This window comes from Hibiscus syriacus, unplaced genomic scaffold (genome assembly GCF_006381635.1).
Source record: "Hibiscus syriacus cultivar Baekdansim isolate YM2019G1 unplaced genomic scaffold, ASM638163v2 tig00003725_pilon, whole genome shotgun sequence".
Lineage (NCBI taxonomy): Eukaryota > Viridiplantae > Streptophyta > Magnoliopsida > Malvales > Malvaceae > Hibiscus > Hibiscus syriacus.
Genome location: NW_024061982.1, coordinates 1,154,825 through 1,226,913, shown reverse-complemented (window position 1 = coordinate 1,226,913; position 72,089 = coordinate 1,154,825). Strand labels below are relative to the sequence as shown.

Here is a 72,089-nt window from a genome sequence, read left to right as displayed (position 1 = left end):
ACCAGATTATAAATTTAATTATTTTTGGCAGAATATAATATATAACTAATATGAAATTTCCATTAATTAAAAATAAAATATAAAATAGATTTTAGACTTTCAAGTCAAACTTTAAATTTCATTTTATGATTTATAAAGAATATTATGATAGAATCAATCATAACAAACATAAAATTAAATCTTAGATTTGTCGTATCAAATATCAAGAATAAAATATTAGATTTATCGATATATACATGAATCTATAGTAAAAACTTTTTGACGAAGATAATACAAGTTAACTTATTTTTTGGGATCATCACTTTCTTGTATAAACTGAATATTAAATTAGTTTATAAATATTTATAATTCTATCACTCGTCAAATTATAAGTACAACTTTTGATATCTACACTTTTATTTTTATGGCATTTTAATATCTATGACACGTATAATATAATTGATAATTTAATTTTATATTATACTCTATAATAACACCATACACTATACATATGTATCAATAAAATTTAAATTTTAATCTAACACATTGATCTTTTCTCTTTCAATCTGTGGCTTGATCTCTTTTACCTTTCATCGACTTTTTTTTTTGTTAGGATCACTTTTTTTGACAAATTCAAACAATGAAAAGTAGTTTAAGAAGAGACAAATAATCTATTTGAATTTTAGGCTGATCCAAAGGAAGATAGTTTGAAAGTTTGGATATAAACCTAAAAGAATGACTCGTTTTGATAAAATTGGGTGATTTTGTTGTGCGGCAACCTAATTCAAGGTTTAAAAACAACAGTTTTGAGGTGTAATTGAAAATGTGATAAAAATTATAATATTTTAGGTTGAGCGCAACTAAACTGATACATTTTTGTTAACATTTTCAGTCGAACCTAAAATGTTACTTTCTGTTACGAAGAATGTAACATTTTTTGTTCAACCGAAAAATATAAAGGAAAATGTAACGTTTAAGGTTATGTCCAACCTAAAATATTATGATTTTCGTCACATTTTTTTGTTGCTCTCAAAATCTCAATTTTTTAACCTTAAATTAGACTGCCGTTCTTTAAACTTTCCCGCTAAAACTGAAATCAAATGTAAAAAAAAGTTGAAATCATATCGGAGTGACAATGATTGATGTTGTGATGGGTTCTTAGAATATGAATTGAAGGTTGTGTATAATTTTCAATGCGTGACGATTTTAGAAATGGAAAGTGTGGCAAAGATGGTGTGGTTTGTGGAAGGTAAACTTAGTGATTCCTTTGAATGTTAAAGGATTGCTACAGGTATGGTTCGATCAGATCATTACGAAAAAAGTTAGAAATCTTTGGCTTTTGGGATTTTTTGGTATAATCTGGAAAATTTGGTTGTGTAGAAACAAAGTAAGATTTAATGGCTGTTCTTTTTCGGTGGATCAAATATTCATTTCTATTTTGCTGCAGACAGGTGTTTGGGCGCATTATCTGTGTCCGTTTCAATTCCCTGTTGCTGAAGATTTCCTTCGTTGCCCCGAGTCCATTATATTTGATCGAGGTTAGCAGAGCATAAGCAGAAATTTGGAATTTTTTGATGTTTCGGTGGTGCAGGTTGTCCAGTGCTTCGACAGGTTTACTAGCACATTGCATTGCTTAGACGAGGTAGGTCTGGGTATTTATTTTATTTTCTTTAAGTTGGTGGCAGGTTGTTTTGGAATGATTAGTGTTATTTGGAAGTATAGTAGTACTGCTTTGGTTGGTTCTTGGTGCTCAGTTGTATAGCTTCGTGTAGGGTTTTGTTGGCAGCATTGAAATTCTGCGTTGGTTGGCTAAGTCTGTAGCACTGCTATTGATTATAGTGTATTTGTGCTATAGTTCATCTTCACCTTTTAAGCTTGCTCAGTGCTGGAAATATAGGATTAGGGAGGTTTTTTTAACGAGGTCCTTAGAGTGGTTATTTTGTAAGTTCATCAATACAAAGTAATCTTTTTCAAAAAAAAAAATTTAACCTTAATTTAAGTTAAATAGTATTTATGTCAACCATTTATCAAGGTTGAAGCTAAGTCTAATGATGAAGCGTTGAAATTAAGTCTTACAAAATGTAACATGTTATCATCCTATTTAAAAAACCATTAAATAAAAAACTAAAATAAATATAAATATATCACATCAACGCATTGAATAATATCACCGGATATAAATAAGGATAAACTATACATTTAGCACTTTAACTATCATTTTTATTTCGTTTAAGTCACTCAACTATTTTTTACTTCAAAATCATACTTAACTTTACGTTTTGATTTTATTTTAATCACTTATCATTAAAAAATTCATGGTAATGTCGATGTGTCATCATAAAGTCATGGACGAAGCCATTCTTTGTATGGGTGGGGTTGTTGCCCCTCCAATTATTTTGGTATAATAGCATTTTTAGGGTTTTTAGTTTAAATACTAATCAAATAAGTCCTTTGCCTCTCCCAAACTTTTTATTTAAATATTTAGTAGACTCTTATCCCTCTCATTATTTGATCCTAGCTCCGTCTATGCATTGAGTAATGTCATATCATTATTAATTTTTTAAAAAAGAAATACCATGTCAGTGGTTATGTGATTTTTAATGGTGAGTGGTCAAAATAAAATCAAAACGTAACGTTAAGTGTGATTATGAAAAAAAAACAATAATTAAATAATTAAAACAAAATAAAAGTAATAGTTAAAATATTAAACTTGTAGTTTACCCTATAAACTACATAAATCGAAATATTGTTTAACTATAAAAAGCAATTATCTGGGAAACGAATGTTCAATAATGAAAAAGAAAAGAATCCCTTTTTGATTCAAAATATGACATATTTTAGGTCTTTAAAAAAAATCACATGAGGGGATGGGAGGGGAGGGGAGGGGAGGGGAGAGAGAGAAGAATTGGAAAAGCCTTTAACCAAGGAATTAATGGGACCCTCACCCAATGTCGTGATCTCCACCCAGGAGCATGCTTAGGTGAGTTTTGCCATATATGTTTAATTATGTGAGATTTTTATAGGAATGTAATTCACATTCTCTTGTTTAATTGGTCATGAATGTCATTTTTGGTGTTTTATTATTAATAGTGGATTTTTTAGGTATATTATCGAGAATGTCATTACTCATTCTCTTAGATATTGTTGGATTATCGACGTTTTGGATTAAAATGCCTTTAAATTTTTTTTCTTCAAAAATATTATTCTTCTGTCATTGAATAATAAAAATTATACGAAAGTTAAGTTATAAATTTATCCTTAAACTAATTTAGATTTGTAAAAAAAGTCTATAATTAAAATTTTATATAAAATTCAGATATTAAAATAAAAATTTACCCTTTCATTAAACATTTTTATATTTTTAATTTTGTAAAAAAATTATATAAATTTTATGAATTTAAATTTATAAAGAAAATATATGCATATTTTCCAACTTGTTAAAAAATAAATATATAATAAAGACAATTTGGTCAAATATACATTCCAATAATCTTTTATTCCTTTAACCAAACACGGTAATCTTATATTCCTGCTAAACCAACCGAACAAAAAATACAACATTTCCAGTAATTATATTTCTTGAAAATCTTTTATTTCCACTGATAATCTTATATTCTGTGAATCAAACGTAATTAAAGGGTTTACTTGTTGGCCATATCATATTTGTCATCACATTTTGTACTTGAATATCTCTTTCACTTTCATCATTTTGATAGTGATATCCAGCTTCCACATTGCTGGCCTGCCTCGCCCTTCAAATGTTTCAAATTACTGCCCACACTATTGTGTAAATGTGTAACACTTAGTTACCATTTCCAAAGTGTTGTCATCTCCAATAAAATTGTAGTATCATTACCCCACTTGAAAAGTAAAACACTTTGTATCATGACCCCACTTGAAAAGTATGACACTTTGTATCATGACCCCACTTAAAAAGTACAACATTTTGTTTTTAATTTTTTTTAGAGATGTTTGGTTCAAGGATTGTGAGAATCCCCATTCTCATGTTTGATTGGTCGGAAATCTCATTCTTGGTAATATTTTATTACCAATAGTAGATTTTTTAGGGTATATTACTGGGAATGTCATTACCTCCCTTCCCTTAGATATTGTAACATTACCGGCATTTTGGACTAAAACGCCCTTAAATTTTTATTTTTTTTTAAAAATATCTTTCTTCTGTCATTGAATAATAAAAATTCTACGAAGGTTAAATTACAAATTTATCCTTAAATTATTTTGGATTTACAAAAAAAGTCTATAATTAAAATTTTATATGAAGTTCAGGGGTTAATCTTTTTTTACCCTTTTATTAAACATTTTTTATATTTTTAATTTTGTAAAAAAAATTATATAAATATTATGAATTTAATTTTTAAAGAAAATATATAAATATTTTACAATTTGTAATATTATACAAATATATAATAAGGACAATTTGGTCAAATATACATTCTAAAAATCTTTTATTCCTTTAACCAAACACGGTAATCTTACATTCCTGCTAAACCAACCAAACACAAAATACAACATTCCCAGTAATCCTATTCCCTGGTAATCTTTTATTCCCACTGGTAATCTTACATTCCGTGAACCAAACGCACCCTTAGTAATTACTTTAATTGGTATATATAGAGCTTCTATATTACCAATAAATTAGAAAAAAATTTAAACAAATATTAATTTACTGTCATCCTAAATTATATAACAAAAGATTTGAGTATAAAAGGCCTCACGTCAATAATAAGTCAATTAAAGATCCAAATTATGGGGTAACTTTTCATTGTTTCATCCTCTAATTTAAGATGAAAATTGATTCATGACCCATGGATATTAGAGGTGGGTATATGGGCTACCCGCCCGTTTAGCCTTCGGGTTTTGACGGTACGAGCTTAAACGGAACTGTTTAAAAAGCTCGTAATCATAAACGGTTTTGAATTCTAAGACCCGCGGCCCATCCATTTAATCCACGGGTTAAACAGGTTTACCCGCAGTCCGTTAAATAAAAATAATTTTAAATGCTTTAAATGCAATAAAAAATGATGTTTTAACTTACTACACCTTCAAAAACGATTCAATAACTTGAAAAGGAATATAGCACCGTCAAAATAATAAATAATATTTAAATTTTATTTTAAATAGCCAAAAATAATTATAAAATAATATTTTTTTATTTTTTAATCATTAATATATATATATATATATAACGATATAATTACCTAAACTCAAATTAAAAAAACAATTTTCACTTATATCACTAAATTGAAAAACAAATAAAACAATAACCACATTATACTTTTATAAAACACGATTATTCAAGGCTATAATATGAAGACACATAAGTGTCTGCAAGGAGAAATTTAAACAGAAAAATTCAATAAAGTCAAACATTATACAAATCTAACAAATTTTCTTTTGTAAAAGACTTTTAAAGTTAAAAAATATGTTTTCAATTTTTCTTTTACTTTTCTTTCTTATTTTTAATCCAAATAATACGTGTAATGTGATATCTTATTAGAATATCACGTGAAATTTTATAATTAAAGAACGAAATAGATAATATACTTCATGAAAAAAATAAAGATCAAAATTAAATAAAAAAATCTTTAAATACCAAAGTGATAATGATGTAAATTTTATAAGACTAAAATACTATATAAATCTTTTAATTTTTATTTTTTAAAATGAAGAATAATTTGATACATTGTAAATGAAAAACAAATATCAAGCAGCGGTAGAATTATGAAAAATACCTTTATAAATTTAAGAACTAGAATGATTATAAATAACATCATATTTATAGGTAATTTATTTTCTTTTTCTATAAAATTCTTTAAGTTTATTTTATCTAAAATTTATAAAATTTACGGGCTTCGCGGGCTACCAACGGTTATACCCATTAAACCCGCGGATTTAACAGTCCGGGCTAAAAAATATACAATTTAAACGAGCTTCAATTTTTAATGTCCAAAGCCCGTACGAATCGCAAGTTAAACGGATAACCCGCGGACCTTAACCCTATACAAACTCTAATGGATATGATGCCTCCCCCCCCCTCCCTCTCTCTCTCTCGATCTCTCTCGATCGACCATAATTAAAGTGGCTTTTGAAAAAGGAACAAACCCCTTGCTTCCGTCTACGAGTTCCGTCAGTTTCTTGTCTCATATAGCCACTCTGCCAGCGTGCTGTGTGTTTCTTAAACATATGCATGGACAAAAGAAAAAGGGTAAACTATGTGGATAGTCCCTTTTGTTTAGGGTCTGACCGAATTTGGTCATCAATTTAAAAATTAAGGGTAATGACCCTTCGCATTATCGCTCCGTTCGGTTTAAGTCATTTGCTATTAATTTCTGTTAACCCCTTTTGTTTAAGTTCCTAATATGATTGAGGGACTAAAATTGAATGGGAGTTAACGGATGATGGTCTAAAATCAAACAGATCGATAATATTAGGAACTAAAATCGAACGGATCGATAACGTTAGAGATTATTTCCCCTTAATTTTTAAATTGGTATCTAAAGTCGGTCAGACCGAAAATATAGGGGACTATTCGCATAGTTTACCCAAAGAAAAAAAAAGAAAAAACAGGCCATTCCATTTGCCTGCCCATTTCTTTCTTTCTTTTTTTTCTTTTTCTTTTAATCAGTACTTTTGTTTTGTTTTGCAATTATCACAGCAAGATATTTAAAAAGAATAATGATTCAAATTCAAACTACTCATAAAAATCATTAAACTCTTAAAAAATACCTTATAAATAGATATTATAGACTAACGTCAGATAGTGATGGTTAAATAAAAAAATATGACAGATGATAACGTGGAAAGATTGCAAAATCATGAGCATATTATCCAAAGATGTGATGATTATTGGTAACATGATTCTTAGCAAGCTCCATGTAAAGCAAGGGAGGAAAAGTGGGATGGATCTTAACGCCACTTTTTCTTTTGAGAAAGTGAAATACTTTATGAGAGCAATTTTGATGAAAGTAATGAAAACCCTTTTGATCTAATCCAACGCATACAGAATCTCTGGCAGTATCAAAAACAAATTAGAATCCAAAGTATAAAAGCTTCTGATTTCGGCTTTTTATGTCTTTAAATCCATCAAACAAATACTCCAATCACCCGTCCACTACATTAAAAGGATCGTCCTCAATGATTCTCCCATCCTTCAAATATCTACAACACTTTCGTTTCTTTCAGTCAGTCTCAGTTATTCGAAATATAAATGTATTCAACAATAGCAGATGCACTCAACCATATGGGTAAAGTATATACCTACTATTTAGATAAATTATTAAATATAATTCAAAGTATTAGGAGAATGGGGGGAAAATAATAATAAAATCTGTATTATCCATTTTGTTCAAAATGTAAGTATTTAAACATTTGGACATTATTTTTAAATTTCTAAATCCGTCACTAATATTCAACGTGTTTTTTTATTATACAATAAATCTATTAGTTTTAATTCAAACTTAAAATTTTCATTTGGTTTTTGGGAATTTGAATTCCATCTAATTAAATTTGATTATAAAAAATTAACAATTGCATTGGATAAGTAACTCAATATAACTCAAATATGAGTGTCAAATCTGAATTACAAAATCCTAAATGATTCAAACTCAAAATAAATTAGGTATAATGTCAAAATTAATCCCTTAACGTTCATTTGAATGGTCACTTTAGTCTATATTCATTTTTTTTTTGAATATTTTAATTCTCAATATTTTAATTTTTGATCAAAATGATCCATGCCGGATGGAAATCGTTTGTTCATACATGTTGCTAACACAACATTTTCACATGTGTTAAATTGTTGACATGTCACATGTTACACCATCACCTTGGGTGACATGACACCCTAAAAACCCTTATACCCAAATCATAAACATCAAACCCCTAAATCCCATAAACCCATGAACCATAACTTATAACCCCTAAATCCTAAATCACAAAACATTAAAATCCTCAATCTCAAAACATTAATCCTTAAACCCTGAACTAAAACCCTACAAACCTAAAATTCAAAACCTAAATTCCCACGCTCTACACCCTACACTTGAACACGAAACTATACACCCTACACCCTAAGCCCTAAACCATCAACCCTTATTACTAAAAATTCAAACCTTAAAATTTTAACCCCTAAAACCAAAATCGAAAACCCTAATCTTAAACTTCAACCCCTAAAACACCTAAACATCTAATCCTATACCCTAAATCTCATAACTTAAAACATCAAACCTATATTTTAAAATATCAAACATAAACCATAAATCTCAAACCCTAAAACCTAAACTATAAATCTTAAACCATACACTCTAAACCTTAGAATGTACACCCTAAAACCTAAAATATCAAATCTTAAAATATAAACCCTAAAACCCTACCTTCTAAAATCCTAAACCTTCAAATCTTAAAATTATAAAATCTTAAACTATAAACCCTAAAACCCTACCTTCTAAAATCCTAAACCTTCGAATCTTAAAATTATAAAATCTTAAACTATAAATCATAAATTCATAAATTCCAAATACCCTTAATCATAAAATCTAAATCCTAAAACCTTGAACCATTCAAATAAACACTCCATCACCCATCAACTATCACATTAAAAGGATCATTCTACAAGATATTCACCGAATCTCCCATCCTTTAAATATCTACAACATTTTAATTTCTTTCGTAACTTTTTAAAGGTTAACCATGTAACACCCCCAACCCGTATCCGACCCGGATACGAGTCCGAAGTGTCACATTGACTTTTTAAACATTCATTCGTATAAAATAGTGGGTAATTTAAAACTTTGATAACATTTAATTTATTTCAAAGCGTTTACAACAGATATCAGAGTTCATACCATTTATATCTTTAGACTACATGCCAACTACACTCTGTAAACAGTACATACATTTTCTGATCTGACATTTGGTAAGGAAAACTGACCTGTCTTGCTCCGCATTACTCTTTACTCTTCTCGAAACCTACGCGTGAAACAATCACACGCTAAGTCGAAGACTTAGTGAGGCATAACGACTTATAATGCACTTTAAAACATATATCGATACATGCATGTTCTTTTCTATCATGTTATAGCAATTCCATGCATTCTTCGTATCATATAAAATCATATCAGATTAATTACAGTAAATACATACAGACACATAATTCATCATTAACAGTTTATCATGTAATCACATACTTTTATTGTTAACCTTTTCAATCAAACACTATACACACACAACATCATATGGTTCACGTAACACATTTCAAACCACTTATAACCCCATCGTATACATATCACATTCAGTATGCTTGTTTAATCACTTTATTAGCCCATGTACACTAGTGAGAACTTAAGGTATGTGAGTACATTGAGGTTGTGCACACATATGCTGTCACCACAGCTCGATCAATGTCCCGAAGGACCAGTCCATAGATTCCGAAGAACCTAGGTAATCAGTCCATATGTCCCGAAGGACATAGGTAAACAGTCCATATATTCCGAAGAACATAGGTAAACAGTCCATATGTTCCGAAGAACATAGGTAAACAGTCCATATGTTCCGAAGAACATAGGTAACCCTCGACCCTTGGCATGCCAACTATACCCCTAGCTCTCATATCACATAACATGGGCATTATCATTTATAACAGTTCACATTACTTATTCATATTCTTTCTCTTATAACCACATATCTTTTCTTTTCAGTCACGTATCACATGTACGTGTAATCATTGATCTCATAACCACATGTTCCTTCTTTTCTGTCACATACTACATGTATGTGTAAACATATATCTAATATCATGTGTTGCATGCAATCACATAGATCTTATCTCATAACATATACTTGTAGTCACATAGCTTCTTTTCATATTCTCATAGGATCACATAGTTCATATCTTATACTTTGTTTTCTCATGTTCACATATATCATGTCATATGGCTCATATCTTTATCATGCAGTCACATAGTTTAGTTTCACATATGTTCATATATACATTACATAGCACATACTTCTCATAACATTACATTCAAAAGCATGTTAACACATATAATCATGCATACATACAATTCATGTCATTCATATACGTATAATCATATATTCATGCATTCTAACAGAGGAAATAGACTTGTCGCAAGTCTTGTTTCCATTTAGCACCATAAACTAATTAATATGCACTCACCTGGCCTCACTAGTCAATTCCAATCTCTTATCTTTCCCCTTGATCGATCTTACTTGCCAAACGTTCCAGAATTCTTTATGCGTAGAATCTACATAAATGTACATTTCGAGGTAATCATTAGATACCTACACCTTGTAATTGAATACTAGCAACTTAAACGAACTTATTAAACCAATATTAACATTTTTCTTTAGGGGGAATCGGTTCCCTACCATGGGGGTATCGATTCCCTCAAGACATTCTGGAATTCTGTCGTTTGAAGGGGTATCGGTTCCCCTTGAATGGGTACCGATTCCCCTTGCCCAGAAATCATATTTTCAACCCGAAAATTACTTCATTTCCACTCAAACCCTTCATATATCATCCCCTTTTCATTCTTAACTCTAGTATACATACTTAAACCAATCTATATTCATTTATTTCATCTTAAACCTCAAAATCCTATCTTCCATATGAGATTCAAAAATCATACCAAATTTTCAATGTGTTCTAATTCCAATTCTAACACTCCAAATCTCTTAATTTAACCATTGACAAGTCAAATTTAACTTCAAATTCTACTTATCAATTCCTTTCCAAAATTTCATATAAAAACTCCAAATCTTTAATCTCTCTTAACCTCTCCATCATTTGTTTTTAAGATGATTTAAGCTTTCCTTAAGCTTAGTTATCATCTAATAATCAAAACCCAACCTTAAAATCAACAATTCATTTACAAACAAAGAACTTACCTTTTGAAGCTAGCCCCACGTGAAGAAGAGAAGGCAAGAAGAAGAAAGCTTCCAGATAGCTCTCTTCCCACGTGTATAATTCCTTAAATGATCAAATGACCATTTTACCCTTTATTTCCTTTAACAATTACAAAATAACCTTCATCATATGCATCTAATAATCATAGAGCTATTTCATTCTTCTATTTTAGTCATCAAATTATGAAACTTTACAATTTGATCACTAACCCGGTATTGAGGATGTTACAAATCTCCCCTCCTTATAAGAAAATTCGTCCTCGAATTTTCACTGCACATCTTAATAGGAACATATCTTCTAATGTTCTTATGTTGCTTCCCTGACTTATTCTTTCTTGTCATCATCAGAAACTTACTTTTCAATCCCTTAGTTTTTCGACTATCTTTTTCGTTTATACCTTCATCTTCTGTTGTTTATCATATAAGCAATAACCAGTAATACCAATCCATTGTTGTCTTTTCTCTCATTCGATTATGCATTTTTCCTTTGATCTTTCTAAAATTCCATATAATGTCACTCATCACGTTGACAATAACATTCATCTCATCACTCTATATCAAAACTGTCCTCTGTACTTCCATATTTATCGTATCTGATTCTTTTAAATCAATCCCTTTCATTTCTTATACTTGTATTTTCCTTCCTGAAGGTTCCATGCAAATACTTATCTCTGTTTCTACATCATAGCTATCTGCTCAGAATATACAATTATATTCAAATTCATATCATAATCAATTAACTCCACTATATCTTTCCTCCAATCTTATAACTCTAGCACCTTTACTCTGACAGCTAGATAATAACTTTGGTTCAGTCTAGGGCACAAGCCCTCTTATACCAATCATATACATTCTTTCCAATCTAAATTATCTTAACATTCGCTTACTTAACTTATCAATTTCACCTCTATTCTCATACATCCTGAAATTTCTTTTACTCAAACTCAACATTCTGACTTCCTGTGTCCTATAATCTGATCATCGATATACATATTCTCAAACTCTTCTTATCAATCCTCAGCTTTACTTAAATATACAAATTCTTACTTCCTTTTCCTTTACTATACCACATTACTATGATCCAAATATGCAACTGTATCCAGATCCATTACGGATTTGGTTCTCATATCCTGACAATATCTTATAATCTTATAATTCCAGTACATTCCCATCGCATATTCTCGTTAGCTAACGCTAACTTTTCCGTCTTAACTGCAAACCCTTATCATATAAACGCTCTTGCTTATACACAATGTTATTCCTTCATTTTGAACTTATAAGCTCTGACTTATACATCTTATACACTTGTCACTGATGCACTTATCCTTAAGTTCTTCCATACGTACTCATCACGTCCTTAGATATTTTTAACATTCTTATGGTGACACCCGTTCACCATATTCTATCTTATCCACATAATAACTCTATATCGTTTTTCCGATTTCAAACGATGAAAACTTTCTATCATTATTCAGATATGATTTCAGCTTTCTGAAATCAACTTTTGATCTTACTAGGCATTTCCTGAGGTGTACGCTCTTCATCCTGCCTGGCCAGGGCAAGTGAATAGCTATCACAATCAGGAATATCACCTTTCACTTACTTTGAAATTATTACGATCGGATTTCTACTGTATTAAACTATTCTTATTCTATTAGCAAGACAACATACTCCTTACACAATCAGATCAGAAATTTTTCAATCTATGTTGGCATGTACACCTTTTATGACACTTTGGACTTCGGTTTATGCCGAGAATCGGCTAAACCTTAGCTCTGATACCATTAAATGTAACACCCCCAACCCGTATCCGACCCGGATACGAGTCCGAAGTGTCACATTGACTTTTTAAACATTCATTCGTATAAAATAGTGGGTAATTTAAAACTTTGATAACATTTAATTTATTTCAAAGCGTTTACAACAGATATCAGAGTTCATACCATTTATATCTTTAGACTACATGCCAACTACACTCTGTAAACAGTACATACATTTTCTGATCTGACATTTGGTAAGGAAAACTGACCTGTCTTGCTCCGCATTACTCTTTACTCTTCTCGAAACCTACGCGTGAAACAATCACACGCTAAGTCGAAGACTTAGTGAGGCATAACGACTTATAATGCACTTTAAAACATATATCGATACATGCATGTTCTTTTCTATCATGTTATAGCAATTCCATGCATTCTTCGTATCATATAAAATCATATCAGATTAATTACAGTAAATACATACAGACACATAATTCATCATTAACAGTTTATCATGTAATCACATACTTTTATTGTTAACCTTTTCAATCAAACACTATACACACACAACATCATATGGTTCACGTAACACATTTCAAACCACTTATAACCCCATCGTATACATATCACATTCAGTATGCTTGTTTAATCACTTTATTAGCCCATGTACACTAGTGAGAACTTAAGGTATGTGAGTACATTGAGGTTGTGCACACATATGCTGTCACCACAGCTCGATCAATGTCCCGAAGGACCAGTCCATAGATTCCGAAGAACCTAGGTAATCAGTTCATATGTCCCGAAGGACATAGGTAAACAGTCCATATGTTCCGAAGAACATAGGTAAACAGTCCATATGTTCCGAAGAACATAGGTAAACAGTCCATATGTTCCGAAGAACATAGGTAACCCTCGACCCTTGGCATGCCAACTATACCCCTAGCTCTCATATCACATAACATGGGCATTATCATTTATAACAGTTCACATTACTTATTCATATTCTTTCTCTTATAACCACATATCTTTTCTTTTCAGTCACGTATCACATGTACGTGTAATCATTAATCTCATAACCACATGTTCCTTCTTTTCTGTCACATACTACATGTATGTGTAAACATATATCTAATATCATATGTTGCATGCAATCACATAGATCTTATCTCATAACATATACTTGTAGTCACATAGCTTCTTTTCATATTCTCATAGGATCACATAGTTCATATCTTATACTTTGTTTTCTCATGTTCACATATATCATGTCATATGGCTCATATCTTTATCATGCAGTCACATAGTTCAGTTTCACATTACATAGCACATACTTCTCATAACATTACATTCAAAAGCATGTTAACACATATAATCATGCATACATACAATTCATGTCATTCATATACGTATAATCATATATTCATGCATTCTAACAGAGGAAATAGAATTGTCGCAAGTCTTGTTTCCATTTAGCACCATAAACTAATTAATATGCACTCACCTGGCCTCACTAGTCAATTCCAATCTCTTATCTTTCCCCTTGATCGATCTTACTTGCCAAACGTTCCGGAATTCTTTATGCGTAGAATCTACATAAATGTACATTTCGAGGTAATCATTAGATACCTACACCTTGTAATTGAATACTAGCAACTTAAACGAACTTATTAAACCAATATTAACATTTTTCTTTAGGGGGAATCGGTTCCCTACCATGGGGGTATCGATTCCCTCAAGACATTCTGGAATTCTGTCGTTTGAAGGGGTATCGGTTCCCCTTGAATGGGTACCGATTCCCCTTGCCCAGAAATCATATTTTCAACCCGAAAATTACTTCATTTCCACTCAAACCCTTCATATATCATCCCCTTTTCATTCTTAACTCTAGTATACATACTTAAACCAATCTATATTCATTTATTTCATCTTAAACCTCAAAATCCTATCTTCCATATGAGATTCAAAAATCATACCAAATTTTCAATGTGTTCTAATTCCAATTCTAACACTCCAAATCTCTTAATTTAACCATTGACAAGTCAAATTTAACTTCAAATTCTACTTATCAATTCCTTTCCAAAATTTCATATAAAAACTCCAAATCTTTAATCTCTCTTAACCTCTCCATCATTTGTTTTTAAGATGATTTAAGCTTTCCTTAAGCTTAGTTATCATCTAATAATCAAAACCCAACCTTAAAATCAACAATTCATTTACAAACAAAGAACTTACCTTTTGAAGCTAGCCCCACGTGAAGAAGAGAAGGCAAGAAGAAGAAAGCTTCCAGATAGCTCTCTTCCCACGTGTATATAATTCCTTAAATGATCAAATGACCATTTTACCCTTTATTTCCTTTAACAATTACAAAATAACCTTCATCATATGCATCTAATAATCATAGAGCTATTTCATTCTTCTATTTTAGTCATCAAATTATGAAACTTTACAATTTGATCACTAACCCGGTATTGAGGATGTTACAAACCAGCCCTAGTTATTTGAAATATAAATGTATTAAAAGTGTTCTTAGCAAGTATAATAAATCTCTAAACTATAAATCCTAAAACCCTAAACTTTAAACCCTTAAATTATAAGTTCTATATCTTAAAATCTAAACTAAAACCCCTAAATTATAAAACCTTGAACTCTAAACTTAAAATCTTGAGCCACGAACCTTAGAACACTAAATCTTAAAATCCTAAATCCTAAAACTTAAAATAATAAATTGTGAAGTCTAAACCCTAAAATTATAAAACCTAAATCATAAACCCTAAATCTTAAATATGAATTTAAACCACATCTAATTAAATTTGATCATAAAAAATTAATAATTAAAAATCGTCTAATCAAATTTAAATTTGAATCGGATAAGTAGCTCAAAATGACTCGAATTAGTATGAGTGTCAAACCCAAATCATAAAATCTAAAATGATTCAAACTCAAAATTATTTAGGCATAATGTTAAAATTAGCGCCGACGTTTACCTTAATGGTCGTTTTAGCCCATATTTCTTTTTTAGCTCTTTAGTTCTCAACATTTTGTTTTTTAGTCAAAATAATCTTTGGTGGATGAAAATTATTATGAAAATTATTAGTCAACGTATGTTGCAGATGTAACATTTTCACATATGCTTAATTGTTAACGTGTCACATGTCATATTATCACCTTAGGTGATGTGACATGCAACCAAAAACTGAAACGTTGATGACTAAAGTGCTCAATAAAAGAATAAAGATCAAAATGATAATTCAAGTGAATGTTGGGAGCTAATTTTGACATCATATCAATAAATTAGCCCAATAAATCAAATTTACAAACTTAAATCTAAAATAATTTGAATAAAAAGCATATACTGATATAAAAGAAAAACTAAAATGATTTGAACCCGAAATGGCTCAAACATAAAATAACTTAATTTTGAAATTAAATCAAATCTAAAATAACTTGAACTTAGAATAGTAAAAAAATAACCCAAACTAAAAATAACTTAATGGCTCAAACATAAAATAACTTAACCTTGAAATTAAATCAAATCTAAAATAATTTGAACTTAAAATAGTAAAAAAAATAAGCCAAACTAAAAATAATCAAAACAATATGAATCTTAAAAATTTTAAATCCAAATTAGCAAGCTCAAAACCAACTCGACCCATCCAAATGCATCGAGGACGGGCTACAAGGCCAACCATTTTAGGCCTGAGTATTGGAGATTCATAGGGTCGACTTCTTAGTGAGCAGCCATAATCAGATCACTACCCTAGTTATTCAATGCCAAGAAGGCCAATCAGTGACCCAGGCACCTTGAAAAGGGCCTCTTTATCTTTGGCGTGGCGTTCTTTTTCTGTCTTGAAGAAGAAGAAAACCCCTCTTAAAATAACAGTCCAGGGAAGGAGAAACAGAGGGGGAAATCAATTTTCCTAGTTGAAGCAAATAGCAAATCACGACGGTTTTGTAGGGGAAAATGTTCAGGAACCAGTACGATACCGACGTCACTACATGGAGCCCGGCGGGGCGGTTGTTCCAAGTGGAGTACGCTATGGAGGCCGTGAAGCAAGGATCCGCAGCGATCGGACTCCGATCCAGGACCCATATTGTATTGGGTTGTGTCAACAAGGCTAACTCCGAGTTGTCTTCTCACCAGAAGAAGATCTTCAAAGTTGACGATCACATCGGCGTCGCCATCGCCGGTCTCACTGCCGATGGCCGCGTCCTCTCTCGGTATATGCGAAACGAGTGTATCAACTACAGCTTTACGTACGAGTCGCCGCTTCCTGTGGGCCGACTAGTAGTCCAACTCGCTGATAAAGCCCAGGTCTTTAATTTCTCAATTAAATTTCCATCCTTTACTGTAGTTTAGCTTGGTGGTGATGATTTAGGGCTTTTTAGAAATGGGAAATTCTTTGAGGTTTTAAGCCTTAATTCGGTCTGCACTCTGCTGAAGTATTGACAAGTATGACGTTTTTGAGTATTGATTTGGAACAAATAATCCTTCAAAAATTGAATCTCATAATAGTTATTGACTTCCAGAAAACTGTTCTGAATGAAAATTACTTCACATAGAAGGGGCTATGGTATGAACGAATGATGATTAAGTAATTTACAAACTATAAGTAAATAGCATTACCCAATTGCATTATTGCTGAAGTGGCAGATGATTAACAATGTAAAATGATAACTGAATGTCCAATACGAAATAGAAGAAAATGAAATGGATAATGACAATTAATATTATGCAAATAACAAATGTTTACAACAGAGGAATTTCAATCTTGTGGGTTTTGTATTCCATAATTGAGTTAGCGATAATTGAATGCTGTGGTAAGAGTTTGAGTGTATCTGCCATCAAGTGACCTGGGAAAAAAGCTTATATTCGCTCTTTCTTAACGACCAAAAACTTCATTGCACAAAGCTGGCTAGAGAAATAAAAAGCATGGTTTGAAAAAGCATGTTGTTATGAGTGCCTGCCAATGAATTTTAATTGAATATCATCTGTGTGCTTACGTTTAACTGTGCCGGTTTTATGTGATCAAGTAGAATTTTACTAGAATTCATAACAACTCAGTACGGATTGTGCATACTCTGATTGATGTTGGAGAAGAGATTGTTAGTGCTATTGCATTAAATGATGTAAAGTCATTGAAGTTTATTGTTGTTAGTTACAATAATTTTGATATATGATCTCTGTTTTCTGATGCCACTTTGATAGTTACTTGAAAGTCTTTTGAAGTTGCTCTTTTGTTTCGTTTCTTTACTGTTTTCTGCTTACTTAATTCACTGCTCAAATTTTGTAGATTTTCCCAAATATAATAGGAGCATTTTCTTGCTTCAGTTACATATTTGAATGTCTAATATTATTTGTATATCTACATTTCTGGCATTATGTAGCAAACTTCTATTTTCTGGTGTTTAATTTGTTGTAACCCCAATTTAAAACTCTTTTCTTGTGGAAAACAGAACCTACTGGATTTCTTGAAAGCTGAACCATATTTTTTTAGAACTAGCTCAATACTGTTATTTGTTTCTGTAATTGAAAAGGGGAAAATTCTTGTGTTTTTGGTACCAGGTCTGCACCCAACGCTCTTGGAAACGACCTTATGGTGTGGGTTTGTTGGTAGCTGGCTTGGATGAATCTGGAGCTCATCTCTATTATAACTGCCCAAGTGGAAATTACTTCGAGTACCAGGCTTTTGCCATCGGATCACGTTCGCAAGCTGCAAAGACATACTTGGAACGCAGGTTTGAGAATTTTACAGATGCATCACGGGATGATCTGGTCAAGGATGCTCTTATGGCAATAAGGGAGACCCTGCAAGGAGAAACCCTAGAAAGCTCTGTATGTACGATTGCTGTTGTAGGGGTTGGAGAGCCGTTCCATATTTTGGATCAGGGAAGTGTACAACAAATGATTGATGCCTTCGAGATTGTGGGAGAGCAAGAAGGTCCTGCTGCTGAGCCTGATGCTGCTGCAGGACAGGACGCATCAGCCGAGCCTGAACCTGAGCAGGGTGCTGCTGCTGGAGAAGGCGTGGCCCCAATGGATATTTGAGGATGGAAGAACTAGCGTCCCATCCTTCTAGATGAGGTTTTCTAGCATGTGCTTGGAAATTTGGGTCAGTCACTGTAGACATTATTGTGTTGAATGTTTCCTTCTTTCTTATGCAAGATTATCTTTTACCCATTGGTGCAAAAATGCATGCTAGCTTAAGCTGAAACTTAAAAGTACATTTACATTTATACTCAAGATATTCTCATTGAAGTTGTTGACTTATTTAAGTGCGATTGCCATTTGAATTATGAATGATCAAGAATGTCATTGGTGGTGGCGATTTTCATTAATAAACTTAAGAAGAATTTTGTAGAAGAAGAAAGAAATGGGGTAAGGAAGATTAGAAAGAAATATTCATTAGATTTTTCATCTCAGTGGTACCACTTTCTTCCTTATTTATGCGGTCTCTGATTCTAGAAGCAGACAAAGTTTGTTAGACTTTTAAGAGCTCTCATCTCCTGTAAACATCGACGTTTTCCTGCTGGACGATATCATTAGCTCCTGCTGCTCATTTCATAACATTAGCCCCCTAGATGAAGAACCTTGCCCTCAAGGCTCAATTCAGAGTCGGTTTCTCTCGTGACATCAGTCTCAATCATCTCTACCGAGACCTGGTAATTGATGTTATACCATTACTCGATCCATGCTAAGTAGCCTTCCCACCGACTTGGATGATCCCCTGTCAAGCACTGAAGATACATCTGCAGATCTCGTGCATAATTCTGATTCGGTTGTGATCTCTATTGAACGTTGTATCCCATGCAATTTAATGGATCCTTTGTATCGAAACCTTAGCCACATACCCGTTGTGAAAGCGCCATGGTAAGGCAAAGAAATGCTCATACCACCCCATCAGTATGGGGGGGGGGGGTATTCGATTTCGCCATTTCCTTCCATAACTCACTGACAAATATCCGGTTGTGATCTTTATTGAACGTGGTATCCCATGCAATTTAATGGATCCTTTGTATCGAAACCTTAGCTATATACCCGTTGTAAAAGCGCCAAGTAAGGCAAAGAAATGCTCATACTAGTGAGTTGATTAACGACCACCAATGTAGCCTCCTTTCCATTGGATTTGGGTAACCCGATAAAGGAATCCAAGGAGTTGTCCTCGAATACTTGCTCCGGGATGTGTAGGGGTTGAAGAAGTCTTGTTGATGCAATGCGCTGATACATGACACTCCAACGCAAAATTCCTCGCACCCTGTTGTATTCCTTTCCAGTAAAAAATTGTTGCCAATCTCTGAAAAGTTCTAAATGTCCCTGCATGACCCCCAATGATCGAACTATAGAATTCTTTTAGCATTCGAGATCACTTAACAAGTTCCTCAGGTACCATGATTCATCCTTTGGTCAGAACCAATCCATTATTATCCTTGAAGTTATGATACTCGTTACTATCACGGGTAAATAAGCTTAAGTTTAGCAACAGTGGAATTTTCGCATCCGAAATTTCCTTTTGGTACCCTCTCTCCGCCTCCTTGGATTGTAGGACCTCCTCCTCCCAATGACACTCTTCATCATATCAAGAAATTTTGAAGAAAAAAGAACATTTTGCATAAAAATGTTACGGCAGATTGAAAATCAAGTGGAAACAAATGGAATTAGAGATTTTTGCCCTAATTTCCTCATTAAATAGATGGAAAACGTCATATCTTCCTGACTATTGTAATCCATGTCTCATGAACACGCTAATCATAAAAGCGACACTTACACATCCTGCCGCTGGAAAACAATCATTAAGACAGTCCCCAAGAAATACATCATTAAATTCAATACATATTTTCACACACACGAGTTCCAAATCAATCACTTGATATTATTTCGATTAAGGAAGGAATAGGTGTTGTCCGGTCTGTTTTTGAGATTTTAGTGGCATGGGTGAATATAAAAATTAGGTCTCTAATAACAAATATTAAAAAAAAATAATTAAGTGAAAATTAAAAAAATAATTTAAAGTGCTGTTAATTTTTTAATGACGAATAACAAAAAATAAAAAATGTAACTTTAATTATGACTTTGAAGAAAAACAATAATGTGATGGCCAAAGCGGAAATAAAATAATAAGTGAATAATTAAATAAATAATTTATCCCTTTTAATTATATATAAATTTGTAATTTTAGTCCCTGAGCAAGTGGGGGCCTGGCAATTGCTCCTTTTGCCCATACTCAAGGACAGGCCTAGGTGTTATACTTTCGGAAGAACTCCTTCGTGATATACAATTATTCCTCAACATCTCCTTTATTTATCGAAGTTTTCAGAATTTTATATCCTCCAGCCAATCAAGCTCCCTTAATAAGACTTTTGACGAGCCCATAAAAAAATTTAAAATTAAATCTATTGTCATGCAACCATATTTTACCGTATGAGTCTATATATAATTATCATAACTCTAAGCATAACATCAACATTAATTGTTTATATATAAATTCATATACATGACAGAGAAATAAATCTAGAATTAATTATCTCCTAAACCCGCGTTATTCATCAACCACAATTTGTCCTAACTCTTCACATTTGCATTTCGTTTCCCTGTATTCGTCGATACAATAATCTCTAAATCGTCATCCATCTTTGATATTTGCTTAGTCTTTCTATAGAGTGTTAAAATATAATTGAAGAGAATATTATTATTTTTTAAAATCCTAAGTTTAAACAGTTATATCTATAGAGTGTGTGTGCATTGTCAATAGTTAAAATATACATATAATTAAAATTTCAAATGGAAAGATCACGGGACGACGCTGCCACGGTGGCGGCAGCATGGCGCCGATAGCAAAGTGGAAATAGCGAGTTCTCTAGAACGTTTCAGTACTGCTTGGATCGTTCCACGGCACATCTTATAGAAAGCTGAGTTGGACCTTATTTTTAAATTTTTAAATCCGACACTGTATCCAACGGCATTGGGATTTACATCCTGAACCTATTGATTGGTTTCTTTGTCGCCTAAGGTTGATCCTGAAGTCAAGCAGTTGGAAGAAATCTCATTGCCAACTAGGGGCTCCGATGAATTCAAGGCAGTTCAAGTTTTGGTAATCTACATAACCCCTTTTTCCTCTCGATCTGTGAATTAATTTCTCGTGATTGTTACTACGAATAAATTCTATGGGGGTGTCTGTGAGCATTCTTGATTCTTCCGTTGAAATCTGTGCATTTGTTGACCATGATGATTATCATTGGAATACTAATATAATAACAGTTTTCCTTTTGGGTTACAACAGAGGTATACTGGGAAGGAGACAGCTCCCAGTGGCACGAGTTTAGCGATAGATTAAAGGGTTGCTTGCATCCTTTTCTGGAAAAGAAAAGTTCAAAAGTTATTTTAACACTTGTTTTTCCACATGATATTGGCTTTGTGGATGGTGCAAAAGAAAGGGTAGTTATGAAGCAGCCATCAGGGGAAGCTCTCTGGAACATTTTTCAACTCTTGATAACTCAATATTTGGGGTTTTTAAATTATTTAGCTTGTCAACTATCTGGTGGTTGTATATAAACTGAGTGCAGGGGTAGCTATCCTAGAAGAAATTTGACTTGGGGAGATGATGTCGAAATGACAGATGGAATACTTAATTATTGATCACACGTCTTGGAAAACAACTCCCTACCAACAGTAATCTCCATGAGTTTTTCCCTTTTTGTTTGTTCTTGAATTTGATTAGTTGAGCAAAAGATTATTAAAATTTGAATATTATAGTTATTAATTAATACAAGTTTTATAATAGTATTGTTCCTTAAACATGGCCTGCTAATTGTTGAAGGTTTTTCTGCCTGGCACTTTCCCTTGCCAAGTCTCTCCCTCTCAAAAACCTTAGCATTAAAGCTTTGTGGTAATAGAATCCATATTTCATAGAGAAAGCAAAAATGGGTGATAGAATCTTTGTGGTGATATTCTTCTTCTGGGCAGCTCTCACCATTATCACCCCAACCCTTGTTCTCTTGTCAGAATCCTCCAAACCCTTTTTGGATACCAATGGTAAGAGCTTAAAATCTCACTTCTTTTAGTGTTTTGTCTCTGAATGTTATGTTGAGTCGTTTGCTTTACAATTTGCAGGTCAGACTAGTGAGGGAATTAAAGATAGGAGAATGATTGGATATGGAGTGAAACGATTAAGCAATTCAAGCATATCTTCAATTCAAATGAAGGAAACAGCAGCCACAATTGAGCACAACTGGAGCTGGTTTCAAGAACTTGAAAGCTTAGTCAGCAAAGTATTTCTAAAAGCAATGGGGATGTTAATCAGTACCAGCTAAATTCAATCATAAACTTTCCAGGCAAGCGTACGTTTGCAACCCCACGTTTTCCTAGTACTTGAAGCAAATCCTTTGATTACTAGAACACAAGATCATCAGGTTTATGTATGTCGAATCATTACCGTAAAAAGCTTTGTATACCAGAAACAAAAATTACATACAGTAGGTGAAGGAAAACGTCAGTTGATTGAATGATTTGTCATATATGTCAGAGTTGGATTAATTCAGAGATTTTCAGGATTGGATTGTCTCCTGAATGAGACAAAGATCATTTTTATGAGAGTTGAAACAGAGGATGTTTTACATTGACAGCATCATTTATGGATTGTCCTGGTGTGAATTGTCTAAGCTTAATTCAACAAAAATAATGCTTAATAATTGTTGATAGCCGCCGGCTGCTAGCCATTGTTTTAGATTTTTATTTTCAATAATCTCTTACTTGAAGATTTGATTGGAACAATCATTTCTTCACACCATTCTTTCTACCTTGTACCATCATGTTGCTTACGTCTTTGACAGGCCACAAGAGGATCGACACCAAATAAATTTATCAGCATTGATCGCCTTCGTCATGAAATCTGCTATGTTGTCTTTGGTATGGATCTTCTGCATATCTACCGTCCCTTCTTCCACCTTTTCACGAATGAAATGGTATTGAACTCGTATGTGTTTTGTCCTTGAATGAAATGTTGGATTCCTTGCTAAATGCAAGGTGCTTTGACTGTCACAAAACAGAGAGACATACTCTTGATTATGCCCAAGCTCATCCAATAGCATCTTCAACCAAATTGCTTCTTTACTAGCTTGTATAGTTGCTACATATTCTGCTTATGTTGTGGAGGTAGCCACAACTGACTGCAATTTTAAAACTCAACTTACAGCTCCACCAGCAACTTTGAACATATACCCTGTAGTAGATTTGCTTTTATACAAATCTCATGCATAGTCAGAATCAACATACCCATTGATAAGTAAATTTGATCCTCCGTAGCATAATGCAACATTTGAGGTCCCTTTGATGTATCTCAAAATCCTCTTTACTGTATTCCAATGCTCTTTGCCTGGATTCGCCATGTACCGACTAACCACTCCCACTGCTTGTGCAATGTCTGGTCTTGTGCATATCATAGCGAACATTAAACTTCCCACTGCTGATGCATACGACACTCGAGACATCTTCATCCTCTCTTCTTCACTTCTAGGACTCATACTGGAGGAAAATTTGAAGTTAATAGGAAGAGGGGTAGAAATTGCCTTACAATCTTGCATGTTGAATCGTGACAAGATCTTCTTCAAGTAATTCTTTTGTGAAAACCAAATCTTCCTATTACTTCTGTCTCGGTGAATTTGTATCCATAAAATCTTGTTTGCTGATCCCAAGTCCTTCATTTCAAATTCCCTAGTCAGTTGCGCCTTCAATTCTTCAATATGATCTTTGTTGGGTCCTTCAACCAATATGTCATCCACATACAATATCAATATAACAAAATCGTTATCACCAGACCTCTTGAAATAAGCACAAGGGTCTGCATTAAGTTTGTTGTATCCAAGACACATAATGAAGGAATAAAATCTCTTATACCAACACCTCGGCGCCTACTTTAGACCGTACAGAGATTTGTTCAACTTGCAAACCAAGTTCTTCTTTTCGTCTTCTTCAAAACCTTCAGGCTAGAGCATATAAATCTCTTCTTCAAGATTTCCATGAAGAAAATCTGTTTTAACATCTAGTTGCTCTAGATGTAAGTTCAATGTATCACACATTACCAAAACTACTCGAACTGTTGTTCGTCGAACCACAGGAGAAAAGATTTCATTGAAATCAATACCTTCTTTTTGGGCTTATCATTTGACCAACAGTCTTGCACGATACCTCTCCAATTGATCGTCACCATTTAGCTTGATTTTGAAGACCTATTTGTTACCAATTGGCTTCATTCCTTGTGGTAGTGGCACAATGTCCCATGTATAATTTTTATGAAGGGCTTCAATTTCTTCTTGCATCGCCATCGTCCATAGTGAAGCATCTGAACTGTTTATTGCCTCCTGGTATGTTGATGGCTCACCGTCCTCTGTTAAAAGATAGTATGTAATATTTCCTTCTATAACATAATCTGAGTGCCAATTGGGACGTCTTCTCACACGATCTGATTGACGAGTTGTTAGAGCTTCAGAACTCTCTAGTTATTGTTCATCATGTGCTGGTTCTGCTTCAGAAGAATCTCCTTGTTCAAACTCTTTTCCACATGTATCTGCGTAGTCTCTGGCTTTTCAGTGCTATCATATTCTTCTTTTATTTGTAGTTTATCTTCTACAAAGATAACATCTCTGCTGATGATCACTTTGCGGGCAGTGGGATCCCACAAGCGATACCCCTTTACACAATCGACATACCCCAAGAATTTGTATTTCTTGGATTTTGGATCAAACTTTGAAATTTCTTGGGAGTTGTACATCACGTACACAATATTTCCAACTACATGGAGGTTTGAATAATCAGCTGGTTTATCAGTCCATATCTTCATTGGTGTCTTCAGTTCTATTGCAGTTGATGGAGCTCGATTCACTAAATAACAGGCGGTATTGACTGCTTCTGCCCAGAATGATTTTTTAGGCCTGCATCCCTCAACATTGCCCTTGTTCTTTCTAACAAGGTTTTGTTCATTCGCTCTGCCACTCTATTTTGTTGAGGAGTGTTCGCCACTGTGAACTGTCTTTTGATGTCTTCTTTCCTGCAAAAGTCATCAAATTCTTCACTTGTGTATTCTCCTCCATTATCTGTTCTGAAACACTTGATCTTATTTCCAGAATCAAGTTCTACCCACGCTTTAAAGTTTTTGAAAGTTGAAAACACGTCTGACTTTTTTTAATAGGGTACACCCAACATCTCCTGGAGTAGTCATCAATAAATGAGATAAAGTATTTTTCTCTGCCTAGGGATGCAACTGGTGCTTGCCATACGTCAGAATGAACCAATTCTAGAAAACTTTTTCCTCTAGAATTTGACGTGTTGAATTTCAACCGGTGCTGGTTACTTGTTATGCAGTGCTCACACAAAATAAGTGATACCTTTGTTAAGCCTGTAAATAGCTTTTGCTCCACAAGGACTTTCATTCGTTGTTCTGACATGTGTCCAAGTTTTTGATGCCATAGCATTGTAGAATCTGAACTACATGAGGCAACATAGGCTTTTGCTTCTAGTAAAGTCTCTCCCTTCAGCATGTACAAGTTTGTAGCTATCTTTTCACCTTTCAGCACCACAAGCACTCCATGGAACACCTTCATGATTTCTTTATGTGTTTCAATATTGCTTTTATTATTATCCAACAATCCGTAGGATAATAAAATTTTCTTCAAGCCTTTCACGTGTCGCACATCTCGAACAACTTTAATTGTTCCATCATACATCTTCAATTCGATGGTTCCCATGCCAACGATCTCTAAGGCATATTCATTGCAACTATACACAAATCATCCTGAGACATATTCATAATGATGGAACCATTATCTTCTTGAGGTCATGTGATATGTTGCTTCCGAATCAACGAGCCATATATCTGCATATCTCTTTCTACCTTCTACGGTGGTTGACGCTTCATAACATAGAGCATCTCCATAATCTGAAGTGTTTGCGGTATTGCCTTATGGATTAGAGTTTTTATTTAGACTCCAACAATCATTCTTCAAGTGACCATTCTTTCCATAGTTGTAGCACTTTAAATTCTTCATGCTTCTCGACTTCGATCTACCATGTTTGTGACTGCTGCTTTGGCCACGTTCTGTTGATCTCCCTCTCATCGTTGTCAACATTTCTGCTTGTTGTAGATTTACTTGTCTGTCTTCCTTGTTCTTGCACCGATTTTCTTCTTGTAGAACAGCAGCTGCAACGTCATCGAAGACTAGACTGGTGACATTACTGTTTTTCAAGTTGATGATGAGTTGATCATACGAATCAGATAGACTTTGAAGTAGAAGTTCAGCACGTTCTTGTTCTCCTATTGTACTTATTAAGGATGTAAGTTGAGAAAATAACGTGTTCAGTGTGTTTAAGTGCTCCGTCACTGAAGTAGATTCTGGCATACGGAGAGTGTACAATTTCGTCTTAAGGAAATTTTTATTGTGCAATGATGTGGCCTCGTACAATTTGGTAAGATGATCCCATATCTCCTTCACCGTCTTCTTCTTCTCGATGCTTGACAATACTTCATCTGTTAATGCTAGATGAAAGTTTTCCACAACATTCCCGTCCATTTCGATCCATTTGTTGTCATTTGTGAAATCTACCGATCTTTCACTGATAGCTACTAGACAATCGTCTTTCCTCAGGATGGCATTCATCTTCAATTTCCACAATGAGAAATTTCTCTCATTGAATTTTTCAATATTAAATTTCGTTGCCATAACTTCTATTACGGATAGCTCCCACTATTTCACTATCGTGAATAATTCTCTGGAACCTTCAAAGAATGAGTAATAACTTCTTACTTTCTTATGTTAGAAGATCCACATTTTGGTGGTAACCACAAAGATAATAAGTAGATATTACACACTCAAATCTGACTCTGATACCAATTGTTGCGGAAGACGGCTATCGGATAGAGCAAAATCACAAGTGATAATTTGAGAAAATAAAAATGAAGATAAAGAAGACACAAAATTTACATGGAAAACCCCTAAATAATATAGGGTAAAAACCACGGGCAACGCTAGAAGAATTTCATTATGAGAAAATAGAAATTACAACTTCTCTCGATCTACCAAGGAGAAAACAATGATAATTCTCTCTTGATAAAAAAGAGAAAACAACTCTAAAGAAAACTCTCTAAATTCTCTAGTAGTGGGAGAAAGCTAGAATGTTTTGGGATGATTTTGAAGCTAAATGAGTTAGGATATTTATAGTTGAAGCTTAAGAACTAATCTTGTAAATATCCTAAAATTTAGGGACTAAATGTTGTAATTATCCCTTGTTTAATTCAACAAAAATAATGCTTAATAATTGTTGATAGCCGCCGGTTGATAGCCATTGTTTAGACTTTTATTTTCAACAATGCGTCGATGTAGAATGGATGTTGTAGTTTGGTCTTGAGCGATCCGGGCTAATAAGTTGGGGGTTTTCCTTTCATTGTCGTTTGAGAGGTGGCTGGTGCAGAACCTTATAACTGATATGTATGTTTTCAAATGTTAATTGCGATGGGACAATATTTTTGGCTGTGATTTGTTGGCAACTTTGGAAACATAGATGTTGTCTACTTTTTGATCTTGAATATGTGCAACGAGAGGATTTTGTGTTGCGGTGTAGTCGGTTGGCTGAAGAGATCGTGGCAGGTAATGCTTTGATGGCTAGATCTGCCAGTAATTTTACGGTGGATCTCATGGCGTGGTTGCGACCACTTATTGTGTGGATTAAAGCTAACTCGGATGGCGTTGTGCGAACGACTGATAACATGGCGGCTGTTGGTGGGTTACTACGGAATTCTGAGGGCGCTTGGATCTTCAGATTCACTCGGAGCTTGGGGAAGTGTTTGGTCCTTGTTGCGGAACTTTGGGCTATCCATAACATTTTATCTCATGTTTGGAGATTAGGATATCGTAATGTTGAGATGGAGACCGATAGTCTTGAACCTATAAGGATTTGCAGTAAGATCTCTGATGCCTTAGCGAATAATGCCTTGGTTGCTGCTATCTCGGAACTTCAAGATCGCGATTGGGAGATTAATTTTTTACATGTTCGTCGTAATCAAAAAGCTACTACGGATAGGTTGGCGGCCTTGAGTCGTGGTACATCTGTTGGCGAAATAGAGTTTATGGAGCCTCATATGGAAATTACGGTAATACTGTAAGAAGATTTGTTAGTTCCTAGTTAATACAATTGCTTCTGTTTCCTCAAAAAAATTTAGGCCTTTATATCACACCACAAATATGGGGTTAGAAGTTTTAGACGTAAATTATAACTGATTAAGCAAAATTCAAATTGTGGAGGACTTAATTGAATTAAATATGAAGTTTTAAGGGTCAAATTGAAAGAAATTATACTTTAGAGGGCTTAATTATTATAAATTGGAAGTTTTAAGACTCAATTGTGTATGAGTAATATTAATTAAGGATTGAATTGGATAATTGCAAAGTTAAGGGATCCAATTGAAAGGAAATGGAATTATTAGTCAAAAAATTGAACAAATTCGAAGTCAGATATCCAATTTAGGAAACATATTGATTGAAATGAACACATAGAAAAGTTTGGAGCCAGAATCGTGGATCCTGGAAAGTTTAGGGTCATACCTTGTAGTTATACCATTAAATCATTATTTGAAGCTAGGGATGGGTATGGGTCGAGTTTTTGATCCACCCGACCAAACCCGAGAACAAGAGGTCCTCCACCCGAGACTCGACCCGACCCGATAACAAGGGATCCTCCACCCAAGACCCGACCCGACCGAAATAAAATTTCACCCGACCCGATACATAACTTAAAAATTCGACCCGACCCGACTTGAGTTAATTTTTTATTTAATAAAACAATGAAAAATACTGACAAGAACTGACATTGTTTGTTTCAATTTCTCGAGTTTTGAAGCAGAATTAGCAAATTCTAAAGCCATGCCCTGGGAATATTTGAGAGAAATATGGAATCCTCAGCACCAACAATGACCAATACTGGCAACTCTTCAACCGCTTTTAGCAGTGATGTTGCTTTTTCTCGTAAAAAAAAATTGAATTCAGACACTTTAATGGAAAGTGAAGTAAAGAAAAAAACACTATAATTGTTTGGGAGTAAAGTAAAGCTGTAAAGCATCGGAAAGTAAAAAAAAAGTACAAAAAATAATAATAATTGAGTTATTGTTCAGGCCAGGTCGGATAGGATTATTGTAACCTTAAATCTGACTCCGATCCAAATTTAAATATTTTAATATAAAAACCGAATTCGACTAGAACTCAATTTTTTTTAAAAATTTTGATCCGATCAGGTCGGGTCGAAACCCGACGGATTGGGGTTTCATGCCTATCCCTAGTTGAAGCCTTTGCTGCTGCTTTCCTGCGTTCTTCCACAACCTTCTTCCTTTTAGGCCCTTTCCTGTCTAGTGGTTGAAGATTTATTTGGAGGAGACAATGTTTGCACTTGAGTGGCTCTACATGATGAAGAAGAGTGTCGCAATGGTGTTTGGTCTGTTGGCTGAGAGGCCAAACGGGATGAAGATCGTTGCTTGGAGACTGCCTGTTCGGTTGGCTGTTGCTTAACATGCCCGTCGAGTTTCTGTTATTCTACGAGATGGTGATGGTGGAATGGAACTGAAGAAGCTCTGATTTGATGGTGTCGCAATCGTCTTTCGGTTGGGCCCCGGAATTGGGCTTCGACTTGAAAAATGTGGATTGGAGTCGCCACCGATCATTTATTTAAAAATAAATGGGTTGATCGGATACCCTATTTCTTACCTGATCTGCGTCTTACCAGAAATATGTCGGGTTCGGGAGTCGGTTACGGTCAAGGAAGGATTAGCACCCTTGAACCGCCCTTTCGGTACTACGTAATTTCCAGTTGTCTTAATTAAGAAAAATAACAAGTTAAATTAAAAGGTAAAGTTTCGATCCTAATTACTTACCCTTGATTGATTTGAAAAAAAATCGAGAAATGTGTTAGATAAACAAGGTAAAGAAAACAAATAAGATACAAGGGAAAAATAAAATAAATAAAATAAATAAGTAAGATAAGAAAAAATAGTAAAGTAATAATTATATATAGTAATATTTGAAAAAATGAAAAAATATAAATATATATATATATATCAAAGTATTAATAAAATAAATAAGCTATATATGTACACAAAATACTTAAAAATAGAAAAGCTACCCTCTCAATTCACCGAAAATGGGGGGCTCTAGTAAGAAATAAGACAAAAAATGGGCCCTCTAGGTTAGTAGTATATAATATAATGTTTAATAATGATAATGATAAAGACACAAGGATTTTAAAAAAAAATAATAATATAATAATAATGAATAAAAAAACGAAAATAATAAAAAATAATATAAATATATAAAGTTATAAGATATATTACATAAATAAAGAAATAATCAAATAAAAATAATTAAGAATATATATATTTAATAATATGTATATAAATAAACTATTAAAAGTATAAAAAATATATACGACTAGATAAAGATAATTTAATATATATATAGTAATATTAGACTTATAAGTAAAATATTAAAGAAATATATATATAATAATAATAATAATAAAATATATTAAAAAATCAAATGAAAATAATTTAATATATATACATATAATAATAACATGAATAATAAAAATAAATGAATAAAATATCCATATAATAAATAAAGGGACTAATATAGATTTTTAAAAAGCTCTTTCTCTCCTTTAACCGAAAATCAAACCGGTTTTTTTAAAAATAAGCCTCGGGGTAGATCTAGGTTCGAAACTTCGAAACCCCACCCATTTTGGTCATCGGCGCAACCCACGTTTTGGGTTATTCGAACCAAATCTCAAGAAAAATAACGTGCACATGCAAAAGAAAGAAAAAAGAAAATGCTACCTTTTATTTCCTTTTCGAATCCTTTACAATAGCTTTGCCTTTGTATCTTCCCGTGCTTTTCTCTATGTTTTGTGTATAAATCGTGTCTTACAATGGTGAGTTACAATGGCTATTTATAGTGCTTGTGGATCCTATCTTTAGGAGTTTAAATCATAAAATTCTATCATATTTTTTGAATCTTAGCAAAATTCTATCATATTTTAGGAGTTTGAATCCTAAAATTCTATCCTATTTTTAGGAGTTTGAATCCTAGTAGGACGAAAAAAGTGTGTTGACAGCTGCCCCTCTTTGCCCATAGTCGTGTAACGGGGATAGGGCAAAGATTGAAAGACACACTTTTCGTTCGGTGGAGTTGAAAATTGACTAAGATGTTTCAATAACTCCCTGTCGAATTGAGTTACGGATGACTCATCCGTCGTGAAGTCGAGTTCATCTGGAAGCTTCTGAGCACTATATCCTTCGTCGTGAAGTTGGAATCGAACTCAAAGCTTTTGGCGAGTGGCCTTTGAATCATCTTCTGGATCAAGATACTTCGTCGTGAAGGTGAAACTTGACCTGAAGACTTCGGTGTTGATGCGTTACAGATGACTCATTCGTCGTGAAGTTGGGTCAATCTGTTTGTGAAATTGGAATCGTACAGGGCCCCTTCGTCGTGAAGTTGAGCCTGAGAATTGGATATCCTTCGCCATGAAGTTGAAATCCAAATATTGTTCCGAGTCCAATATCCTCCGCTGTGAAGTTGAAATTGGTTCTGGAACTGGGAAATTGTTTGTTGACAGTCAGCCGCCCCTTCGCTGTGAAGTTGAGCTTGTGCTGTCTCGAGTCTAATATCCTTCGCTGTGAAGATGAAATTGACTCTGAACGAAATCTTGTTGACAATCAGCCGTCCCTTCGTTGTGAAGTTGAACTTGTGTTGTCTCGAGTCCAATATCCTTCGCTGCGAAGTTGAAATTGGCTCTGAAATTTGAAAAATGTTTGTTGACAACCAGCCGTCCCTTCGTTGTGAAGTTGAACTTGTGTTGTCTCGAGTGGCACGATATCCTCCGTCGTGGAGTTAAAATCGCGGATGAAACTGAAAAGTTGTTCGTTGACAACCAGCCGTCCCTTCGTTGTGAAGTTGAACTTGTGTTGTCTCGGGTAGCACGATATCCTCTGTCGTGGAGTTGAAATCGGCTCTGGAATTGGGAAATTGTTTGTTGACAACCAGCCGTCCCTTCGCTGTGAAGTTGAACTTGTGTTGTCTCGAGTCCAATATTCTTCGCTGTGAAGTTGAGATTGGCTCCGAAATTGCTTGTCGACAGTCAGCCGCCCCTTCGCTGTGAAGTTGAGCTTGTGCTGTCTTGGGTCCAATATCCTTCGCTGTGAAGTTGAAATTGGCCCTGAAACTAGGAAATTATTGTTGACAACCAGCCGTCCCTTCGTTGTGAAGTTGAACTTTTGTTGTCTGGAGTCCAATATCCTTCATTGTGAAGTTGAAATTGGCTCTGAAATTGAGAAGTTGTTGTTGACAGGCAACGGTCCCTTCGTCGTGAAGTTGAATTTGCGTTGTCTGGAGTCCAATATCCTTCGTTGTGAAGTTGAAATTGGCTCTGAAATTGAGAAGTTTGGCTTCGAGCTAGATATCCTTCGTCGTAAAGTTGAAATCCACTCTCGAGCAAATCCTGTCGCTTTGAGTTCAATATCCTTCGCCGCGAAGTTGAAATTGATTCTACCTAAAACCTGAAAAAGTTATGCATATATGTGATGCTATGGATGCAATGTTCTTAGGTGTGCTTAAAATGCATATGCAACATATGTTATCTTAGGGCTCTAGAGAGAAATCTCGATCTCCAGTTGCCTGTCTGGAATCTTGATTCTTGAATCTTCAAATTTTGATCCCTGATCTTGAATTCTTCAAATGTTCAAATCTGATGTGCACATTCTATTTTTGATTTGAGAAATGATTCTCGACCATCTCAAGTATGTGCCTGAGCTGAGTGTAACGGTTCAGATGATGCTTCAAGAGAAATTGTCTCAAAAGAGACAGAACTCGTTTCAAGGGAAACGATCTCAAAGATATTTGTTGTTTCAAGGGAAACGGTCTTAAGGGAGATAAAATTTTGTTTTAAGAAAAACTGTCTCAAGTGAGATAAAACTTAGTTCCAAAAGAAATTGTCTCACGGGGAGATGAAATTAGTTCCAAGGAAAACATATTCAAAGATGATGCTTCAAGAGAAAACTGTCTCAAGGGAGACAAAATTTTGTTTCAAGAGAAACTGTCTCAAGAGAGACGAAATTCATTTCAAGGGAAATGTTTTCAATGTTTATGTTTCAAGAGAAACTATCTCAATGGAGACGGAATTTTGTTTCAAGGGAAACTATCTCAAGAGAGACAAAACTCATTTCAAGGGAAATGTTTTCAATGTTTATGTTTCAAGAGAAACTGTCTCAATGGAGACGGAATTTTGTTTCAAGGGAAACTATCTCAAGAGAGACAAAACTCATTTCAAGGGAAATGTTTTCAATGTTTATGTTTCAAGAGAAACTGTCTCAAGGGAGACAAAATTTTGTTTCAAGGGAAACTGTCTCAAGAGAGACAAAGTTTGTTTCAAGGGAAACTGTCTCAAGAGAGACAATAGTGAGCACGATTCCCTTCGTCGTGAAGTTGAAATCGTGGGTGGCCCCTTCGTCGTGAAGTTGAGCCAGGAATTGGATATCCTTCGTCGTGAAGTTGAAATCCAACTTGAAAATACGAACTAGATTGGTTCTGAATTATCTCTCGAACTCGTCTGAAGTTGATTCTAAGATCTATCGATCTTTCAATATGTCAAATTAGTTGAAGTGTAGCTTCTTGCTGCTGAGTTAAGCAACCAACATCAATCTTTAAAGGTGCTTTTGAATCGAGCATCCTTCGTCTTGAAGTCGAAACTTGACTCTAAAAGCTACAAAAATTATGTATATGGGGAAAAATGATGCTCTAAAATGTATGCATAAGATGCATATAACATGAATTGGTTATATTTTGTCTCTTGAAAAAGGCCTGATAATTCGTATTAGGATGTTGAATCCCCAAAGATGCCCAAAAAAATGCCCCAATATTTCATGTTGAATCTTCAAAGATGCCCCAAATGTTCCTCATTTCTTGCTTCAGCATTGATTTTGAGCATGAGTTTTGTGTCTAAGAGTCACATGTCATTTACCAAGATCCACTCTAGAGAGGCTGTCTTGTTTGAAAAAAATGTTTTTCTTTCTCTTTTAATATCATTTAAAAGAGTTTCAAAAAATGTTTAATCCCAAGTTTTAAAAATATTGCCCCTTTCACGGTTTTACAATTGAGACGAATCATAAAACTAGAGTTCATTGGATATCAAAGAATTAATTACAATGTTAATCCTTCAATAAATTATAGCTATTTGACAAGTGTCAAGATCAAAGCTATCTTTGAGAGATGGTCAAGTAAGGAAAGGATAAAAAGTTTCAGGTCATTTGGTCAAAGGTTTGGCATTTGATGCTCAAAGGTTTGGTATTTGATGCTCAAAGGATTAATGGGGTAGCTTGCATACTTCTCTACTGGAAGTGTTCTCTGACTCCCAACCTTCGTTGTCACACTCGGATTGTGCGATGCCTTATCAAGTAATTTGTGTGATCGCCTCAGTTGCACAAATTTTATATTCGAGCCGCCTTTTCAGGTTTTCAACTCGAATCCTCCTTTGGTTTCAAGACGTTATTCAGGATTTACGTCTTGAACGCCCCCTTTGTTATTTTTCTCTACCATACATTAATTACATTGTTTTTTTACAAACAAAGATTAATTCTGATGGGCGGGATGAAATCTGAAGATAGTCTCTTCTGTTTAGAAATCCATGTATGATTAGAAGGGACTTTTAAGGCACGTAATGTAGGCCAGGGTTCGTGGTTATGAAAGAAAAGGATAAATAGGCCCAAATAAGTGTTTCAGGGTATTGAACCAAGGATCAATTCATTCTGATGCCATCAATCTTGTCTTGCTCAAAATGTCTCTTTCTCTTGATGCTCTATGATCTTTGAGTGAAGGGATTCAGTGATTCGGGAATGATTGTGCTTGATCAATCTCATTGAAGCTTGATGCACCATTTGTCTTTAGGGAATTTTTCATGTGCTTTTTGTCCCTTTTTTTTATTTTTGTTCTTTCTTTTTTGTTCTTGTTTTTTCCTTTTTTGCTTCTTTTCTTTTTTCTTTTTGCCCTTTTTGTTCTGATTGAATCATCGCACTTGGCATTTGGTTCACCTTTCGGTATCTCATCTGAATCAATGTCTTCACTCATGTGAGCAGATTTTCTCCACTTTGCCCCCCCAGTGTGGAGGGTGATCCTTGGTTAGGGTTGAATCAGAAGAAAAAAAAACTATAGGCTCAAAAGGGGATGCAAGGGATATATATTTTCTCCTGTTGTGAAGGGATAAAGAAAGAAAGCCGTTCATCATTTCATACATGTAAGTCTTCACAGAAGAGGTATCCCCAAGGGGATAGATTTTCAGGATTAATTCTATTCACATGAAAACAATGCAATTAATGCATGATAGAATTATTTCGAATGAATTGTTTTTTTCTGCTCCTTGATCCCATCATGTCTCAATGTTCAGGCTCCCGGCGAGATGCCCCAAATTGTATCTTGGAAGAATGCTTATGTTCAAATGAACAACTCAATGCCTTGGGTTTTAATGGTAAAAAAGGTTAATTTTGAGTCTAAAAAGACAGTTGTGTGATCTTATTGACTCAAAGAAAGGTATGGGTGTATCAAAAAGATAAAGGTAATGTTCAAGAATTTCAAATGGAGGTAATGTCAAAATTTGGTCTTTTTGATCAAGGTATTTCATTTTGGGGGTTTGAGACAGGATAAGAAAGGTCTAATCTTGTCATATGTCAAAAATCTATAATTCTTGAAGAATTAAAAGAATCCTTAATTCATTTAATATTCGAAGAACTAAAGATTAAAATTTGTTCAATTGCTCTACCTTAGAAAGTAGCATAAATTCAATCATTTAACAGATTAAGCGAAAGATCAAAGACGTGTTCAAACAAAACAATCCTCTAAGTACAAATGGTATATGCCATGCCCCCTTCTTCGACAAGCGCCTTACAGGTTTCAGAGGAATGTTTGGGGCTTCTTACGTGGTAACAGCTAGCAGCTTCAACATCGTGGCCCTTAGGATATGGGGATTCTTTTCTTAGATCATCCTGGCAAGCTTTGTCCTACAATCAGCTGATCAGGCTCCTACTGTTACAATCTTGCTTCCATGTGGTTAAATTCGCTTCATCGAGCCCTTCACGACTTAATTTCATGTTTGTGAAAATGCTTAAAATGTAGATGAAAATGCAAAAAGGCAAAAATGCAAAATGCAAGAATGCATGAAATGTTCGAGGCATTGATCCAGAAAAGTGTCCATTATCATAAATAATCCTTATTCAGACAAATATGTTTTATCTTGTAAGAGACATAAAAACAATAAAAGGTATGTTCGGACTAAATCTTCTAGACATCCATCCGAGATACTTTCTTCCATGACTCGACTGCTTCTTTGATCATCTTCTTATAACTGTCACCGTGATACATAAACTCTGATATAGATAATCCATATGTTGCTGGGACAAACTGATGTGCCCCATACTGTCTAAGTGCCAACAACGGAGCATACCCAACTGCACCTCAAAGTCCAAATAGGGTCATAGTGTCAGAATTCCCACACTTGAAAAGAACATCACTGAGGAATAACCAGGGGGCTCTCCAGGTAATATCCCGGTCCTGTAGATGAGTGAAGACTTTCATCCATTTCTCTTTTGAAGCGCCTTCATATCCTGTCATGGTGATGAACTCTCTCAAAGGTGAATACGTAGTGTTAAATCTACAGTAGGCAACCCCATTAGTCTTCTAGAAGTGGATGTGAATCCATACTTGAAGGAACTGAACACATCCAATGAATCTACCTCCGCCAGTTCTTCGACAATGGTTGAGAGACCAAAAGGTCTCGGCTGAGATGGTCGGTGATGGGTTGACTCGTTTCGGAAGTTGCTCAAACAGTTCCACCACGGCTGCGTCAATGCATCCTAAAACCTTCGGAAAGATGATCAATCCATACAGACCTAGTGCAAAAAGGTCTATAGTCTTGCCCGTTACCTTTGTTTCGGAGTCGGTCAGTCACCCATTTTTCATCAACTCCTGCAATCTTAGCCAGTCCGTTCTTGAAAGGCTGACTCTTGATGTGTTTGATGTAGGCTCGCTCCAGTTTAATGCTTTCACAGTGCAATAGTGTAGTATACTCCTCGATGGTAGGTACCATGTCCTCCTGGTTAAAAGTGAAGCAACTGTATCCCAGGTTCCAAAATTGAACCAAGACTCTGATTAAGGGCTCATTGGTCTTAACATGAAGCAAAAGTGCAATGTCACCATACCGCTGATTGAACTTCTGTTTCCGATCATTCTTCCAACTATCTCATATGTCTCGAAGTTCTTGCACATTATTCTGTTTTAAACTGATAGAGGCGTAGCTAACAAGCTCTAACACATAGCTTCCTTGAAGACTATCTCCATTTTCCTTCTGAGTCTTCTCGGACCATAGTCGTACCTCGGGGTTCTTAGTCTCTTGTATTACAACACCTTTGTCCATTAATTCAGATTATTTTGTGTAATAAACACCTTTTCAGGGATCAGTAACCTCTTGTTATGATGCAAAATGCTCTAAAACAAACACAAAGGCAAAAAGGTTAGTAAAATAATAAAAAAACATAAAAACAACAAGGTTAAAAAATGTCATAGGTTTTAGAATGTGGTTTCGGGGTAGGCATAGTCTCCCGGGTTAGGTTCTAAAAAACGGTACCCGAGTTCTCCTTGCCGGTGCCCCATTGGGCTTGCCAGACCCTTAGTCCTAAACCCATCACAGGCTTATGTGGACTAAGTTAAACTCGGGAGGATACATTCCCTTATGCCCATACGGAGAATAAATTCCCACGAAGGCATAAGGTATATGAATCCCGAAGGTTACTTGCTAGGCCCATACGGAGAATAAATTCACACGAAGGCGTCGCTTTCACCCCCACTTAAATAGGGTTTGGAGCTCAGGTATAGAGCCTTTAGATGAAAAAGTTTAGAAAGCTGAAATCATTAGAAAACAGTCAGTACAACTATTTACTCGAAAATGTAATCAAAAGTAAGTAATAAGGATCGAAAAATTACCTTAAAATTCAAACTTACCTTTTTCGTTAAAAAGACAACTGAAAATTACCTTAGCCTGACTCACTTACCTGTCCCCAGTGGAGTCGCCAAGCTATCGCAACCGTCTTTCGGTTGGGCCCCGGAATTGGGCTTCGACTTGAAAAATGTGGATTGGAGTCACCACCGATCATTTATTTAAAAATAAATGGGTTGATCGGATACCCTATTTCTTACCTGATCTGCGTCTTACCAGAAATATGTCGGGTTCGGGAGTCGGTTACGGTCAAGGAAGGATTAGCACCCTTGAACCGCCCTTTCGGTACTACGTAATTTCCAGTTGTCTTAATTAAGAAAAATAACAAGTTAAATTAAAAGGTAAAGTTTCGATCCTAATTACTTACCCTTGATTGATTTGAAAAAAAATCGAGAAATGTGTTAGATAAACAAGGTAAAGAAAACAAATAAGATATAAGGGAAAAATAAAATAAATAAAATAAGTAAGTAAGATAAGAAAAAATAGTAAAGTAATAATTATATATAGTAATATTTGAAAAAAGGAAAAAATAAATATATATATATATATATATATCAAAGTATTAATAAAATAAATAAGCTATATATGTACACAAAATACTTAAAAATAGAAAAGCTACCCTCCCAATTCACCGAAAATGGGGGGCTCTAGTAAGAAATAAGACAAAAAATGGGCCCTCTAGGTTAGTAGTATATAATATAATGTTTAATAATGATAATGATAAAGACACAAAGTTTTTTTTTAAAAATAATAATATAATAATAATGAATAAAAAAAATGAAAATAATAAAAAATAATATAAATATATAAAGTTATAAGATATATTACATAAATAAAGAAATAATCAAATAAAAATAATTAAGAATATATATATTTAATAATATGTATATAAATAAACTATTAAAAGTAAAAAATATATACGACTAGATAAAGATAATTTAATATATATAGTAATATTAGACTTATAAGTAAAATATTAAAGAAATATATATATAATAATAATAATAAAATATAGTAAAAAATCAAATGAAAATAATTTAATATATATATACATATAATAATAATAACATGAATAATAAAAATAAATGAATAAAATATCCATATAATAAATAAAGGGACTAATATAGATTTTTAAAAAGCTTTTTCCCTCCTTTAACCGAAAATCAAACCGGTTTTTTTAAAAATAAGCCTCGGGGTAGATCTAGGTTCGAAACTTCGAAACCCCACCCATTTTGGTCATCGGCGCAACCCACGTTTTGGGTTATTCGAACCAAATCTCAAGAAAAATAACGTGCACATGCAAAAGAAAAAAAAAAGAAAATGCTACATTTTATTTCATTTTCGAATCCTTTACAATAGCTTTGCCTTTGTATCTTCCCGTGCTTTTCTCTATGTTTTGTGTATAAATCGTGTCTTACAATGGTGAGTTACAATGGCTATTTATAGTGCTTGTGGATCCTATCTTTAGGAGTTTAAATCATAAAATTCTATCCTATTTTTTGAATCTTAGCAAAATTCTATCATATCTTTAGGAGTTTGAATCCTAAAATTCTATCTTATTTTTAGGAGTTTGAATCCTAATAGGACGAAAAATGTGTGTTGACAGATGGCAAGGCGATGATGCTGTCCGTGAAGTAGCTCTGGGTTCAGTAGCAGATGATACAACTAACATTTGATGTGTGGTTTATGCATATGTAGGTTTGAGTCTGATGCCTTGGAAAGTGACTTTCTTCTTGCTTTTAGAAATAACAGATTCATTTTATGAAATATTCTGGATTCTTAAGGTAAGCTTGTATCATGTCTTGTCTGGCAGGGACAGCATCTGGTGTTTGTTCATTATTGCCTTCTTATTCTTTTCTTTAAAGGCGTAGATCATATTTCCACCCACGGTAGTCAAGCTCAGAGTTTCAAATCGCGGTCGCGTTTTCGATTATTTCGGATTTACAGTGATTGCGGTCATCGTTGGCGCTAGTGCAGCCGTCGCGGGTAACTCGAACGGCGACGAAACCTCTATATCACGGCCGAAATCACGGTTACGGACCGTTTTTTAAGATAATGGGAGGCAAGGAAAAGAACCCAAAAATACACATTTAATAAATAGCAGAGCAAACTTTTCCTTTTCCTTTGTCTACTTAATCAAGTAAAGAATTACATTCCCAAAATATAAGGCGATATTCTTGCATAGAAAAGGACAAGACCAGGTTCCTAACTTCATTGTCACTTGTCAAAAGGAACTTCCATTGTACCAACAGAAGCTACTCTTCTAAGGTATGCAATTCTGGATTTATAACGTAAAGTCTATATATACTCTTTGTATCTGATCATCATTGATTTAGTGTCAACATGATGCAAGGGCTTATCCAAGGACTAAGATCATGCTGGCAGGAAAAGATTAAGGTAGCAATTCTAAGAAATTTAGGAGGCAATAATAACAGTAAAAGCATGTTGTCACGTATGAGATGTGTCACCGTCACTTCGTCTCATCAAGCCATGGAAATGGAAGAGAAGGGATTAGAGATGTACTGCTGACAAAAAGAGACCGACGCGATCGGTCTTGGCTTTCGTGTCACATCAATGACAATGTTGATGATGCCATGAAGAATGTAAGTATCTGGTCTGGTCTGGTATAGTCCGGTGTGGAAAATACTGTTATTAAAAAGAAACAAGCAAAATTTTGCAGATGGCACAACATAACATTGGGTCACTGGTGGTATTAAAACCAGGAGATCAACACCATATTGCAGGAATCATCACAGAAAGAGGTAAAAGAAATGGTTAGTTTAGTAGATTACCTGAGGAAGATCATCTCAGTATAAATTTTTCTTTCCATCTTCTGAGACGTTTTGTTAATTTGTTAGACTACCTGACGAAGATCATCGGGCGAGGAAGATCACCTAAATACACCAGAGTGGGGGAAATCATGTCTGATGAGGTGTTTTCTCTCCTTCCAAACACTTTCTTTTCTTTCTTTCTTTTTTTTTCTTCCCATCATTAAACCTGTCATTTGTGAAACAGAACAAGCTAATTACAGTGAAATCTGATACAAACATTCTTCAAGCAATGCAACTTATGATAGGTAAATAGTGCTTATTGCATTGCATTGCATGGTGATTTATACAAGTCTGAACTCAGTTTCCCTTTGATTTATGGCATTAACTATCCCTTAATAATGGTCCCAGACAATCACATACGGCATGTTCCGGTGATAGATGGGAGAATGGTGGGCATGGTTTCTATAGTAGACGTTGTCCGGGCAGTGGTGGAACAACAAAATGGAGAATTGAAGCGACTTAATGACTTCATTAAAGGAGATTACTACTAGAGTTACACTTTCACCAAATGTAACAAGTGGGAAAGAAGGATATTCTGCAATGCAACGAGACTTTAGAGCAATAAAGTAAAAAAGTGTATTATACTCAATTTGGAAGATAGTTATCCTACTATATTTAATTTCGTGTTTTAATTTAAATTACTGCCTTCGATAAGATTAACTTGACTTCTAATTCTAACCCCTAGTATTTATTTATAAGGATATATATTTGATTACAAAAGAAATTATTTAGTAGAAATCTACTCAAAGTATATTTTTTTACATAAAAAGAGAGAAAAATTTCATGATTCTAATTAAATTAGGTTTCTTATTTTTTTTTCAATTATCTTTTAATTAATATATTCGTTAATATGAGTCAAGTTGAATTTAGGTCAAACTTTAACTGAAACTAGATTCTTTTTATAGTTAATTGCATCACATGTCCTTCAATTATGACCCTTATTCTATATTGCTCTCTAAACTTTTAAATATTCCAATTTCATTCCTAAACTATGACTATCATTATAAATTATTCCTCAAACTATGAACATTTCAATTTCATTCCAAATTATACGTGTAAACCTAATCACATCTTTTGTTAATAAAATCGTTAGTTTAAGTTATATTATTATATGTTTGAAAAAAATAAAATTTAGGTTAGACTATGGTTGAAACTTATTACATATTTGGATGAATTTGAGGATGAAATAGGAAGATTCAAAAGTTTGGGGATCAATTTGGAATGAGAGTCATAGTTTGGGGATGAAATTGGAATATTCAAAAATTTAAAGAACAATTTACAATGAGAATCCTAGTTTGAGAATGAATATCATAATTTGGGGACATATACAGTTAACTCTTTTCTCTTTTTTATTTATTTATAAAATCAATGATTATATGCTGTTATAAAAACAAACGATTAAGTTTTATCAAGTAAGCGACTAAAACTAGAGTTTGACCTGGAAATTGAAAAATTACCTTTATGGCAAGTTTGAGCTGGAACTAACGGTACTCTTCCATCACAGGGGCTATTTAAGACACGATTTGCGCGTTGAGAGATATATGTTATTATATTCTACTCTACTGATAGTTGCATTTGTTAATTATTTACAGCTCATAATATCTTCTTTCTCAGGTTAAGCAATCCGAGAGCCTAGAACAACTGATAGAAGGGCTCTTCTCTTATTTTTTTTTCCGGTCTCTGGGTGATCACAAAGTGTTTGTTTCATTGAAGAAGTTGCATTTGGTATAGAGTAACAAAGGCAGATGAGTCTGAGGGATGATTCTGAAGATGGGAGGGGGAATCTAAGGAAGCCATTCCTGCATACAGGAAGCTGGTATCGGATGGGTTCCAGGATGGGCTCAAGTATGCTGGGATCCTCTCAAGCTCTTCGTGATAACTCCATCTCCGTTGTAGCCTGCGTCTTGATTGTTGCTTTGGGTCCTATCCAATTCGGTTTCACTGTAAGTTGACTTCTTTTTTTCTTTGCTTTGGCTTCTTTTCTGATTTAGCTTTGTGTTTACTACTGTTTGAAAGAAGTTCTGAACTGGGTTTAATTTGTTATTTAGTGTGGTTACTCTTCTCCTACACAATCTGCAATAGTAAAGGATCTTGGACTAACAGTCTCACAGGTAATATTTATCCTTTTATCCCCTTTTATTTTGGTTTGGTTAACTGGATGTTTTCCTTGATTGAACTCTTGCTAATGAGTCCTATTTCTGGGATAGTTTTCTATATTTGGTTCTTTATCAAATGTGGGTGCCATGGTTGGAGCAATAGCCAGTGGTCAGATAGCTGAGTATATAGGACGAAAAGGGGTAATCGAATCACTGATTTACCTTCAGAGTATTTGGTTTCTGTTTTGAATTGGATTACCAAGTATAGTTTCTTATTTGCGTTGCAGGCTTTAATGATTGCTGCAATTCCTAATATAATTGGATGGCTGGCTATATCTTTTGCAACAGTGAGTTCTTATTGCCCAAACTTGATGTAGCTACTTTGGTATAGAATAACTTGATTGTTTACACTTACAAACAAAGCTTGCTGCATTTTGCAGGATTCATCTTTTCTTTACATGGGAAGATTGTTGGAAGGTTTCGGCGTGGGAATAATATCTTATATGGTAATGTTGAACTATGTTCAGTTATTAGGATGGAAATTTTGTTCAAAGGGCTTGAGAGTTTGAGTTGTATGTATTATGAATAGGTGCCTGTATATATAGCTGAGATAGCACCTCAAAACTTGAGGGGCAGTTTGGGTTCAGTGAATCAGGTTGGCTCTAGCTCTGTTTATCATTAGCTTTGTTAATGAAAATTTTCAGAAAAAGCTGTGATCACCTCTTAGGCTGATCAAATATGCAATGTTGTACTGCTTAGCTCTCTGTCACGCTTGGAATAATGCTGGCCTATCTGCTGGGACTTTTTGTTGAATGGAGGATACTTGCTGTTTTAGGTAATCTTTTTATAAGACATAGTTGAATTTGATCATTTGTTTCATTTTTTTTCATCAAAAATGGATTTCAAACTCAGAAAATGGTCTCATATTGCTTCATATTCTTTTTGAATACAACTAATTTATTCACTTATTTTTTTTGCAATGATCAACTTTCCATGTCTATTGTTGACGAAAACGGGTAAAGAAAACAAAAGAACACGAGAATTTTACGAGGTTCGGCAATGTGCTTACGTCCTCGGTGCCTAGGCGGCGCTAGAAGTTTTTATTCAATGATATTTTAGGTCTAGGTTACATCTCTATTTATAATAGAAAACCCTGGTACATAATTACAAAATTAACCCTGTACCTTACCGCGGGGGCTGCGCCCCCGCACCCCCAACCCACATAATTCGTAACCCCACAACGAGACTTTCTTTGTAAGGACAGTTGATGTTCGCTTCGCTCACTCCGCTCCATCTCCTGTCCTCTTTACTGGTATATTTATGAGCCATACCTAACAAATCTCCACCTTGGCGAATATCCTGCCTCTTGGAAAATTCAATGTGGGTTGGGTTACCTTGATTCTTTAACAACTCGAAACATTCAACAAGTCCAAGCAATGCTTGAACTTGTCTGTCGTAACTGGCTTAGTGAACATATCAGCGGCATTTTCATCAGTATGTACCTTCTGAAACAAAACCTCTCCAGATGCAACCAACTCTCTGATCTTGTGGAACCTTACATCAATATGTTTAGTTCTAGCACGATACACCTGATTCTTAGCCAAGTGAATAACACTTTGATTATCACAAAGCAACTGAACTCCACCTTGTTGAACACCCAACTCCTTCACTAAACCAGTAAGCCATAAAGCTTCTTTTGCAGCTTCAGCCGCTGCCATGTACTCAGCTTCAGTTGTAGATAGAGCCACAATAGATTGAACAGTAGACTTCCAACAAATAGGCCCTCCACCAAGAGTAAAGACATACCCTGTCGTAGATCTTCTATTATCCAAGTCACCTGCATAGTCTGAATCCACATATCCTACAACCAAAGGATTATCCCGCTGACTCCCAAAAACAATTTCATGTCCCACAGTACCCTTTAAGTACCGAAAGATCCACTTGACTGCTTCCCAATGTTGCTTACCAGGTTTAGACATGTACTTACAAACTTGACTAACAGCATGAGCTAAATCAGGACGAGTACATACCATCGCATACATCAAGCAGCCAACAGCATTAGAATACGGAACCTTTGCCATATCTTCAGCTTCCTTATCTGTCTTGGGGCACTGTTCTGATGAGAGCTTAAAGTGATTCGCCAATGGAGTGCTAACTGGTTTCGCGCTGCTCATCGCAAACCTTTCTAGCATTTTCTCAACATAACCCCGTTGAGATAGTCGCAGTTTCCTTGAGTCTCTGTCCCTGCAAATTTCCATTCCAAGAATTTTCTTTGCAGCACCTAAATCTTTCATATCAAATTCCTGACTCAATAAAGTTTTCAAACTGATAACATCATCCATGTTCTTCGCAGCAATCAGCATATCATCAACATACAGTAATAGAAAAATAAAAGAACCATCATCAAGGCTCTTAACATAGACACAACAATCATACTCACATCGGTTGTAGCCAATCTTGATCATATAGGAGTCAAACCGTTTATACCACTGTCTCGGAGACTGTTTCAACCCGTACAAAGATTTCTTCAATCTGCAAACTAAATGCTCGTTTCCAGGTTGAGTGAAACCTTCAGGTTGCCGCATGTAGATCTGCTCCTCTAAATCACCATGCAAAAAAGCAGTTTTAACATCCATCTGCTCTAAATGCAAATCCCAACTAGCCACCAATGCAAGTACTGCTCGGATTGAAGTGTGCCTGACCACAGGAGAAAAGATTTCATCATAATCAACTCCTTTCTGCTGTGAAAAACCCTTCGCTACCAAACGAGCCTTGAACTTCTCCCCCTCTTTTTCTGTTACTACTGGTTTCTTTTTATACACCCATTTGCAACCAATCGGCTTCTTACCCTCAGGAAGGGGAACTAACTCCCATGTGCGATTGTGATTCAAAGACTCCATCTCCTCAACCATGGCTGCCATCCACTTGTCGTTTTCCTGACTAGTAACGGCATCATGAAAAGTAACCGGATCATCACTGCTAACAATAAGTGCAAAAGATACCAAGTCTTCAAAACCCAATCTGTTCGGAGGCTTTATATTCGTCCGTCTCACCCTGTCTCTGGCGAGACTATAATCCTGCAAATCATCCGTAGTGGAACCACCAGAAGTTGGTTGAGAAGTTTCTGGTTTCTCAACTGGAAACTGCTCGAAATCCACCACTGTCGTGTCTTGCTTCTGCTGCAACATGGATTGTTCATCAAAAACGACATCTCTACTAATCACAACTTTCTTTGCAACTGGATCCCAGAACTTGAATCCTTTGACACATTTCTTGTAACCCAGAAAAATGCACTCCTTCGATTTTGCATCAAGTTTGTATCTCTCATCAGCAGGTACATGCACATAAGCAGGACAACCAAAAATCCGTAAGTTATCAAAACTAACATCATGACCAGTCCATACCTCTTCTGCAACTTTCCCAGCCAGCGATGCCCTTGGCGATCTGTTGATAAGGTAACACGCCATGTTAACAGCCTCAGCCCAGAAGTGTTTGGGAAGCCCCGCATTCAACCGCAAACATCTGGCTCTTTCATTCAACGACCTGTTCATTCGTTCCGCAACACCATTCTGTTGTGGTGTCTTGCGCACTGTAAAATACCTCTGAATCCCATGCTCCTTACAGAATTGTAGGAACTGTGAATCTGTGTACTCCGTACCATTGTCAGACCGCAAACACTTGATTTTTCGTCCTGTTTGGTTTTCTACCTCAGCTTTCCACAGCTTGAACTTCTCAAAAACTTCAGATTTCTGTTTCAAAAAATACACCCAAACTTTCCGTGAAAAATCATCAATAAAAGTAACATAGTACCTAGATCCACCCAAAGACGATGTCGTGGAAGGCCCCCATACATCAGAATGCACATAATCAAGAATCCCTTGAGTTGTGTGCTTCGCAGTCTTGAAACGGACTTTAGTCTGTTTACCAAGAACACAATACTTGCAAAAGTCGAGCTTACAGCTTTTGACACCATGCAACAAGTTTCTCTTGTGTAATTCTGCCATACCACGTTCACTAAGATGAGCAAGGCGCATATGCCACAATTTTGTCGTATCATCACAGGACTCAACAGAGTGAACTCCACCTGCAACGGTACTCCCTAACAATCTGTAGATATTCCCTGCAGTCATCTTGCCTTTCATCACAGTCAATGCTCCTTTAACAATCCGAATGGTTTCCCTATCCTCGTCAGCCTTAGGGATAAAACCATTCTTGTGCAAAGTGCCCAAGGAAATCAAATTCTTCTTCAAGTCTGGGATATGTCGAACACCACTCAACGTCCGAACGGAGCCATCGTGCATCTTAATTCTGACATCACCAATACCAACAATATTGCAACATCGATCATCACCCAAATAAACCGAACCAGAATTAACCGGCCTGTATGTCGAAAACCATTCCCTATTTGGCGTGATGTGATAAGAACATCCAGAATCAAGAATCCAAGCATCCGTCAATTGTGTCGTTGAAATAGAAAGCATATCACCCTCACTGCAATCAGAATTATCATCCTCGACCACGTTCACAGACTTGGATGAGCCATCACGCTTCTCATCTGTCTGCTTTTTCAACTTCGGACAGTCTCGCTTCATATGTCCCGCCTCCTTGCACTTGTAACAGTGAATCGTCTTCTTATCCCTGGATTTGGATCTGGAATTCCGCTTCCCGGACCCTGCCTTCTCTGGCTTCCGTCCACGATCTCGATTACCCTTGACATATAAGCTATCGGCTTGAGAGCTTTCCCCTGCATTCTGCTTCCGCTGGTTGTGAGCCAACAAGGCTGCAGTAATCTCCTCAACATTGATAGTCTCTTTCCCATATGTAAGAGTAGTCACCATGTGTTCGTAAGAGGGAGGCAACGAACACAACAGAATCATCGCTCTGTCTTCATCCTCAATTTTCACATCAAGCCGAGCCAGATCAGAAACGATTTGATTGAAGACATTCACGTGTTGCGCCAAATCGTGATCGTCCTGCATCTTCAGCCCATACAGCCGCTGCTTCAGATACAGTTTTGTCGTTAAGGATTTGGACATAAACTGACTTTCCAACTTCCTCCAAATTTCGTCTGGAGACGATAGATGCATGACGTGATACATGACCTCGTCCGCCAAGCATAATCGTATGGTTCCTGCCGCTCGCTGCTGCAATTCTTCCCAATCTTCCTCATCCATCGACGCCGGCTTTGTAGATCGCAAAGCCTTCAAGATCCCTTGCTGCGCCAATAGATCCTTCACCCTCGTTTGCCATAATCCGAAGTTACCCTGACCATCGAATTTCGCGACTTCGAATTTTGCTCCTGACATCTGATACCAATTGTTGACGAAAACGGGTAAAGAAAACAAAAGAACACGAGAATTTTACGAGGTTCGGCAATGTGCTTACGTCCTCGGTGCCTAGGCGGCGCTAGAAGTTTTTATTCAATGATATTTTAGGTCTAGGTTACATCTCTATTTATAATAGAAAACCCTGGTACATAATTACAAAATTAACCCTGTACCGTACCGCGGGGCCTGCGCCCCCGCACCCCCAACCCACATAATTCGTAACCCCACAACGAGACTTTCTTTGTAAGGACAGTTGATGTTCACTTCGCTCACTCCGCTCCATCTCCTGTCCTCTTTACTGGTATATTTATGAGCCATACCTAACATCTATAAAGCATTTACCAGCATAGTCTTTGAGACTGATTCATTTTCAGTGCTTTGAAACACTATTTGAAATCATTAGTAGATCATGGCAAAAGGAAAATAATCAAGATTAACTAATTTTTTCCTTTGTCAGGAATACTTCCTTGTACAATTTTGATACCTGGTCTATTTTTCATTCCTGAATCTTCTCGATGACTGGTAAGCTCGAGAACAAGGTTGTAACTTAAGCATTCTCATGCAGATATATGATCTCCTGATTCAAACTTACTTTCCTAATTCAAGGCAAAAATGGGTATGACAGAAGATTTTGAAGCTTCTTTGCAAGTTCTCAGGGGTTTTGATACTGATATTTCTATTGAAGTGAATGAAATCAAGGTAATAATAAGCAGTTTAACAGCTTTTGTTCAATTGCATACCTTTCAACATGGTTTGCCACTTACATTTTTGCAAGTTCTCGTTCAAAAGTTCAATTATTCATTAACTTGACAGAGATCTGTAGCATCAACTACTAGAAGAACTACAATTCGGTTCACAGAACTCAAAGAAAGGAGATATTGGTTTCCATTGATGGTAAATTTTAATAGCTAATCACAAGCTTCGATCTTAACTTTCCATTCATCTGAATTGTCCTGGGTCTTGTAGCCGGATAAAGAGGGATCTAATTGGTTTCATGGCCAAACTCTTTCAGGTTGGAATTGGATTACTTATGCTGCAACAGCTTTCTGGCATTAATGCTGTCTTATTCTATTCCAGTACAATTTTTGAAGCTGCTGGTAAGCTTTAAAGCTTGTTGAAATTTTGTCATTGGTGTTGCCTATTCCTTTATATTGTTTACAAGTATGTCAAAATCCAAAGTTTGCTGATGCTTATGTTATTTTAGCCATATTTGTTAGCCAAAAGTTAAATGTTCAAGCTCAAACTTCAAAGGCTTAACTAAACGACTTAACCTCGGTTTTGACAGGGGTTAAATCAAGCAATGCAGCCACCTTTGGAGTCGGTGCCATTCAGGTATAGCTCGAAAAATGCCACAGATTTTTTCTTTTCATCGATCCACAGACAACTTACCGGAATTATGCACACTTAGGTCATTGCTACTGCCGTAACCACATGGTTAGTGGACAAAGCAGGCCGCCGGCTTCTGCTTATAGTAAGTTTACTCTACTTTACGACTGTCCCGACATGCCCCTGACCTATTTTGATTAATACCATAAACCTATCTACGATGGGGTTAAGAGCCGGCACAAAAAGAGTTCATCGTTTGCAATTTACTTTCAGGTATCCTCTTTCGGAATGGCACTCAGCCTCTTAATTGTTGCAGTATCATTCTTTTTAAAGGTAATGAAATGATTGAGTAATATTGAAGTTTATATTTCTTTTGTTCAGTTTCATCTAAACTGTCGCAACCGTCTTTCGGTTGGGCCCCGGAATTGGGCTTCGACTTAGGAAAATGGATTGGAGTCGCCACCGATCATTTATTTAAAAATAAATGGGTTGATCGGATACCCTATTTTTTACCTGATATGCGTTTTTACCAGAAATGTGTCGGGTTCGGGAGTCGGTTATGGTCAAGGAAGGATTAGCACCCTTGAACCGCCCTTTCGGTACTATATAATTTCCAGTTGTCTTTAATTAAAAAAATTGTAATTTTAAATTGAAGGGTAAAATATCGATCCGAATTTCTTACCGTAAGTTGATTTGAAAGTTGTACCCTTTTAAAAGTGAATGCGTTAGAGTGAAGAAAACAAATAATATAAAGAAAATAAAATAAAGGGGAAAAAGAATAAAACAAGATAAAAAAAAGCAAATACAATATATACATAAATAAACAAATAAATATGAGTGCATAAATCAAAGATAAAGGAAATAAAAAAAAGAAAGAAAACTAAATAAATAATTAAATAAATAAATAAATAGATAAGATAAGATAAAGAAGAAAGGTAAAGAAATAATATTTACATATCGCACTACTAGAAAAGGAACATATACGTATACATCAAAGTACTATCAAAACATATAAATTATATACACATATACATAATAAATATAAGAAAAAGTAAACCTACCTCCATCACTTCAATATTAAAAAAAGGAAACCTACCCCCCATCACCCCACCGAAAATTGGGGGAAACTTTAGTTGAAAACAATATAATACTTAATAATTAAAAATGAACAAAGAAAATATATATATGCATATAATTAAATATGAGGGAAACCAAATAAAAATAAAAAGAAAATATATAAATACGTTAATAGTAATAAAGGGGAGGAAAGAAAAAGGAAAGAAAAAAATATTACATACGTAAAGAACAATGATAATGATATTAGTTAAATATATACATTTATATATATACATAATGACTTATAAAAATAATAAAGATAATCAAGTGGCAAGCAAAAAGTACATAGTAATAAAATATTAAAAGTATATATAGTTAATAATAAAATATGGTAGTAATATAGAATATAAACATATGTGTATTAACATACCGAATGGAATTGAAGAAAATAAATAATAAAAAATACATATAAATGCTAATAATCAATGTTTAAATTAAGAAAAAAAAATAATAATAAAGTATGTGGGGGATCGAATTGAATGAAAACAGAAGTGGGGATCGATTTTAAGAGAAATTAGGGGTTATAATGAAAGAATTAAATAAAGGAGGACCAAAACCGTGGTTTACCCTATTTTAAACCAAAAAAAATGTTTAATATCTCCTTTCCTTCTTTGTTTCAGTTCGAGAGCCCCCCCATTTCTGATTTCTCTCAAGTGTTCTTGAGTCTCAAGAACAAAGGTCGTGGGTCTCAACAAACCCAGAAAACGGCCGCCCCTTGCCGCCTCGCCGGCCACCGTTGAGCGGCGCCGGCCGCCGTTCATCGGCGGCAAACCTTAAAAAAAATTGATTTTTTCGAAGGTCTTTCTTCTCCCCTTTTCGAATATCAAAACTATTTTTTCAAAAAATTAGGCCTCGGGGGTAGATCTAAAAGAAAGATCCCGACTTTTCCCCCTTGGATCCTCGGCCAAATCTCCTCTTATGAGGTTTTTTTTAAACGAATGGAAAAGCACAGTGAGAAACAACGAAGGCCGAAGCCGATTACACCCAACAGCCGAAATGAAACGAGGTAAAAATACCTTTTATTGATGCTCCTTTGCGATTTACAAATGCCTTTTTTTTGTGTACAACCCTCCCTCTTTTTTTCTTTCAAACTGATTACAATAGCTTCGAGTACTTCTATATTTCTCTGGTATTTCCGTAGGACTTTCGTATCCCCCCCATACAGTATGGATTACATTATATTTATAGTGTTAAAATAAAATATATTTTTAGATCCTAATCTCACTAGAAGTCTAATGCGTGTTGTTTATTGTTTGTTGATGACCGAGATCCTTGAGCCGGAAGACACGGGCTGTTGTGGGTGAGAAACGTACGGCTGTGGGAATTTCGAATGGGTGAAAACGGCGCTGCCAGGAGGTGTGTAGCTAGGGTTCTAGAAACTTGTGGGCTGCTCACGTATGTTGGGTCACGTGGGACTTGGGTATGGTGTGTTGGACCACATGTGATTTTAGGCCTGTAAAATGTGAAACATAAGTAAAAATAAATAAATAATAATATATGTTTATTACGCATAAATGGATGAAATGGAGGGTGTCTACAGCTGCCCCTCTTTGCTTATTATCGTGTAACGAAAATGGAGCAAAGATTAATAGACACAAGTTTCATCCATATCGAAGGTCCCCTGTCGTAGAGATGAAAACAGATGTTGAAGCTGGCTTGTCGATCACGAAACGACTCTATCGTCGTGAAGTTGGGTCAAAACTGGAAAATTTTGAGCACGAAATCCTTCGTCGTGAAGTTGAAACCGAGCTCAAAGTTTTTTGACAAGTGGCCTCTGAATCGTCTTCTGGCTCAAGGTACTTCGTCGTGAAGCTGAAACTTGACTTGAAGACTTTGGTGTTGTGGTGTTACAGATGACTCATTCGTCGTGAGGTTGGGTTCATCTGTTAGGGCATGATACCCTTCGTTGTGAAGTTGTGTATAGCCCCTTCGTCTTGAAGTTGAGCCTGGGAACTGGATATCCTTCGTCGTGAAGTTGAAATCCAAGTGAGTAGTATTGTTCCGAGTCCAATATCCTCCACCGTGGAGTTGAAATTGGTTCTGGAACTGGGAAATTGTTTGTTGACAACCAGTCGTCCCTTCGTTGTGAAGTTGAACTTGTGTTGTCTGGAGTCCAATATCCTTCGTTGTGGAGTTGAAATTGGCTCTGAAATTGAGAAATGTTTGTTGACAACCAGCGGTCCCTTCGTCGTGAAGTTGAACTTGCGTTGTCTGGAGTCCAATATCCTTCTTTGTGAAGTTGAAATTGGCTCTGAAATTGAGAGATGCTTGTTGACAACCAGCGGTCCCTTCGTCGTGAAGTTGAACTTGCGTTGTCTGGAGTCCAATATCCTTCGTTGTGAAGTTGAAATTGGCTCTGAAATTGGGAAATATTTATTGACAACCAGCGGTCCCTTCGTCGTGAAGTTGAATTTGCGTTGTCTGGAGTCCAATATCTTTCGTTGTGAAGTTGAAATTGGCTCTGAAATTGAGAAATGTTTATTGACAACCAGCGGTCCCTTCGTCGTGAAGTTGAACTTGCGTTGTCTGGAGTCCAATATCCTTCGTTGTGAAGTTGAAATTGGCTCTGAAATTGAGAGATGTTTGTTGACAACCAGCGGTCCCTTCGTCGTGAAGTTGAACTTGCGTTGTATGGAGTCCAATATCCTTCGTTGTGAAGTTGAAATTGGCTATGAAATTGGGAAGTTGTTTATTGACAACCAGCGGTCTCTTCGTCGTGAAGTTGAACTTGTGTTGTCTTGAGTCCAATATCCTTCGCTGTGAAGTTGAAATTGGCTCTGGGTAAAACCTGCAAAGATATGCATATATGTGATGTTATGGATGTCATGCTCTTAGGTATGCCTAAAATGCATATGCAACATATGTTATTCTGGGCTCTGGAGAGAAATCTCGATCTCCGGTGGACTGTCGTTGTTGACTCTTGGTTTTGAAATCTGATCTTGAATTCTTCAAATGTTTAAAACTGATGTGCACATTCTATTTTTTTGATTTGGGAGATGCTCATCAACCATCTCAAGTATGTGCATGAGCCTTGATCAGTTTTTGGGTACCTGTACTATTCAACGAATCTTTGTATAGTAATATGCGATTATATTTTGCAAAAGTAAATAAAACATTAGGTTTAAATCCAATTCAAGATGCACAAAAGGAATTGATTTTGAGGAAAGATTACCTTTATTCATAAGGGAGAAGAAGAACAAATAATACATGACGAACATTCTAGAAAATGAATACATGGTGAGGTGTAACTGAATGTCTCAGATCTCGATAATGTAGGCACTTCTGAGCTGAAAAGCCATTTGGTGACCTTGAATGCAGCCTTTGCCAAAGGATCTTTGAAAATGTGACAACGTTCAGGAGAGTGCAACATTTCTCTGATTTATTGAGTTTGCAGAAGATTCATGTGCCGGGATGTTTCCACTGTTAATATCCAAATCGCCCTTTCCGGGTTTTCAACTTGGACCCATCTTTGGTTGCAAGACGCCCTTTGCGGGTTTTCATCTTGAACCCCCCTTATTTTCTCTTCTTTCGTTCTTTTTTTCTATTTTTTTGTTTTTATTTTTGTTTTTGTTTTTTTTTCAACTTAGGACTCCCTCTCGGGTTTTCATCCTAAGCGAAGTATTTCTTAACTGCGTCCGAGTTGATGGGATGTGGCAGTTCAGGTCCGTCCATTTCAGCCAGGACGAGGGCTCCTCCGGAGAAAGCCTTTTTCACGACATAAGGTCCTTCCCAATTTGGCATCCATTTTCCTCGGAAATCCTTCTGGACTGGCCAAATTCTTTTTAACACTAGATCCCCTTCGCGGAATATTCTCGGGCGCACCTTTTTGTCATGTGCCCGAATCATTCGTTTCTGATAGATTTGACCATGATGAATGGCTTTCAGTCTTTTTTCCTCTATCAGATTAAGCTGATCATATCTGGATTGTGCCCACTCTGCATCATCCAGTTTAACTTCTGACAAGACCCTGAGAGACGAAATCTCGACTTCAATGGGTAGCACTGCTTCCATTCCATAGGCTAATGAAAATGGAGTTGCCCCAGTCGAAGTTCGTACCGAGGTTCGATAAGCGAACAAAGCAAAAGGCAACTTCTCATGCCAGTCTTTGTAAGTTTCAGCCGTTTTCTCCACTATCTTCTTAATGTTTTTGTTTGCTGCTTCTACTGCTCCGTTCATCTTTGGTCTGTAAGCAGTGGAATTGTGATGTTTTATGTTGAACTGTTCGCAAGCAGCACTCATCATCTTGTTGTTCAAGTTTGTTGCGTTATCGGTGATAATCCTTTCAGGTAGACCATACCGACATATAATTTCTTTCTTCAAAAACTTGCAAATAGTGGATTGAGTGACACTGACATATGACGCAGCCTCTACCCATTTCGTGAAATAGTCAATTGCTACGAGAATGAAACGGTGACCATTCGAAGCCTTCGGATGGATTTGCCCGATAACGTCCATGCCCCACACAGAGAAAGGCCATGGTGACGTCATTACATGAAGCGGATGGGGTGGAACATTTATCTTGTCTCCATAAATCTGACATTTATGACATCTCCTAGCATAGTTGATGCAATCGCTTTCCAGCGAGGACCAAAAATATCTGCATCTCATTATTTGTCTTGACATCATATGCCCATTTGCATGTGCTCCACAAACTCCATCATGTACTTCTTCCACTATCATTTTTGCCTCTTCAGCATCGACACACCTTAACAGAACTTGGTTATGGCTTTTCTTGTATAAAACCTCTCCGTCAAGGACGTATCCAGCTGCCAACCTTCTAAGGGTTCTCTTATCGGTTTCGGTGGCTTTTTCTGGATAACTCCGATGCTTGATATACTGCAGAATGTCGTAGTACCAAGGCTTAGTGTTTTTCACTTCTTCAATTTGGTAACAATGAGCTGGGTACTCATACGACTGCATATTAATTGGCATCATTTCAGATTCCCCACCAGCCCTGAATGCGGCTGCCAATGTAGCTAAAGCGTCAGCCATCTGATTTTCTTCTCTAGGCACGTAGTGGAAGGTGACTTCGTCGAACTCTTCGAGTAGATCCAGCACTAGTCTCCGGTATTCTAACAGTTTTATATCCTTAGTTTCCCATTCTCCTCGGAGCTGATAGATTACTAAGGCTTAGTCACCATACACTCGCAAAGTCTTTATATTTTGCCCTAATGCAGCCCGAATTCCCAAGACGCATGCTTCATATTCGGCCATGTTATTGGTGCAATCAAAAGTTTAGTCTGCTGGTAAATGGGTAATGACTCCCTTCCGGAGAGATCAGGATTGCCCCAATGCCATGTCCTAATGCATTTGATGCTCCATCGAAATGCATTCTCCAGGAGCTGTTTGTTGAAGTATATGCTTCTTCTAAAGATATGGCCATCAAGTTTTCATCTGGGAAATCAAAGTCCAGCGGTTCATAGCTCTCATCAGTTCTGCTTGCCAAAAAATCGGATATGGCACTGCCTTTTACCGCTTTTTGGCTTACGTATTCGATGTCAAATTCAGACAAAAGCATCTGCCATCGGGCTAACCTTCCGGATAGAGCAGGTACACCCATCATGTATTTTAATGGGTCTAACTTGGAAATCAGCCAAGTAGTGTGATACAACATGTATTGTCGGAGACTTTTTGTAGCCCAGACCAGGGCACAACAAACCTTCTCCATAGGAGGATATCGGACCTCACAATCGGTGAACTTCTTGCTTAAGTAGTAGATGGCTCTTTCCTTCTTCCCGGACTCGTCATGTTGACCCAAGACACACCCCATGGAGCTCTCGAATATGGAGATATACAAGAACAGAGGTTTTCCTGGGATAGGGGACATCAGGATAGGAGCGTGGGACATATACTCTTTTACCTTCTCAAATGCAATTTGACAGTTTTCATCCCATGTTCCAGGGCTGTTTTTTCGGAAAAGGCGAAAGATTGGATCACACTTTTCAGTTAACTGAGATATAAACCTGGCTATGTAATTCAATCTTCCTAAAAAACCTCGGACCTCCTTTTGTGTTCATAGAGGAGGTAGACTCTGGATAGCCTTAACCTTATCAGGATCAACTTCAATGCCTTTTCTGCTGACTATAAAGCCTAATAGTTTCCCGGATGTCACCCCGAAGGTACACTTGCTAGGGTTCAGTCGTAACCGGAATTTCCTCAATCTCTGGAAGAGCTTTCTCAGATTCTCGACATGTTCATTCTCGGTCTGTGCCTTGACAATCATGTCGTCGACATAAACCTCGATCTCTTGGTGCATCATATCGTGGAACAGGGTCACCATAGCTCTCTGATATATTGCCCCATCATTCTTTAATCCGAAAGGCATCACTTTGTAACAGAAAGTTCCCCACATTGTGACAAAAGTGGTATTCTCCATGTCTTCGGGATGCATCTTGATCTGATTGTACCCCGAAAATCCATCCATGAATGAAAAGTAGGCGTTCCCGGCCATGTTATCCACCAGAGTGTCTATGTGTGGCATAGGAAAATTGTCCTTGGGACTTGCCTTGTTAAGGTCCCGGTAATCAACACACATGCGTACTTTCCCGTCCTTCTTCGACACAGGCACTATGTTGGCCACCCACTCCGGATATTTGGCCACTTGAAGAAAACCGGCATCAAATTGTTTCTTGACTTCTTCCTTGATCTTAAGGAGCATTTCTGGTCGCATTCTTCTCAGTTTTTGTTCCACAGGTTTGAATTCTGGTTTGATTGGTAGTTTGTGAACTACCATATCTGTGTCTAGTCCCGGTATGTCTTGATACGACCAAGCGAACACATCTCTGTACTCCTGAAGTAAGACTATCAGGTTTTGTCTTGCTTCAGTCGAAAGAGTTGTGCCGATTTTAACCTTCTTTCGATCTTCTTCAGTGCCCAAATTTAAGATTTCGATCGCCTCCTCACGTGGTAGTATTTGCTTTTCTTCTCTTTCTATCATCCTCAACAATTCAGTAGGCAAGTTGCACTCCTCTTCATTATCGCATTCATCAAATTCCCCAAGACAAATGGTTGATTCAAAATCCACTTCTTGATCAGGATCATCAGTGTCTACATTATCATTATCTGTGGACCTGAAAGAAGAAAAATATGCATGTGTGAGAGGATAATATCCAACACGGAACAGTCAAGAATTAACTTCGAGGGTAAGTGGAAATGAAGTACTGGAATGAAGGAGATAGACAATGAATTCAAAAATAAAAGAAAAATTTGTTTGCCCTGGAAAAAGAAAAATGCATCTTTTATTAAACTTAAACAAAATATTTATTCACCCTTACAAAAGATCACCTATTGCCCCGGGTATAGGCAAATAGGGATAGTTCGAATATTACTCTGAAAGACTCTTGTAAACCACAGGTAGTTCTTCCACCGACCAACTGCTAGGCACGAACCCAGGTGGCAGAGGGCATATCCCGGATCTAGCTCCGTTGTCAACATCTTCTGTGGTCACGGCATTGATGTTCAAATCTTCCAGAGCCGTTTCTAACTCGGATATGGTGGTCTTAAACACATAACCACCTGACTTGAATGTTCTGAAAAGAGGCGGGAATGTCATAGGCTTCCATTGGAGTTTGTTTCCAGTCAATCTGGCCAATCTTCTCTCCCGGATCTTTTGGATCTCCTTTCTCTTTTCATGATAACTGGGCTGAAAACCGAGCCCAAATTGGTCTAATTTTGAGATAGGAAAGACATGATTGATCCTTCCTTGCAAATATTTCCCAAAACCTCTCTCGGTTCTGGCGCCTCGGCCCAGGGTTTGCTTGATCTCCATCCTTGTGTATTTGGAGAGTCGGGGTCTTGGGATCCTCTCTCCTTCTGCCACAAATGTGGCATTCACAAACGCCAAGGAGCGGAACGAACATTCTACCGCTTCCTCGTCTACTTCGATGTACGGAGCCTCTGTGGTCACGCTTGCCACGATATCTTCCTCAGCGTTGATAATTACTAAGGCCCCGTCAATAACAAATTTGACTTTTTGGTGCAACGTGGAGGGTACTGCACCGGCTTGGTGAATCCATGGCCTTCCCAAAAGACAGCTATAGGACGGCATGATATCCATCACAAGGAACGATGGTCAATGGTACATCGATCTTTCCGATTACCTCTCTTTTGGTCCCATCAAATGCTCGGACCATATTCTGACAAGCTCTCATATGAGAGGTATCTATCGGTAGCCTCTTCAATGTAACCAAAGGCATCACATTCAGGGCTGAACCATTATCGATTAAGACGCTTGGTAAAGCGTGCCCCTTACAGTAGGTAGTAATGTGTAACGCCTTTGTTCGGCCTCTTCCTCCGGATGGAATCTCATCATCTGAAAACGAGATGAGATTATCAGCTTGAATATTGTTCACCAGTCGATCCATCTTGCTGACTGATATGTCTTGTGGGACGAACGTTTGATTAAGGACATTCAACAACGCTTCTCGGTGTGCTTCCGAGTTTAAAAATAGTGCTAACATTGAAGTACGTGTAGGTAAGTTGTGGAGCTGCTCTACAATGCCGTACTCACTGTGCTTCAAGATCTTGAGGAACTCTTTAGCTTCTTCCTCCTTTAGAGGTTCATTGACAACTAGTACATCTTCTTTGAATGGCTCAAGTGGTCTTTGCCCCACTTTGCTATCGCATCATTTGGAAGTACTCACCTGGCATTCGTACTTCCATGGCACTTGCCGATTGTCCTTATATTGAAAAGGCCGAGGTGCTGTGATTACCACCTTGGCTGGTGTTGTCACCGTCATATTTGCCTTATCGGTAATTATCAAAGGACTACCCCTACCAAGTCTCCTATCTGATGATTCTCCGGTGGCACAAACATCTGCTTCCAAAGAATCTTGAATTTCTTAATAAAACTCCAGCTCTTTCCGGTTCATCATGAGCTGGACAAATGATCTGAACTCTGGGCAATCTTGCACTTTATGCCCTTCTTGGTTGTGGTAACAACAATGGTTACCATCTCCCTTTTCTGTCGTATCTGGGTATGGTGTAAGAAGCCCCGCCCTTATCATTTGGCTCCATACCCAAGCCAAAGGAGATTTGATCTCTGAAACAATCGATTTAATTTTCTTGCCCCCTTCGGTAGTAACGGCATTGATTCCTGTCTCCTGATGATTTGGGTAAGGGATTCTGGGCGACGTTTGGTGCTCCGGAGTTGAAAGTGATCCAATTCTTGTTCCGCATTTGTTACACAAGTCTTTTGAATGCGAGACAACTTTCAATCGAATGCCCCTGCACACTGCCATGGTATTCGCAGTGAGCGCTCTCGTCATACCATTTTGGGTAAGGGGGCTTTATTGGATCCATAGGATAAGGCGATACTGCATGAGTGTCGAAGAGCTGTTGGTATAATTCTTTATACGTCAAGGGAATGGGGTCAAACTGCTCCCTTTCCCTTTCCCTTCTTGGGTCCCTCTGGTTCTGTCTAGAAGTTCCGGATGGTACAGCTGCTGTGGAATTTGAACTTGAGATCGTAACCCCCTTGTTGACGTTGTAGGTGTTCACATTGTTGATCTCTCGTTCTTTGTTTTTCATGGGAGGCTTTTTACTGGAGTCTCCTCCCTCAATCTTTCCTTGTTTAATGGCCAACTCGATCATTTCACCGGCCATGACTAAATCTGAAAAACTCCCCGACGTGATTGCTACCAAATGCCCGAAGTAAGGTGCCTTCAGGGTCTGTACAAATAGCTTTCTAGTTTCCTTTTCATCCAAGGGTAGATGAACTTGCACAGATAAATCCCTCCATCTCTGTGCGTACAGTCGGAAACTCTCATTGTGTTTCTTCTCTAGGCTTTGTAACATGACCCGGTCTGGTCTCATATCGTTGATATGCTTATACTGCTCCAAGAAAGACTTGGCTAAGTCTTTCCACGTCTTGATATGAGTCCGGCTAAGCTGGTTGTACCACCGAATAGCTGAACCGGACAGGCTCTCCTGAAAGCAATGGATCAGGAGTTGGTCATTCCCGCCATATCCTGTCATCTTTCGACAGAACATAGTGATATGGGCTGAATGGCAGCTATTCCCGTCGAACTTCTCAAACTCAGGAACTTTAAACTTTGGTGGAAGAACCAAGTCTGGAACTAGGCTCAGCTCCATTGCGTCCACTCCATAATAATCATGGTCTCCCTGGACCATCTTTATTGATAATCATCCGGATGATCGTCAGGGATGATCGTAGAAGTTTGTATCTTCACGGCAGGTGTAACTTTCGCTTTGGTAACGAATGAGTCCCCGGGTAGTGCTGCTTTCCCTTTAGTAGCAGATGCGTCCCCGGGTAATATTCCGGGTAAGATAACCACTTGCGGGGTTGGTGGTATGGCCACCCCCTCGGAAGAAATGCCCCCTGATGCACTAGCTTGTTGTAGACCCGATAACTTGGCTACGATTTGGTCGACCAATGACTCCTGATTTTTCTTTATGGACTCCAGAGTACTTTCACTGTTCTGAGCCATCTTATCTTCTAATTCCTTTTGAAGTCTTGCCATGTTCTCTTCGATCTTCTCCATTCTGGCTTCCATTTGTCTCTTTTTTGCTCGAGTATTGAGCGGGTGATGTGTATCTGATGCTTGCGGTGGTAAGCTCGGTGTCTGAGACATGTTCTGTTAGTTAATACGAATGTAAAAACATGGAAAATATAAAATAAACAAACATGAAATATAAAATGCAAGAAATGCAATGCATGATGTGTGCAATTGGAGGCATTGATCCATAAAAGTGTTCATTATTATAAATAACCCTTGTTCAAAAATGTCTTATCTTTTAGAGACATAAAACAAATTAAAGTGCTTGCCTCTTGAACCCATCTACAATAGCTTCTAACTCAGCTATTGTCTTGCCATCTTTCTCATGCTGTTTTTCTAAGTCAGCTACCCGAACTCTCAAGCGATGGTTCTGATATTGACTATCTGCCAAGCGTCTTTGGGCAGTCTTCATCTGTTCCTTCCAAGCTTTCTCATCAGGCCCCTCAAACTTCCTTTTCAGGCTATGAGCTTCATCTTTCCAGTATTCAGAGGTTACCTTTAATTTGGCGTTATCCTTGACCTTATCTTGATACCCCTTTCTCAAGTCTTCAAACTCAAAACAGAATCTTTTCTATTCTCTTTCCAGTTTATTTGCCCGGTCTTTCTGAGAGCCAGCATCTAGCTTCCATTGATAGCGCTCGGCTTCAAGTTCCTTTATCCTTTGCTTCAGCTCACTATTCACGGCTTCAAACTCGGTCTTGGCTATCTCGAGTTCAGAAGGGACATGCCTGAGATGTTCTTCCATGGTCCGGGTGTCATCACAGTCTGGCACGGAATGTTTTTCTCATCTTCGCCACTCCACATAATCCGGAGTGAGTGAGCATGCTTCTGGCAGCTACAACATCCATCCGGAATACTTTCCTCCACGAATCGGCTGCTTCTTTGATCATCTTCTTATAGCTGTCGCCGTGATACTCAAACTCTGACCTAGCCAACCCGCATGTTGCTGGGACAAACTGGCGTTCTCCATACTGTCTAAGTGCTAATAACGGAGCATACCCGACTGCTCCCCAAAGTCCAAGTAAGGTCACAGTGTCAGAGTCACCACATCGGAAAAGAACGCCACTGAGAAATAGCCAGGGGGCTCTCCAGACAATATCCCGGTCCTGAAGATGCGTAAAGACCTTCATCCATTTTTCCTTCGAGGCACCTTCATGCCATTTTAAGGTGATAAATTCACCTAGAGGTGAATAGGTGGTGCTGAAACGGCGGTAGGCAACCCCGTTAGTCTTCCAGAAGTGGCTGTGCATCCAGACCTGAAGGAGCTGAATGCACCCGGTGAATCTTCCTCCGCCAGTTCTTCGGCAATGGTTGAGAGATCGAAAGGTCTCGGCCAAGATGGCTGGTGCTGGATTAACTCGTTTAGAAAGTTGCTCAAATAGTTCCACCACGGCAGCGTCAATGCACCCCAAAGCTTTCGGAAAGATGATCAAACCGTACAGACTCCGTGCAAAAAGGTCTATAGTCTTCCACTCATCAGGGTGGTTTTTCATTAGTTGCTTTATGTGGATCCATTCAATTCCTTCTCCACTGCCTCTACGCTGAGTCCGATCGATTACCCATTTCTCATCTACTCCTGCAACTTTGGCCAGCGCATTCTTGAAGGGCTGGCTTTTGATGTGTTTAATGTAGGCTCGCTCAAGCTTGATGCTTTCACAATGCAGCAGTGTAGTGTATTCTTCGATGGTAGGCACCATGTCCTCTTGGTTAAAAGTGAAACAACTATATCCCGGGTTCCAGAATTGAACCATGGCTCTGATTAAGGGCTCCTCAGTCTTAACATGAAGCAAGAGTGCAATGTCACTGTACCGTTGCTGAACTTCTGTCTCCGATCATTCTTCCAACTGTCCCAGATGTCTCGAAGCTCTTGTACATTGTTCTGTTTTAGGCTGATAAGGGTGTAGCAAACCAACTCTGACACATAGCTTTCTTGAAGACTGTCTCCCTTTTCACTTTGAGCCTTCTCGGACCATAGTCGTGCCTCAGCGTTTTCAATCTCTTGTATTACAACACCTTTGTCCATGGATTTAGATTATTTGAATTTTAATAAATACCTTTTTAGGGATCAATGGCCTCTTGTTATGATGCAAATGCTAAAAACAAACACAAAGGCAAAAAAGGTTAGTAAAATAGAAATAAATAAAAATAAATAAATAAAAAAATGGTAAAGGAAAAACATAAGGACAAAAAGGTTAGGAAAGAAATGTCATAGGTTTTGGAATGTGGTTTTGGGGTAGGCTCTATTTATTCAAAGTCTCCCGGTTTAGGTTCTAAAAACGATACCCAAGTTCTCCTTGCTGGCGCCCCCTTGGGCCGACCAGACCCTTAGTCCGAAACCCATCACAGGCTTGTGTGGACTAAGTTAAACTCGAGAGGACACATTCCCTTATGCCCATACAGAGAATAAATTCACACGAAGGCATAAGGTATATGAATCCCGAAGGCTACTTGCTAGGCCCATACGGTGAATAAATTCACACGAAGACGTCGCTTTCACCCCCACTTAAAACGGGTTCGGAGCTCGGGTTTAGAGCCTTAGATGAAAAATGTTTGAAAAGCTGAAATCATTAGAAAACGGTCAGTCCAACTATTTACTCGAAAAAATATAATCAAAAATAAGTAATAAGGATCGAAATATTACCTTAAAATTCAAACTTACCCTTTTCGTTAAAAAGACAACTGGAAATTACCTTAGCCTGACTCACTCACCTGTGTCCCCAGCGGAGTCGCCAAGCTGTCGCAACCGTCTTTCGGTTGGGCCCCGGAATTGGGCTTCGACTTAGGAAAATGGATTGGAGTCGCCACCGATCATTTATTTAAAAATAAATGGGTTGATCGGATACCCTATTTTTTACCTGATCTGCGTTTTTACCAGAAATGTGTCGGGTTCGGGAGTCGGTTATGGTCAAGGAAGGATTAGCACCCTTGAACCGCCCTTTCGGTACTATATAATTTCCAGTTGTCTTTAATTAAGAAAATTGTAATTTTAAATTGAAGGGTAAAATATCGATCCGAATTTCTTACCGTAAGTTGATTTGAAAGTTGTACCCTTTTAAAAGTGAATGCGTTAGAGTGAAGAAAACAAATAATATAAAGAAAATAAAATAAAGGGGAAAAAGAATAAAACAAGATAAAAAAAAAGCAAATACAATATATACATAAATAAACAAATAAATATGAGTGCATAAATCAAAGATAAAGGAAATAAAAAAAGAAAGAAAACTAAATAAATAATTAAATAAATAAATAAATAGATAAGATAAGATAAAGAAGAAAGGTAAAGAAATAATATTTACATATCACACTACTAGAAAAGGAACATATACGTATACATCAAAGTACTATCAAAACATATAAATTATATAAACATATACATAATAAATATAAGAAAAAGTAAACCTACCCCCATCACTTCAATATTAAAAAAAAGGAAACCTAACCCCCATCACCCCACCGAAAATTGGGGGGAACTTTAGTTGAAAACAAACAGAAAAAAAAGCTCTATATCATATAATACTTGATAATTAAAAATGAACAAAGAAAATATATATATGCATATAATTAAATATGAGGGAAACCAAATAAAAATAAAAATAAAATATATAGATACGTTAATAGTAATAAAGGGGAGGAAAGAAAAAGGAAAGAAAAAAATATTACATACGTAAAGAACAATGATAATGATATTAGTTAAATATATACATTTATATATATACATAATGACTTATAAAAATAATAAAGATAATCAAGTGGCAAGCAAAAAGTACATAGTAATAAAATATTAAAAGTATATATAGTTAATAATAAAATATGGTAGTAACATAGAATATAAACATATGTGTATTAACATACCGAATGGAATTGAAGAAAATAAATAATAAAAAATACATATAAATGCTAATAATCAATGTTTAAATTAAGAAATAAAAAATAATAATAATAATAATAATAAAGTATGTGGGGGACCGAATTGAATGAAAACAGAAGTGGGGATCGATTTTAAGAGAAATTAGGGGTTATAATGGAAGAATTAAATAAAGGAGGACCAAAACCGTGGTTTACCCTATTTTAAACCAAAAAAAAATGTTTAATATCTTCTTTCCTTCCTTGTTTCAGTTCGAGAGCCCCCCCCCCATTTCTGATTTCTCTCAAGTGTTTTTGAGTCTCAGGAACAAAGGTCGTGGGTCTCAACAAACCCAGAAAACGGCCGCCCCTTGTCGCCTCGCCGGCCACCGTTGAGCGGCGCCGGCCGCCGTTCATCGGCGGCAAACCTTAAAAAAAATTGATTTTTCCGAAGGTCTTTCTTCTCCCCTTTTCGAATATCAAAACTGTTTTTTCAAAAAATTAGGCCTCGGGGGTAGATCTAAAAGAAAGATCCCGACTTTTCCCCCCCTTGGATCCTCGGCCAAATCTCCTCTTATGAGGTTTTTTTTTAAACGAATGGAAAAGCACAGTGAGAAACAACGAAGGCCGAAGCCGATTACACCCAACAACCGAAATGAAACGAGGTAAAAATACCTTTTATTGATGCTCCTTTGCGATTTACAAATGCCTTTTTTTTGTGTACAACCCCCCTCCTTTTTTCTTTCAAACTGATTACAATAGCTTCGAGTACTTCTATATTTCTCTGGTATTTCCGTAGGACTTTCGTATCCCCCCATACAGTATGGATTACATTATATTTATAGTGTTAAAAGAAAATATATTTTTAGACTCCTAATCTCACTAGAAGTCTAATGCGTGTTGTTTATTGTTTGTTGATGACCGAGATCCTTGAGCCGGAAGACGCGGGCTGTTGTGGGTGAGAAACGTACGGCTGTGGGAATTTCGAATGGGTGAAAACGGCGCTGCCAGGAGGTGTGTAGCTAGGGTTCTGGAAACTTGTGGGCTGCTCACGTATGTTGGGTCACGTGGGACTTGGGTATGGTGTGTTGGACCACATGTGATTTTAGGCATGTAAAATGTGAAACATAAGTAAAAATAAATAAATAATAATATATGTTTATTACGCATAAATGGATGAAATGGAGGGTGTCTACATAAACTATCACTTTTTAATCGTGACAATTGATCCAGGATGTTGCATCTAGTGACTCTAGTGTTTATAGCATCATGGGAATCTTGTCAGTTGTTGGAGTTGTGGTATGTTATTTTTCTTGTTTCTGATACTTAGTTATTGCAAGAATACAATTTGTCTGGAACTTGTTATTGTTTCAGGCCATGGTGGTTACCTTCTCTCTGGGAATGGGTGCCATTCCTTGGGTTATAATGTCGGAGGTATCGATATTTTACGTTATTTAGCATAAAATTTGATCAAATATGAAATTCCTTGCTGGTTGGAATCCATTTTCAGTTCATTTGACAGCTTGTAATTGTTGTTCTGTTGCATATTTGCTAAATTTGCATTGCAATGCAGATTCTTACTATAAATGTGAAGGGTTTTGCTGGAAGCATAGCAACACTTTCCAACTGGTTCTTTGCTTGGGTGGTTACAATGACTGCCAACCTGCTTTTGGATTGGAGTAGTGGAGGTTCATCTCTCTCTCACTCATGCATGCACCCATGTCAATATTATTGTAGGTCAAATTATGATTTTAGTCCCTCTACTACACTCCGCATAAGAATTTAATCCTTGAACTTTAATTTGGTCCTCCTAATAATAGGAGGACCAAATTATACAATACAATTATAAAACCCTCAAGTTGAGTGTAGTACAAGAACAAAAACCATAATTTTGACCTATTGCCATATCTCAAATAGTTTACATGGGATACCCCTATAGGAGGGGGTAGTGTTATTTATAGTTCTGGCTTCCTAGCTAACTCAACATCCCTCTTCAACAGGAACCTTTACAATTTACATGGTGGTGAGCGCTTTCACCATTGTATTTGTGACACTATGGGTCCCCGAGACAAAGGGGAGAACACTTGAAGAAATCCAATGGTCTTTCAGATGAGGACATGTCTTCTCCATGCTCCATTTTTTGCTCAGAAGAAAAGCCCAGTTCCTGCAATTTTCCATTTTTTGTTTGCAGTTTAACTTCCTTTAGACATTGCAAAGGCATATTCTATATAGCTCTGGCCCCAATGCCATCCTCCAACAAATATCTGTATTATAGAACGTGCCTTATATCCCGGAACCTAAACACATAAAAAAAATGTGAAACTTTTGTTTTTATGATTTCATTGCTATCCATGTTTCTAATGAATGGTAGTTAGTTTTTAGACATATTCTTTATATTGTCTATATATTATTTGAGATTTTGCACTTTATAGATTTCATCACTAACATGCCTCAAGTAAATACAGATGTATATGCTTTTTTTTTGTTATGGAAAACCAAATTTTTATTCTATATCATTGTGTCTCGTACATTTAGGTAATATGCTCAGGGTTGTATTCATGGTGCTCAAACTCGAGACCTTAAGGAATTACAATAATTCCTTTGGTGGTCGCTTGGTTCGTGCTAAATAATACATATACACGGGGAGGGGAAGGAGAATTTTGCTCCTAATAGATATTGAACCCACAACTTAAGGAAGAGAAAAAGTGTTAAGTGAGAGTTTTTAACCATATGCTAGAGAGATTGTTGACGGTTTAATGATTTTATAATATTTTTTCAATTATCGAAGAAACGTTAATTATATTTAATTTTTTAGTGATAATTACATCACCGTTACGTTACATCAATTGTTGTTTTTTAGGGATATTCAAATAGTCGATTCAGTTAATAATTGAATCAAATTATTCAAAATTGAATTAATCAAACTTTTAATAAATATATCCGTTCATTGAATTGAATGAACTTTTGAAAAGAAATCATTAATCAAATAAAATTAAGTTTGATTAATTTGGTCGATCTTCAAATAATATGAAAATTTTAAAATTTTTAAGTTTTGATTCAAAATATGAATTCGAATAATAATAAATTAAAAATAAATTTATTTTGTTAGATATCTTTTATTTCTATTCTTTATTGTTTTCCTTTTGAGTTAGACTTATATTGAGATTAGAATATAAATTAAATATTAAGTTTTAAATATCATGGATCATCTAAGTTGAAAATTAAAAATATATTAGTTACGTATTAAAATTTCGGTTAGAAACTTAATTTGGAACTGAATTAATGGATGAACCGAAGTTTAATTTTTTAAATTATTTACTGAATTAAATCTTGGTTCGACCGGTTAATTTAAGCAAACAATGCATCCTATTTTCTTCTGTTCAACTCGTGGCGTAACAGCGATTTTGGCTAACAAAAGACTACAAAGTCAATAGCTGCTAACTTGAATTCTGATTCGATTCTGCATAAAGGTACTGCAATATTATATCTGGCCATTTCAAGTATATATATAAAGAAAAAGACATCAACTGAAGGATGCATGTTCATAAAAACAAGAAAAGAGTGCATTTAACGAAGTACAAATATGCAAAAGTGAAGGAAGGTACAACTTCGATCAGTAACGAAAACGAAATATGAGCTATAAATTTTTTCTGCATTTTGCTCCTATTCAAGGTCCAAACTCTTTGTTTCTGCTTCTTACTTCCCTACAGCCTTAGATTCCTCATCCTGCACGAAAACATAAAGGAATACTAATAAATGTATGTTGAAAGTATTCATATCTACGTATCCCGAATTATGCAGGATTTTATGTTAGGGGGATGAAAACACATTATCAAAAGAAAATACGAAGAAAATATCTAATTTATATGAGAATTTAAAATTTTCAGGACAACTGTGCCCGGTTGCTCCCCTTGGTCCATCCATGTGTTGGTTATTTGATAATTGTTGTATAGGGGAGGGATCACTACCTTTGTTCATTTTCCATGTAATTATATCCTTTGCTGCCTCCCCGTTTCTTACCATAAGGGGGTAAGGGCACATTGCCAGACTCGATCTGCTTGATGTCTTCCACAAGTTTCTCGTAATGCAACTTCACCTCCTCCACGGTTTTGCCTCCGACAGCCCTGGCTAGTTTCTGCCACAGGTCTGGTGTATCCTTGTCGTAGATAGCCAAAGCATTCTCGAACAGCTTGTTTTGCTTTGCCGTCCAGCTCGAACTTGAGGCCATTTCCACAATCTAGCTTCACTGATAACAAATACTGAAAAGGGTAAGAAAGAAAGAAACAGTATATTTAATTAGACGATTGTATGCCTAAAATAGACTATCAATGCTTACTTATATAGTAGGGAAGTGGAGTAAAAAGAGTTAAATTTGGTAATAGTCCCTCTATTTTGCTAAACTTTGATATTCAATCCCTCTATCTACTTTAACTTGACGTAATTTAATCAGTTATATTTAATTAATAATAAAGTTGCATTTCAGTCGAATGCATAAGACTTTTTTTTTCATTTGAATAACATTATAAAAATAAAAGATCAAATTATTAAAAATAAATTGAAGAGATTAAATCCCCAACGACAGTGTACTAGAGGGACTACAATCAAAATTAAACTATAGGGAAAAAAGAGAGGAGATTTTGTAAATGGTGGGCTGGTAGAGTCTTGTATAGGATACCTGGCTGTTACTTTCCTTGCAAAACAGCGGGTGTTTGTATAAACCCTACGTGGTTTTACTTTACTTGGAAGATAATTTCATGGCTTTGCCGGTGCAGATATTAGACTTAAACCTCAAGAAACTCGATTACTGGTCGGTTTTTATTTATCCAAGAACATTTTCATTCCGTTTTTAATATTTCTTCTTCTTCTCAATAACCGTTACGAAGTAGCCATGAATACCAGTTGGCTGTATGGGGTTTTGTTTATGGATACAATGGATGGATTCAACCTGGAAAACATTTACTCATGATTGCAACATGATGCCCACCAAATTCCAAAGTATCCACCCCCATGATAAATGTGCTCAGACTGATTAATTTTCTTCACAACGTTTCAGAGAAATGATAAAAAAATATTATTTTAAAATTATTGAATCAATAAACCATCAAATAGCATCAATGGTTATAGAGAGTGTTGTTTTCCCTATAGACACTAAGTTTTAGCAATTGCATCTATAAAATGTGTATATTGTCAATGATTAAGAAAGATTTTGAACAAATGATAGGAGACATCGAAGAATGGTAATTGCATAGTCGACGTGACACATGGATGAAACTATAAAACTTTCATCTTTGGAGGAAGTAGATAAAATAAAAAAGGGAAAATGACTTGGATGACAAGTGAATTCCATGTCAATAAAAAGCAATCCATATCAGGATACATATTTCATGTCACTTTTTCATTTATGATTTAACACTTGTGTGATCAACATAAGATGTTAAAAGTTCATAAAATAAATTATTTTTTTTAAACCTTTTGTAGGATCGAATCATTCATTTCTGAACAACTTCCCAGTGGGCCACCCATCCTTGGATTTTCCTGATCCAAGCACGCTTAACTACAGAGTTCTGAAGCGAATGGTCACCATTCCTTCTTAAAACCAATTGGTGATAAGTAGGTGGGTCATTTTAACCTCATATCTTTGTAGTGAGTGATCACTGAGTTCCCCCAAGCCAAGGTGGATTATTGTGGGGCACCCCCCACAGTTCATCACGACATTGCAGAGCCCCGCATCTATAGCGCGGGCGAGCCTAGGGGCTTCGCAAGGCACACGTGGGCCTCGACAGATTGGGCAGTCACGCACCAATATCGCGCCCATACACGATAGAATCTCTAAGGGTGATCGCTGGACCCCATAACCCAACAATCACCCCCCAGCGACACCTGGGGGATTCGAACCTGCAACCTGCTCTGATACTAATTGTAGGATCGAATCATTCATTTCTGAACAACTTCCCAGTGGCTCACCCATCCTTCGATTTCCCTGGTCCAAGCACGCTTAACTACAGAGTTATGAAGCGAATGGTCACCATTCCTTCTTAAAACCAATTGGTGATAAGTAAGTGAGCCATTTTAACCTCATATCTTTGTAGTGAGTGATCGCTGGATTCCCCCAAGCCAAGATGGATTCTTGTGGGGCACCCCCCCACAATTCACCACGGTATTGCGGAGCCCCGCATCTATAGCGTGCTGCGGGCGGGCCTAGGGGCTTCGCAAGGCACACGTGGGCCTCGGCGGGTTGGGCAGTCACGCACCAATATCGCGCCCATATACAATAGAATCTCTAAGGGTGATCGC

At 36.4% G+C, this 72,089-nt stretch overlaps 3 protein-coding genes and 2 pseudogenes across 3 annotated transcripts; 4 read left to right on the top strand and 1 right to left on the bottom strand.

Moving 5' to 3' along the window:
• The first annotated feature begins 16,513 nt into the window (after positions 1-16,513).
• On the top strand, positions 16,514-18,953 carry LOC120183523 (annotated as a pseudogene).
• A 3,235-nt stretch (positions 18,954-22,188) lies between these two features.
• LOC120183075 lies at positions 22,189-23,053 on the top strand. Its single transcript, XM_039187862.1, has 2 exons — positions 22,189-22,707; positions 22,786-23,053. Exons 1-2 carry the CDS (start codon positions 22,596-22,598, stop codon positions 22,983-22,985), a joined length of 312 nt encoding a protein of 103 aa, XP_039043793.1. The 5' UTR covers positions 22,189-22,595; the 3' UTR covers positions 22,986-23,053.
• An 18,032-nt stretch (positions 23,054-41,085) lies between these two features.
• Positions 41,086-42,061, top strand: LOC120183097 (annotated as a pseudogene).
• Positions 42,062-43,267: 1,206 nt separating this feature from the next.
• LOC120183513 (sugar transporter ERD6-like 6) lies at positions 43,268-67,948 on the top strand. The gene is given in 18 exon segments (XM_039188194.1): positions 43,268-43,513; positions 43,619-43,681; positions 43,778-43,867; positions 43,954-44,013; positions 44,107-44,172; positions 44,256-44,321; positions 44,426-44,501; positions 49,451-49,515; positions 49,600-49,692; positions 49,807-49,887; positions 50,006-50,090; positions 50,279-50,325; positions 50,402-50,464; positions 50,593-50,652; positions 67,029-67,094; positions 67,170-67,229; positions 67,369-67,483; positions 67,796-67,948. Coding segments are annotated over 18 exon segments (1,467 nt in total). The 5' UTR covers positions 43,268-43,315; the 3' UTR covers positions 67,909-67,948.
• Positions 67,949-69,409: 1,461 nt separating this feature from the next.
• On the bottom strand, positions 69,410-70,083 carry LOC120182905 (protein RADIALIS-like 4). Its single transcript, XM_039187738.1, has 2 exons — positions 69,764-70,083; positions 69,410-69,521 (listed from the first exon to the last, which is right to left on the bottom strand). Exons 1-2 carry the CDS (start codon positions 70,021-70,023, stop codon positions 69,500-69,502), a joined length of 282 nt encoding a protein of 93 aa, XP_039043669.1. The 5' UTR covers positions 70,024-70,083; the 3' UTR covers positions 69,410-69,499.
• Positions 70,084-72,089: the final 2,006 nt, after the last annotated feature.

Coding starts and splice junctions, on each gene's coding strand:
- LOC120183075 (XM_039187862.1), top strand. CDS start 22,596: ATGGGTGATAGAATCTTTGTGGTGATATTCTTCTTCTGGGCAGCTCTC. Junction 22,708..22,785: donor ACCCTTTTTGGATACCAATG/GTAAGAGCTTAA, acceptor TACAATTTGCAG/GTCAGACTAGTGAGGGAATT.
- LOC120182905 (XM_039187738.1), bottom strand. CDS start 70,023: ATGGCCTCAAGTTCGAGCTGGACGGCAAAGCAAAACAAGCTGTTCGAG. Junction 69,522..69,763: donor TACATGGAAAATGAACAAAG/GTAGTGATCCCT, acceptor GTTTTCGTGCAG/GATGAGGAATCTAAGGCTGT.